A 71,439-nucleotide genomic window follows, 5' to 3' on the forward strand; every position below is an offset into this window, starting at 1 on the left:
ATACAAAATCAGTCAAGAATAATGAATTGCGTCTAAACAGAACTTTTCGTGTCAGATTTTTCCAATATTGTGCAGCCCTAACGGAAATCCAATAAATCGTGCAAAACCCATCAAGACGTTCAAATGAACCGTGTGTGGGCACACAGGAACCATCCTTACAGCAAACACTTATATTCATCATTTGTTTGTCAATGCTCCAATGCCCACGTCAATCCTTTGAGTTTGCATGGGCTCTACTTCCCTGTGTTAGGACAGCTGAAGAGGTGGAACATGCTTATTCATTTGTTGGGACACGCATCGCATGCATTACTTCCTACACTGCGCTCCGTCGTACCAGACAAAAGCGCCTCTCTCTCGTGCCACTGAATGGACTCAGAGGGCCCTTTGTCGCTGGTGGTTGTCTTGGCGACACCCCCTGGTTCCTGAGATGAAAGGGGAGCATATACAGACGCTCTGAACTCATCACAATCTCAATGACTAAGAACATGATCTGAGTAACTAGGAATTTCGCTAGGACACCATGAAGCATTGAATTTTCAAACAATAGAAACTGACCAACTTGCGCATGAACAACTTTTGTCTAATGAAATCTGTTCATACTGATATCACCAGCTTTACAGAATTCTTGTTTTTAAAGGTGTTCATGCTGAAAGGTTGCTTTGGACAGAGCTGAAACTTGAAAATGCCCTATATATGGACACTCCATAGTGCTATGTCACATAACATGCAGTGGAAACAGGCTGTTCTGTTGTGTGGTCAACCCTAACTCAAATTCTCACCGTTTCTACATAAGAGCAAGTTGTCACTGAATGAAACTGTGTGTTCTGCCCTGTCCCAACTGACCACCAACTTTCCAGTTTCCAGTATTTCTGAACGCAAAGCGGTAGTTTATTCATCTGTTACACCCTCCTGTTTACAAATGGCAGCATTTTCCTTGAAAGCTGCTCTAATGAGGGGTGAGGCCGGGTCTTCCCAAAGCCAAGATAGGCAGTGACTGAACTCACATCACCTCTGGCAGTCTCATAGAGGAGCTCTTGTGAGAGGCCAGACGCTCACACAGAGTGGCTTTTCTGACATGCTCAATGGACAAACACCGGCCCGGCCCAGAGAGGCTAAATATTAGTAGTCTAGAGTCTCAGAGAGATGCATTTTATATGGGGACCAGTCAGTGTGGCTGTTCATAATGGCTATGCCTTTTTAGACTTAGACAGTCTGCCTTCCGTAATTGATGACCAGCCATTCAGAGGAATCTAAGGACCAGGCTTATACAAAGGAGTGCTAATTATGATCTGTTAATCACTGTTAATTACTGATAATTAACCAGGAAAGAGTACTCATGATGATATTGGCTTCCTTAAAGGGTTATCTAGATAGAACACGTGTAGAAAAGACCATCAACGTGATTTCATTGTTTTAGATATATAGAAGAGTTCACACTCACATGTGTATCTGATCTAATATATCAGGGAATGTCTAGAGAGAGACACAAGCAAATGAGTTAAAATTAGTTGAAATTTTAAAAACAAGTTGCAAAGACACTTTTACAAGGGTGCCAGTTTATGTTTACAGTAACTCTAGCTCAAATGATGACTTTATAGTTTTAGCTGCAATAGATTCTTAATTTAGATACTCTCACCAAGATGTGGCAGCAAACTTCAGAATACAAGAGAACCTCAGTATGTTGTTTTAGATTGAATCACTTATGCATATCGCATCAGGCAACAACATTACAAGAGGCAATCCTCCCACTATCTTGTGCTTAAGGGCACTGTTACTGTAAATACATGAGAATAGTATTGACAGAGACCTCTGACTGGACACCGGGATGAGGTGAGAAGCTACATGGACTTCTGACTATCTGTCTGGCACTCTCTTTTCACAACTGGCGACAGTCACATGTCTTGCAATGAGATAACAGGACTGTGCAACATGCCTCTGATAACTCTGATTTGAATGTCAGTGTTACATTACAGTAATGTTCCTTCACTCCTACAGCACAAATTATATTGAAAATTATATTGGATGAATCAAATCCAATTTCAGAATCAGCATTCAACTTTCTTTTAAACAACCACAGTTCCCCTTTGGCCAAAAATAGCCTTGAAAAGTTACTCACACGTGTAACTTTTCAAGGATATTTCTGGATAAAGAGGAACAATTTTGTATCTGGCACAATCACATGCTGTCCTTATTCTGCTCTGTAGATGAGAGCTGCGTGTGGTTTCAGAACTTCGCTCTCCCTTGGGAAACCACAGTGGGCCAGTGCATAAAACCACCCTCGCAGTTTGGCTCCCGTACAGCTTTGGCACAATTGTCCTGCTCTGACCACTTTATGCCAAATGGCTTTCATCTTTTTTTTCCCCTTGTCTACTTTGTTTTATCATTTGCCAGGAGAGCCGAGCAGAAGTAATGACTTGGTGAGGCTGCTGGGCACCCATGCACAGTGCCACATCACCCTCACAGGCGTTTGTCCTCCACTTCCGTGGCTATATTTGCTATTTGGCATGACCACTAAATACAGGAAGAACCCTACTTACTTACAGACAAACAGAGATTTCCCATTAAGTAACCCATTCATACTACTACACTATGTCCAACTATATCCTCACAATATAAAAGAGAAAGTGGACTATGGACATGCTCCAACTACAATGACACAAATGGCCCAAAAGAAATTGTGTAAGCTTGCTTTAAAGCAAATTACAATTTCATTGCACACCATAGTGCATTTCCAAATATCTAAACTATACCGAGTTGCATTCAATGGGTTCTTGAGAATGCAAATCAGTAAAAACTTGTAGTATAACCTGCAAGTTTGAACCAGCATCACTTAGGGAGAAGCTTTGGAGCTGACAAAGGGATCTTTGCACAAATGAGGGTTTTAGCCCAGGCAGGAGGCAGCTTTCACAGCCTTCTGTTCCATTTTTGGGAGACGGACAGCTTCATTTGAAAGACAATAGTCCTCCCCCTGAGCCACTTATTGTCTTCACCAGCAGATTGCAAATGAGAATAAGGAGAAATCTTAGCTGTGGCTTTGAGAGTAGGAGGTCCTCAATTGTCACTTGCTTTATAGACTCCAAACGCTTCCTTTACACCACCCTAGAACACACGTATGTGTGAGCACACACACACACACACACACACACACACACACATGGGCAGGGCATGCACACAATGGCAAGTGATCAATCTCACGTCCGCTCAGTTTGTGCTGACAGAAAATCGTTCCTGATCGATGCATGCCAAGTTGAAAAGCCAAGGAGTTAAATCTGGCTCTGATAGTGGGCTTGTGAAGTTGACGTTGAGGGGTGTGCATGTGTGAGACTTGAAAGTCTGTGTGTGTGTGCACGTGTGTGTGTGTGTGTGTGTGTGTGTGTGTGCACGTGTGTGTGTGTGTGTGTGTGTGTGTGTGTGTATGTGTGTGTGTGTGTGTGTGTGTGTGTGTGTGTGTGTGTGTGTGTGTGTGTGTGTGTGTGTGTGTGCGTGTGTGTGTGTGTGTGATGTGTGTGTGTGTGTGTAAGAGTGTGTGAGTGGGTGGCTGGGTGAAAGGGAGGGAGGGAGCCTGCAGGTGGTGGAAAATGAGACAGCTGTCTGTTTGTTTCCCCTCATCAGACGCATAAAAGGGAGCTGGACAGAGGCACGGGCTGAAGGAGGGAGAAGTTCCGCTCGCCACGGCAGAGGGAGGTGCAGGGTGACTTTAGAGGCCTTGAGAGGATTGACAGGCAACGTGATTCATAACGCACACTGCATCCCAGCATGTGGTCAAAGTCAAGACAAAAGGCACACTTACGATTTCATTCGCACCATGAGGCACTAGGCAGAGGGGAGAGGATAGGAAGGTGAATGAATTATTCCAACGGACACTTATACTCGATGCATATTCAAAAACTGTTGAACCAGAAGGCAATCGCAAGACAAAGTAAGTCAGTTTAAGCCATCATGCAAACCAAATGGAAATCATGCCAAGCATTCAGACCTTTCGCTGCCGTCGAGGAACACATCCATTGTGGTGAATTTCTATTTATTTTTTAATAAAAACTCCTTATCTAGTCCAGTGTTTCCACACTGAAAACATGCATGTTGAGTCAGTGGTATATCTAGAATATGTTGAGTGAAAAAAAATGCATATTTACGATGTTTAGTGCTTTAGCAAGGAATGTGAGATAATGTTATCTAATGAGTTCTATAGACTCAAATCCTACCATAAGTAAAGACAGGATGGGTAATTATTTGGTGCTTCTAAGAAGACACGAGACATCATGAGGGCAAGAGACATCAGCCTGATGGCCTGTGGGGAACCCTGCCGTTAGCTTAATTGAAGCAATCTCTGCGAGCACACAGCTAGGAATGGGTCTTGATTTCAGCTGACACAAATGGCCCATAGACAAGAGAGAGTCCCTTGAGGTCTCAGCCAGTCTTCGAGAGGCGCAGCAGACACCTGGGGACTGCATCAATGATTGATTAAATCATCGGCACCAAACCAGGGTCACATCTGGGCTGAAGCTGAATGGAGACTTCACAGAGACATGGAGCCATTGCCAAATGAAGCGAGGCTTACGCCGCTTTACATTACTAAGAGTTGAGAAATACACAAGCATGTGTCTAACTCTTACTATGAATAACAGAAGAATGTCAATTAGCATAACTTTGGCATGTACTCATATAGAGAAGCTTGCCAACCAAGTAAATGGCCTCAAAATACAGTATACTTTCATATGCAATTACTATGGGTCAAAAGAAGGCACAAAATATGACATGGAGAACAAGAAAAATAATTTGTATTAAATATCAATCTAATATCCACTGATTCCGTATCACTGGTGTAGTCTAGAAGTGATATGGCCCATTTCTCTCATATTTATGCTGCTACTACTAAAACACTGAACAGTATTATTATTAGGGATGCAACGGTACAGTTTTGCCACGGTTCGGTTTGTATCACGGTTTTTGGGCCACGGTAACGGTTCGGTTTCAATATATCAATATTATCTTGGCTCTAGCATACAGGAGGCTATATTTGCCTTTTCTATTTCAAATCAACAATGTGCTTCTACTTACACTTGCAGAGAAAATATTAAATGCATAGCCTGACACAGATGAAGCAGAATCACAAAAATGTATTAAAAGAAAAGAACACCATCATTGCCTTCTGTCATAAACAGGCAATGTTATCCATAGTGCAGTGCAGCATAAAGTAATGTGTAGTTATTTATTTAATAAACTCACTGTTCTTCACACATTTAAAGAAAATACTTAACTGTTATACACCCTCAAAAAAGTAGTGAACAATTCTGAAAATCTTCTCAAAATAATTGGTGAGGTAGTATTATGTGTAGTTTCAAATGGATATTTGATTTGGGAGTGCCTGCCCTGTCCTCTTTTATGAACGTAAAAAATGTAAACATAGACAAAAGTGCAGTGCAGCATTAAAAATATTAGAACAATGAAATGAACATTATTGCAACCTGTTGTCAGGGGGGGGCAATATTCCGAGAAGAAAGTGGCAAATTTGCCACTTCACAAAGTGTCTGTTTCCCCTGTGTCTCCTGTCGTGTGTGTGTGTGTGTGTGTGTGCGTGTGTTTGCGAGAGAGTTGTGTGATTGACGAGTGGACGAGCGATTGACTGATTTAGCAGTGAGTTTATTGTTTTTCGAGTGGACACCTCCCGCTGCCCGTAGCCTAGCATGTACAACGTCAGGAAAATAAATGACCCGAGTTTGGAATGACATGTCAGCCTCCCCATCTCCTATAACCTCCCATCCCTACAATATTTTCCAGTAAACTATCAAAAAGAGAATACACTCAGCTGTGTCGGCGTCACGCTTTCTAGGCTACTCTAGCGAGCAATCAACGCAGGGCAGAAACCACCGGTTACACTGTTACACACAGACTTTATAATGTGGCAAATTTTCGACCTTTTAAAGTGGCAAATTTGCGTCTTTACAAAGTATATATACGTGGCCCTAATACGCCGTCGTATTCGTTATGTCTTTGGGAATTATAGGAATATTGTTGTCGAAAGGTTGCAGCAATGGATGGTTGGGTTTTCGGTGGCAAACTAACTCTCCGTGCTGCTCCACTTAAGGTTACAGCCGGGTGATGAAGGCGCAAGTGGGCCGACATGTTGGATGTGTTACCTTTATTAGGTGATCGTTGTGAAGCAGTGCTTTCAATGCACACTGTGCTTTGTTTACTGACGGTCTTTTTGCCTTGTTCGTGGGCTACTTCAAATGTCGCCATGATCATGCAGCCGCCGGTAAAGTTTGTTTCTCACATGACTCCTTCATTTGCATTTCAACGCGCTTATTGGCTCTTGGGAAATTCAGTAAAATTCTGATTGGTTGTTGCAAGGTTGACGAGAGGCAAGCTGAACAGTCAGAGAAAACGCATCCCCCGGGTCCTAAGCACTCCTCTCTATCGCTCCCAGGCTACGCGCGCGCAATAACCTTGTATTAAATAAAAAGTTTAATGTCGCGTATACCGAAATATTGCGGTTTAGGTGAGTCTATTGAACCGAACAGGCCAAACCGAACGGTTCAATAAATTATTGAAAACCGTTGCATCCCTAATTATTATGCAATTATATAGTGAAAATATTCCACAAGACTCCACAAGATAGTATTATACCTCATACAGTAATGCCGGAAATCAATAATTGTCTGTAACTCCAAAACAGTGACATCAAGAGCGGGACCATTACCAACAATCCCTGCAATTATTCCTCGAGTGTTCTCTCAATCACCTTTAAATTTACACCGCCTGATCTTCCACTGATCTTCCACTGCATATTTTCCGACAAATCAGAGTAGCTCCCAACCTCATGACGGCCATTGTGGCTCTCGCTGGAGACAACAAATATGATCTGACAGCACTGGGGGCCTTGTCAGCTTACGGCATACCAGACCACTGCTGGCTAACCACAGACTGTTTGGCTGAACTGGTGCCAAGCTGTACATGGAAAAACAAGCCGACGAGCTAATACATGGGAAGCACCTCTGCACCAGTCCCACAGTCTCTGTCTGTGAGACTCTGTCTGCCATTAGGGAGAATGGTTAAATCAGCTGCCGAGAACACAGAGACTCCCAATGACATGTCTACCTCATTATGAGAGCAAAATGTAAAGCTTTGTCTATCAGTTCACTTCCGTATCTACTCTGCGCTTCCTGCATAGCTGGAAGTAAATAAGCCCTAACGGAGGAATAACAACAGCGGACATTTCTCTTTTTAAACAGAGTGCGCAGGGAGCGCATACCCTGCTCTAGCTTTTAAGGGTTTGGGTAAGAAGCTTTGGACGTAGCAAGTGGTTAGTAAAAACACTCTTACATCAAATCTAACAAATCAAATATAAGATGCTTTATTATTCATTTATCTTTTCAGCGTGTTGGCACACTATATCATCCAATGTACAAGTGAAGATCATTAATATAATCATAGTCCACCACCACACTGTAGCCATTCTTTATATCCACTGCCATAGATTAGCAGATTAGCATGTGTTGGCCGTAACTCCGTAAATAATTTCCTCTTTGCTGACCAGAGAATTGGAACAAACAACATCCCCGAATCCTTGGCCAAGTCTTCAACTTAATTACAAAGTTCAGCAGAAAGGCAGAGCAAATATCTCGTTTTGCTCCTCGTTGGCTACAACACTACAGTGGAATGGGAAGATGGCTGACAGAGGGCATCTCTCATTTGTCTGGAGAGTAAGATCCAGCCAGTAAACAGTAATTTAAGGCCACTTTTCGGGTCCAATACAATCATCCAGATTGCTGAGGAAGGCTCAACAACTCAGAGTCCATCTGGGATTGAGGGGAAAAAAACAAGACTCTGAGTCTGAGTCTGCAGTGTAAGCACTGCCTTGTGAATGACACATTAACCACATCAGAACATTCAACGGGTGAGATATAAATATCCATTGAAACTGGCTAGATATGGCATTCTCAAATCCCTGTTAGGAAGGTAAACATAAATCACTTGCATTGATAGTAAAACATGGGGAAAAGTCCCATTTTATGACATTTTGGGATTAAAAACAGGCTACAGAAAGTCTTCAACAGGATTAAACAAAACATAATTTGACAGACAATCTGAGATTATAGTAAAGACATTTCATTGCAATAATGAAATGAGAACTGAATCTTATCAGAAATTCAAAAGTTTAGTGACACAAAAAAAATCTATTCTAATCTTCCATAAAATGAAGTGAAAATTGGAACACAAACCCAATATGCAGATCCAAGTTTACTAAAAAAGAGAGCAGTCATGCACTCATGCATTTGTGAGTGGACCGTAATTCCACAAATGCACACATAAGCGCATAAGTTCATCTGTTGACCATACGAGAAAAGTAGAGCATTAATAAGATCTGATGATATAATCAATTACAAAAACAAATACATTTGTCCATCAACATGGGGTAATTGGAGCTCTTCTGAATTCAGATGAACTTAACTGACCTAATTCTTCACTGTCTCCCACAACAGAAGAAATCAATAGGGTGGTTCCCTTGTCTTGTTAAGGGCCCACTCTGTTCTCAGAGCAACATCCCCCTGCTTCAACCCCATTGTAGAGAAATAGGGGATTAGATGCCTGCTCAGTCCAGCGTCTCGGCCCACTCGTGTGTGTGTGTGTGTGTGTGTGTGTGTGTGTGTGAGTGAGGGGGGGGGCAGAGGGCCTGTGAGAAGCTGAGCTGACTCTGCACTGTTAATCCCACATCCCTTAATGCGATTGAGGGTGAGCTTAGATGCTTGACGGCTTTTAATTGATCAATCAACTTTGAGAACAATCTTCTCCAGCCTTTGGCTCGCCGGACAACAGTAACCCAATGCCCAGGAGCTGCCCCAGCGGCTTTGCTACGGTGAAGCCTAGCAAACTGAACAGGGACCGGACGCGAGGCAGGCGTGTGATTTCATGATAGCATTTTGCAGGAAAGAGCTGCTTCAGCATCAGTTTGCAGCAAAATAGTGCTTCTTTGCCCCTTTCATCAGTAAACAGTCAAAGATAACCTGTTTAAATTTTCTAAATATGAGGAGCATCAGGCATTATGTCAAATAACAACTTGTGAAGGTGGGCCGTTGCGCAATTTTCTGATGAAAACGGCTTTCTAAAGTTGTAGGTGATTTGCTTTCCTTGTTTTAATTAAATTGGTATAATTTTGTCACAGATTCACTTCAGCGTGTTTATTTTAAAAACAAAGAGGGATTTTCTTGTAGATTACATACACACACAAACTGCACAGTTTCACTCAACAGTGGTGAAAGAAAAGTTTTAAATTAGAGCAGGTTCCACTTGCATTTGCGGGCATTCATGCCATGTTTGCTGATGTATTTTTAGCCAAACAACTGTCTCCACGTGGTGTGATCTAACACCATGAATACTGTGTATGTGTATATGTGTGTGTGTGTGTGTGTGTGTGTGTGTGTGTGTGTGTGTGTGTGTGTGTGTGTGTGTGTGTGTGTGTGCGCGTGTGTGTGTGTGTGTGTGTGGTTTGTGTGTGTGTGTGTGTGTGTGTGTGTCTGTGTGTGTGTGTGTGTCTGTGTGTGTGTGTGTGTGTGTGTGTGTGTGTGTGTGTGTGTGTGTGTGTGTGTGTGTGTGTGTGTGTGCGTGTGCGTGTGCGTGTGCGTGTGCGTGTGTGTGTGTGTGTGTTTGTGAGAGTGCGTGCTGGGCAGACAGTGCTTGTATGGGTGTGTCTATTACCACGCTAAGTAAGTCAAGTGAACCAAATGAACCGATTTCCATAAGGTCCTACAGTATGAAACACCCACCAGTTCTGTAGATTACCTGAGTGTAAGAGGGAGAGAAAGCACAGAGGCAAGAGCAAGGAATGAGTTACCCCACCCTTCAGCCCCCACCCCCTAACTCCCTCTCTCTCTCTCACACACACACACACAAGGACTGTTCACCCACTCACTAACCACCACACGCACCCCCCCCCCCCCCCCCCCCATTTGCGCTCACCAGCTCTCAGCTAGTGGAACAGCGCTGGTGTAAAAGCTTATTCTTGGTAAGCATAACACTTAAGTCTGACACTAATGAAAAGGAGTTATTTATGGAGAGGACCCAGAGGACCGAGTGAAGCGCACACAGGAGGTTTGTCCGAAGGTTCTTACGCCAGGGGGAGAAGGCCAAGCTGCTCCAGGCAGGCAAGCCAGCAGGGCTGCGAGCACCAAGGGAGTAGAGCTGGGACCCCCACCACAACAGGGAAGAAAGAAGGAGAGGTATGCATGGCCCTTCACATGTGCGAGCGTGCCTAATGAACTGCACATCCAGGGTGAGCTTAATGACGCGGCGCCATGCGAGCACAGTCAGGGGATCGCAGAAGAACATGAGCGCCCACCAGGCTTCTCTTGCAAATTCCACAATTCACAGTGCGTTCAGGAATTACCTTTATAGTTTAATTTCTAGGTCAAAATATATTTACTGTCAACTTTTTTTTAAAAAATAAATAAATAAATAACACATGTGGAACAGCATATTGAGTAGTTACTCATAGCGGAGAGCGGTTCATGGACCACCCATACATCCTGCATCATCCTGCCTCCCGCAACCACTACAGTACGTCTCATTCCCTCCACCGAGAGAACTAAATGGTGTCATGTTTAAAGAGGCACAGGCCGTGCAGCCACAGTGCCATCCCCCCTAAGGGAGCATCTTGCTGCTCACTTACTATGCCATGTAGGCCCCCCGCCACATATACAGGTCATGAATTCACCATGGGCAACAGCTGCTACTAGAGTGACTCATTCCAAAAACATGAAAATGTGTGATAGTGATCATTAGGATGAAAATGTGTACTAGTGATTCAGTATGCACAAATGTGAATTCTGTGACTCCCACATGATTCACATACAGCAGTAAATTCTTTCTAGTAGTGCTGTGAAATATGTACTTTTTTATTGTTTGCCCCTTCACCTTTCATTCTATAGTAAAACACTGATTTATCTATCAAAGATGAGGGCGTAACTAACAAAGCACCCACGCCAGGGTACTAAACTGAGGTTCTACATCTTCCCATACATCCAACCCTGCAGGTATATTAGAAAGCATTATTATTGTCTTTTACTTTTATTTTTCATATATGAAAACAGTAATTTTCCTCTCCAGTGGTTATTGTCAGCACATCACAATTGAAATCAATCTGTCATCCTACAGTATGTTACCAGAAATCTGAGGGTTGTGTGCACAACACGAATCAAACCACACACCACTCCTACAATGTACAGTACCACTTCTTTACTGTATGTGCCAGAGCAGATACAGCCAATAGGATGGCAATGTTGCGCTCTCTCTCTCTCTCTCTCTCTCATTTATCCTCATCTCATTAAGTGAAATGCTTCATTAAATCATTATCTAAAAGGATGGTAGGTTGCTGATCTAAATCAGCTGGACAGGGGAGGTCCTGTCACCTCCTACAGTAGCTGCTGTGAAGCAAAAGGCTGAACTCTGATATCGCAAGAGCTCTCTTCCATTCTCTCTGCCCTTGAACTCCAACAGACCAACAACAGGGCATTAAATATAACAACAGTTACAATCATCTGTGTTTATTATTACAGTCAAAGAAAATGGAAAGAATTGAAAACCATGGTTGCTTTTCTGAGAATGAATTTGTATGAGGGCATAACCAAGAACTCCATCATACTGTAGTCTGAACCAGACATGATTGTGATATCATGTCAGATACATCCAGTTCAAAGCCCAACAAGCCAACTATGAAGAACAAGGTCATTACTTTAATAGAATTGTTGCTTCTGATTGTTAATTAAAAATGCTTAATTGCAAAATACATGATATACTGGAAAGTAAGCTATACTGGAAGCTCTGGTAGCATTTATTGGCGTAGTATTACTTGTTACATAACATCTCCTCTGCAGTGTACTGAAAGATATATCCTCATTTAAGTTGCTTTAGATAAAAGTGTCTGCTAAATAAATAAATGCATGTAAAATGTAAAGGACACTTCATGTTCACTTCTGCTGAGCCACTATCTCAGATCTCACTAGTGGATGACCAGACATACTGCAGTCAGATATTCATGATCTATGAGAGACAGGAAACAACAGCCTTTCATCGGTGCTTTTCAAAGAAACTATTATTTGTCACATCCCTCATCTGTTACATAGAAACGGCACACAATGAGGAATCAGACCTTCTGTTCCAAATGAAACATGTACTGTAGCACTTGTTTAATAATCAAAGTGCTGCTGGACACTGCATCTCAGATGTATATTGTTTACAGGTAGTTCTGCCTTCAAATCTACCTATACTTGGGGTCCTAAGAATACAACAAGCATCCACTTTGGTTCATATCACTGTACTGTTTTTCTTGTAATACTAACCCTAACAACTCATTGTTCGATGTCATTATCGTAAATCGAGCACATGGTCTGTCCAGAGGTCACCAGTCTGGTTTCTGGCTTTGCCGCCAATCCCTGGCTTGTTCTATCTGTGCCTTTGTAAAGCGTTTCATAAACACTAACCCGTCATACACGGGTCAGTAAAAGACTTTCTACATTTCATAGCAAATCATCATAAACTCTGCATAAGCCAGCCTCAAAAGACATAATACAAAATACATGTACATCAAAAAGGCCACAGAACACAAATTATTGTGACCTTTTTTGAAATCTGGTCTATTTCACTCAGTCAAGTATCGATTCCTGGGGAGGAAGAATTGAATGCATATTGTGGACCAGAGTTTCATTCTTCCTAAGGAGACCGTGTCTGCAGTGCAGTATCGAAGGATATCTCATTCATTCCTCAGTAGGTCACTAGCTGGTCATGAAAACAAACTAATTCAAGTGCGCATTTTAAACATAAAGCTGCAGTCTACCAGCTCTACAACACTGTGATGTGTCAGTGTCACACACACATTTAAGACATTGATGACCACCACTTAAACCTTACTTACTCAAACAATAAACTTATAGCAGATTAAGTAGGTTGGGACCTTACTGTCAGATGTAGAAGATCTATGTTCATCTAGGCTTGAGTTTAATTTTATGGCAATCAGAAAACAAGCACAAGGATCAACACACACCTATATTAACGGTTTCACCAAAAATGTCACTATTCAATGGTGATGGTGGATTACGGTTTACTTTACCACACTTGTAGGGTAGATATGTTTCAGTGTGGTCTCTCTAGTGTTTCTTTGGACACTGAATCTGCGTTCAAAGTGCTGGGAGGATCAAGAAAGTAAAAATAGGCAGATCGGGGTGTGGGTGGGAAAGAATAAGAATTGCAGGCACCCTTTGCTAGCAGGGCTCATACAAAGGAGCCCGTTGGCAGCAGACAGCTGGATACATACCATATGATCTTGCAAAAATACTGACATGCACTGCAGGGTAATCTTTTGATTCCAAACATGGATGCTCAGGAGAACGGGAGCTGTTTGTTTTTACCAAACACTCATATTATCAAGACAACTGTACTATAGCCACATTATAAAACAATAGCAATTCAATGAGGATTTTAAACATTAGCATATACTTTACTTATCGTCTTACAGCTCTGCTCTCACTGTGTGTGTGTGTGTGTGTGTGTGTGTGTGTGTGTGTGTGTGTGTGTGTGTGTGTGTGTGTGTGTGTGTGTGTGTGTGTGTGTGTGTGTGTGTGTGTGTGTGTGTGTGTGTGTGTGCGTGTGTGTGTGTCTGTGTTGTTCCTAATAAGGTGCATAGATGGCAAAAGAATTGTCAGAATGAAGGCCAGGTATCCATAAATCTGCGTACATAACTGGAGAACAGTATCAAACCTGGAACTCTTTATGTAAATGTTTATGTTTCCTGGCAGAAGGTATTTATGAATCGTAATCAGTGTCAGTGGTTTTAGCCCTATAGATTATACAGTATTATTCTTATTCTTGCAATAATTCACAGATTTCACACAACACATCTATTGATGCTGTAGGGTAGGTCCTCCAAACTGTGCAAATCATTTTTAAAATGTACATCTAGGCCTATTGTTCAAAATAATTTCTCCTATAAAATAATCTAAGTTGCCAGAGACCTCATAACACAAGTCTCCCTATGTTTGACCACCAGGGTTCATACAGTAGCATAGAAATGTAATTCTTTAAGGCTACATTTGCAATCAGGTGGCTGGCTTATGAGAAACGAAGGCTAGAGACATCCAAACAACCAATGTCAAAACAGTGACTTCAAAATTCTGAGTTTTACACAAGATTCATACCCTATTACAGAGTGGCCGATACAAGCTCCGCGCATTATGTTAACTAACCTGCTTATAACATTGTATCAGCGTTGTGTTGGGAAGTGTTTGAATGAATAAAATATCTTACCTTTACATGATGAAACTTTCCCGATGTTTTCAGCCTTGGACAAACAGCAGCCGTAATTCAGTCCCACACCTCTGCCACACCTACTCCACGGATAACAGGGACCGTTATGTTCACTTATCCCAGCGAAAGGCAAATTCCTGAACACCCAAGGACCTATATATATATATTCACAGACTTTCTTCGATGATTTGAAGAATCCACATCAATGTGATGAGAAGACTTCGCCAAGCGCACGTGTTTAGCCTACTCTATAAAGTGTCAAATTCTTTAGTCGGTCGCCTGGAGTACTTGAAAATACGTACTATACAGGCTACGTATTAAGTACTTTATGGTTTTCTATAAATGTTCCAAATAAACGAAATGGGAACCGTGTTGTTCCTAAGAAATGTCGGTTGAGGTGTCACGACAAGCGGCAATAGGATACCAAGGGAGTCCTCCGCGCTCCGAGCTGTGTGATGAAAAAGGGGCAGGGTCATTTCAGTGGACTACTCCAACAACTAGGCTACCACTAACCAGCGTAAACTAAAATCAATAGGTCCCTTTTCCTTTCACTGCTTTCCTTTCAGAAGTCCTACTTTCAAAGTAGGCTAACATAATACACATGATAGGCTGGGCCTATATTAAACAGGTTTCACATCTCCAGATACTCTATGGTTTGTTTGAGTCTCATTCACAGTTACAGGTTTAAGGAGATGTCCATATTGTCATGATATGAAATATATTCTATTACATGGATATGTAGCGCTGAATAGTTTTCTAGGTATCGTTGGCGTATTCCCGGACTATTTTTTTTTTTTATAGGCCTATCCTATTTTAGATAAGAAATCTTTAACGCAAACAAAAATGCACTGCCAGATTAATCACTTAAATCTAACTAATCTCTTAATCAGTTAAAAGCAGTACTGAGTAGCCTAATTTATGATAGCCTACTACCCCAAGAGGAGCATAAAGATTTCATAGATGGCCTCAAAACGAACCATACGTGATTGAAAATAGCCCCGCCTTCACTTGCCTATTATTGGGATTCTGGGTATTAATTAATTTGGCCCGGTCTATTCTTCAAAAAAGAATAATTTGAAGTCGACAGATAAGCAAGGGATAACGTACAGACTAACTGGAGTCCCCTGCTAGGCTACTTCATTGTCACATATTCAAAATAGTGCACTGCGGGGCAGGCCTATCCTAGATGAGTCAATCAAAAAAATAATAGTGGGAGCACTTTATTTGCATTACCTTATACCGTATCTTCTGATGAAATGTCATATGACTGCAGTCATAAAAGCCTATGTGTTTGTCTAATTGATAGCCTGATTTCTGCCCTTTCCCAGACATGGCAAGTAGCATATCCGCGATGGTGAAATTGCTGTTTGCACTGCCATCTTATGCACAAGAATGGAATCACATTGTGTGTCCATCATCAATTTCAGATAAACATTCAATAAGCATCATATTACACAAAAAGCTATCAGGTTATTTCACAGTACACCTAGGCCTACATCTCATCAGAATTTGCAGTACAGGCATGGATCTAAGCGACTGAAACATTATATATTCACCATGCAACACGTGCGTTAAAATGACAATTCCATTTAAGGTATTTTGCGTATCGGCCTATTTAGGATATTCCTTCCGCCTCTCATGAATAATTAATGAATTAAAGAACAACTGAAACTAGTGGTGAACACATCACGACCCCAATGTTTATTTTGATAAGCACCATTCACAAAAATAGCTTAAATGAGCAGGCCACCCAATTTATGGTCGAGCGCATCGCATTCAATTTCCTTTGATTACCGTTGTCCAACATGGTTCAACGTCGATCTAACCACGTGACAGGTAAAGGTGCGCCGGGAGGTGGGCCGCTGCGTGTAGCCTGTCCGCTTTTGCTCACCTGGGGCAAAGTCAAGTCACGGGAGGGCAGACTACTGGAAGCACAATAATACTGATAGTGCCGTAAATCCAGAGCAGAGCTACATTAAAGCGATGACATCCCCTGTGAAAGCGGGCTTTCACAGATTTGAGATTCAGAAAACAACTTGGGATGTCCCCGACAGATACACGTCTTTACAACCCATTGGGTCGGGTGCCTACGGAACGGTGTGGTAAGAACAGACCCATCATGCATATCTAGAATGCCAACTATGTGTAGACTACACTTCTTCAGAAATCCTAGCTGAGCTCGTCAACATAAATAGAGCACTCGGCAGAAATTAAACTACAGTGGTATGACCGTAAGTCAGTCAAATGTCACGTTTTAGTTCTTTGAATCAGTTTAGACAATGTCACCTAATTAATCATGTGTTCGAAGAATGTGCTACAGACTTACACATCTATGCACGGTAGCAGTGATATCAGAAATATTCAGAGATTCTTTGGAGCTGAACTGTGGTTTTAACATTCAGGAGATGCAGTTTATTGGAGGACATGAGAACCATGCCATCAAGACAACATGATTTCAGACGTTTTCAGTTCACTCTGCGGATGTTGTTGTATTGTTGTGTTATCCCCTCTTTTCTTTATGTTGTTCTTATTGTGTTATTGTATGTATTTAGTTCTTCTATTGACCAGAAGAACAAAGAAAAAGTGGCCATAAAGAAGCTTTATCGTCCATTTGAATCATTGATTTTTGCAAAAAGGGCTTACCGTGAAGTCAAACTGCTCAGGCATATCCAACATGACAACGTAAGTTCTGAGATCTTTGCAAATATGTTGGTCCCTGTTTGACAGCTCAAATGTTTAGTTACTAGTGTTAAAATGGCATATACCGGTTAATATGAGAAATGGCACTTCAGCCACAAAGTTACAGTAATGAGGGGAAGCAGGGGGCATTGTTTTTGACCCCCATACAATACTTACCAAACCTGTTCTTGTATTTTGGTTGAAGAAAAAGTGTCTACCCTTATATTAGTTTGTGATGCCGTACACTTCAAAAACGAATGGCTTTCTTGACTCGCTGTCCCGTTATCAATAGCTAATCACTGTCTCAAATGAGAGCCCTAGTAGCCTACTCTTTAGAGAATGTAATCTCAGAACGATGCTCTAAACATGACAGTGTTGTGTGTATTACTACAAGACATCAGAAACAGTGGCTCATAATACTGTAGTAAAGTCGGTGTATTTATTTTGGTTTCAGACCAAATTTTCATTTGATATTGTGTTTTGGTTCCTTAAAGGTGATCTCCCTCTTGAATATCTTCACACCTGATTCCACACTGGAGAAGTTCCAGACTTTGTGAGTAGGGTCTTGGAAAAGTGCATTCCTGTGCTAAAATTCCCAGCTTGTTGAGACAAGCTATACAAACTGGGTCAGGTCGAATATCTCCCTCTGTGTGTGTGTGTGTGTGTGTGTGTGTGTGTGTGTGTGTGTGTGTGTGTGTGTGTGTGTGTGTGTGTGTGTGTGTGTGTGTGTGTGTGTGTGTGCGTGTGTGTGCGTGCGTATGTGTTTGTGTGTGTATCTGAGTGTCTGTCTGTCTATCTGTCTGTCTGTCTCTCTCTCTCTGTGTGTGTGTGTGTGTGTGTGTGTGTGTGTGTGTGTGTGTGTGTGTGTGTGTGTGCGTGTGTGTGCGCGTGCGTATGTATTTGTGTATGTGTGTGTGTGTGTGTGTGTGTGTGTGTGTGTGTGTGTGTGTGTGTGTGCGTGTTTGTGCACATTGATATGTATCTTTTGCATTTGCATAATTTGATCCATAATGGCCCAAACCATAACATACCATAGGCTTTTACTGTACCATTTTTAAATATTTGTTCTCACTTTGTTGTCTGAGCTGTCTTGAGGCTTAATGGATAACTTAACTTCCCTCACTTCATTATCTGCAGTTATGTAATGGGGCTGACCTTACAAGTCTCTACACATTCACTACCATTCTCTAAAGATAAGCTCTTATCTGCATGTTAGTGTGAACTGGGCTATATATCATTCACACTGAAAATTGGAATGTGGTTTATTTACTCTTTGTGTTGTGTTTATTAGCATGTCATACAGTACGTGTTTGTGTTTTTTGTTGAAATGTATGTGTATCATTTCTATCACAGTTACATGGTAATGCCCTTTGTGGCCCAGGACCTTGGTCACATCATGAAGAAAAAGAGACTGACAGACCGAATTATCGTCTATCTATTCTATCAAATACTACGAGGGCTAAAGGTCTGCCCATTGCCTGTCACTGATGTTTCTCACAACTTCGGGTCAATGGGAAATATGTGTCAGTGACTGATAATTGTTTTTTTTTGTTTGTTTGTTTTTTTCCAGTACATCCATTCTGCTGGAATTATCCATCGGGTGAGTTTCAAACATAATCCAGAATCTTCGAATGTAGTGCATATTGTGACTGAGATTTCTGATATGATCATGCTGTACAACCCCAAGATGTGCAAGCTGCTAGAGCCATCATAAACCATCATACAGTAGATGCTGGCTTTTGAACTGTGCACTAATAACAAGTTGGATATGTTACCTCTCCTCTTTAACCCGAAGGATGCAAAGTCCATCATCTCCAAAAGTTTATATTTTCATTTGACCTACCGTACCAACTTTTTTGATTGTATTGGAAAACGTAATATTTTGTTATGCAGACGCAAATATAAAATGCTTGTCTTATAGGATCTCAAACCTGGGAACCTGGCTGTCGATGAAAATTGTGAATTAAAGGTAAAATTCTTAGAGAACAGTGGCTAAATATAATGTTGCCTAATGAGTGTACCATAGTCATTACAGTATATTATTACACAAATGGTGATGTAATAGAATGTATTATTATAGTAAAAGGAATTCCAGGATCTTAGAAGTTTTGAATATATTGAAAAGAATGCCCATTCATTTCCCCCTTGGTAGATCCTGGATTTTGGTTTGGCTCGCCAGACAGAGACTGAGATGACCGGGTATGTGGTGACCCGCTGGTACAGAGCTCCAGAGATCATCTTCAACTGGATGCACTATAGTCAAACAGGTGAGAGTTGTGGTCCTCTGACACCATCGCTGTCAAGGTTTGACAAGGTTGCATTACTGCACAGCACCGGAAATGTTGCTACCACGTCTTAAAAATGTGTCTGTTTATCCCAGAGCGTTTAAAGGTGCGGCCTGTGAGCCAATGTGAGATTTAGCACATTGACCTCGCTGTCTGTCCGGCGTATATGCTTTAAATGAATTCATGCTCCTGCACAATCCTGACTGTGTGAATTGGAGGCAGAATGTCGCTGGGTTTCCATTCCACTTTTTACTGCACATTTTGACCAGAAATCCTACTGGAAACACTTGAATAGAGCATGATTTTCTGATTGACATAGAATTAGGTCCTCTACAGGGAGTTGATTAATTCTTGATTTACCAAGGTATAATGTGATTATAGAAGGTAAAAGATAAAAGAAGTCACACCTGTAGCAATTGTGGCAAACTGTGGCAAATCTAAAGTGTGAGTTTGAATGACACTTTCTTGCAAAAACATTGTTTCCCCTCCGGTTAAGTTTTGATGTCTTTGACACTGCTGCCCGTCATACCATCTCACTTTGTTTCATGGTGGCTCTTCCTGTACAGTGGACGTGTGGTCTGCAGCATGCATTCTGGCTGAGATGATCACTGGCCAGGTGCTCTTTCCTGGCAGTGATAGTATCCTTTAACTAGTCTTGCATCAGACTGACAGAAGCATACAGTATACAGTAAATTCCTGTGTATTAGCCGCATTGTGTATAAGCCGCGGGACAGTTAAAAGTTAAAAGTAATAAGAAACAAAAAGAAAACAAAAAGAAACAAAACCATGTTGTAAGTTGCTTCGGCTAAAAAGCGTCAGCCAAATGTGTGTGTGTGTGTGTGTGTGTGTGTGTGTGGATATGAGGATGCTTGTCGGTGTCATAGTGCACCGTTTAGCTTATGTACAGTATGCATGTGTGTGTGCATGTGTTTATATATGTCAGTACTCTGTCCTCCTTGACACCGTGCTCAGGCATCGATCAGCTGAAGAAGATCCTGAAAGTGACAGGAACCCCTCAGCCCTCCCTGATCCAGAAGATGCAGAGTGAAGATGTACTCTTCCTTACTGTTCCGTGAGCAGCAGATACATGCATGTGTAGAAGCTCTCCTAAGATTAATAATAACACAATAGATCTGATTATTGTTGATTATACAGTTATTAGGATTTACTGGACTTCTTCACTAACCTCACTCTTCTTCAGCGCATTGCTCAATTGTTGTAATGTGTTTATTATCACAACTTATGCAAATCACTTCATTAGAAATGTACAGGTTTATAACTTAGTGTGTCAATGTTTTGCCCCTATGATGCATAATCTATGATTTATCCTAACTTGTCCGATGTGGGTGATAATTCCACTCAGATACCTTTTTCATGTTATTAAGTGATATTTTTTGATGTATTACATATAAGTTTATTAGTAGTTATTTCCAAATCACTCTTTCCCACTGCTGAGGTTTACAATTGTGGAAAATATTTTAACACCAAGTGTGAATCTACAACAAATGTCAATAATATAATAGCTCTTGCTCTAATATTACTCACTTCAGGGTCTGACAATGGTTGGGTTGATGCATGTACTGAATCATACACTGATAGAACCATCCTTTCTGTTGTTAACATGCAGGCACGCTCATATGTGCAGTCCCTACCCCTTCAAAAGAAGAAAGATTTCAGGGAGGTCTTCTCCTCCATGGATTCTAAAGGTTAGTCAGAACTTTTGGTGTTGTTGCAGTTCTTACACACAGGGTGGCAGTATGGTCTTCATCACAGGTCATAATCATAATTGTTCCCAACAGTGTGCGGAAAGTAGTTTCACAAAGTTTGGGTCTTTGGTCATCACAGTAAATATTAAGATCTGTACAGTAAGCCTTTGTCGGTTATGTTAGTTGATTGTCATTGGAACATGCACACTCCATATTCAGGACCAAAAATACTTTGTATCAAGCACCATGAATAGATTGGATTTTGCATTAGACACACAGGATTCCACACAGAGTTCCTTCACTGAGTGAAGTTGAGGAGCTTTGAATGATGAATTCTAAAATCTGACATACCGTTACAGTGAATTTCTGTATGATGAAGAACCCTCTTTAATTTTTTTTCTCCCCTGAATGTCACTCTCTTCCTTTGTCTCTCTCTCTCTCTCTCTCTCTCTCTTTCTCTCTCTCTCCCCAGCGGTGGACATGCTGGAGGCCATGTTGCTGTTGGACCCTGAGACCAGGATGACTGCAGCAGAGGGCCTCTCCCACCCTTACCTATCTGAGTTCCATGACCCAGAGACCGAGCCAGATTCCCCCCTTTATGATGACTCTTTTGAGAGCCTGGAGTTGGACACAAGCGAGTGGAAGAGTAAGATCTTATAACACTCAGACGTACTGTTAAAGGGGAACTCAGACGTACTGTTAAAGGGCAACTATGTTAACTTAATAAACCTGTTTAGAACTATTTTGGATGATTAAATTGGGACTTACTGTATAAGAGAAGTGAGAAACAAGAAACTTGTTTTAAAACGTGTTTCTTACCTTGTAACATTCACATTGTTCTGCTGAACTTATGCTAACCGTTTTGCTAGCTTGTAAATAAATCCATGTGCTTTATCGTTACTTTTTTCCACAGTTACAGTATAAGTAATAGCATGCACACTTTCTCCAGCAGAGGGGGAAATATAGCTAATCCTACTGTACCAAGGGGGGCTTTAAACCACAATTTAATGGTAGAAATGTTTTTTTGTTAAACATTTTTTCATGGTTATGTATGTATGATTGATTTTCAGGTCTTATCCACATGGACATAATGACCTTTGACCCCAACAACCCCAGGGAGACTGCAACATAGCACCACAGTACGGCTGCACTTTTTACTGTAATAGGTTACGTCTATTTTTTTTTCAGGATGAGTTTAAGGAAGACAGTACAGTTTCTAGATTATGCCAATCTATTCCTGTCATGTTTTCTATCTGACCTTTTGAGATGCTGTAACACATTATACCTAGAAGCATTACACACATGGTCCTTGAGTCCATCTGTTTGAAACCACATGACAAACTGATGTGATAGTGACATATGAAACATTCAATATAGTCATACAGTATTTTTTTATTTAAAGCTATAATTGTCTCTTTCTCAGACCAAAAGACCAGCAAGATATTGAATAGATGTAAGATATATAAAACATATGGCTATCATGTGTTTGAAGTGACTTTACTTGCCAGCCACAATGTAGAGAGAATATGTTACAAGTGTGTCATTGTCATGTGTCATTTATTTGTTGCAACCACAAGATGTCACTGTTTTCTATAGGCAGTGAAGTTATGTAAAGAAAGGACAGGGGAGCCTAGCATGATACAGTATAGCTTGTCAATTGTGATCCATCAATGATAAAGCATCTACACTGAACAATGTGGAATAATCTGAAATTAAATGGTTTGAATATAAATTGACTGTTTTTTTTGTTCATCTTAATTTACTGATGAGGGGTTTGTTGTGCCCAGTGACAGACACACAACTACAATGTGACACAACAACTACAATGTGGTCCTTGTTGATGTTGCTTCCGTATGATTACTAAATGCACAGACATCTCATTTGCAAATGGTCACCTACCTAAAATAATAGCATATGTAGTTAAAATACCTAAAAAATCATTCAACAGACAAGGTTCTGGTGCGCTCATTTGTTTCCAGTGGAGCCAGGTGTGTTTGAACCTGCCGCTATTGTTACAGTAATATAACTATTAGGTGTTGCGCAAGGGAATCGACAGGTTGCGACAAAATTAAGGATAAATGCGTGTGTTAACATTTTTATTATTGGGCAAACAAGATATTCAGTGTTGGAACATACAGTAACAGAAGATGCACAGTTACTGTAACACTCCACCGGAAATAAATGAGTGTAGGAAAAGCCTTCCGTGCACCTAGTCTATTTTGTGTGTGCGTGTGTGTGTGTGTGTGTGTGTGTGTGTGTGTGTGTGTGTGTGTGTGTGTGTGTGTGTGTGTGTGTGTTTTCTGAAAAACATGAAAAACAAAAAGATGTTTTCTAATGAATTGAAGGACAAGAAAATACATGACATGAAGCAGAGACAAAACAAAGATGTAGCAAAATGACATATTATTATTCCATACCAGATTTCCATATGATTAGACACTTTCAACAAGAGTTTGCCTCCATGAGTCTGACAGTAACAGGTCTTAACACTGCCAACAAAAGCCAGGAGGTTCCAGAAGGGTATTTGTAGTGCACATTTAAAGCAAATGTGGTGTGTTAATTGAGGTTGTGAACCATGAAGACATCTCTGAAAAAATGCATCATGAGACATTGTGATCTTACGCCAAATATAGATGTGGAAAAAGCCGTAAGGTACTGTATATGCGACTATTTCAGGAATTTGATTACGCAGATGCTACATAAAAACCTGGGCTTCTCTTGTGCAGTCTAGACACATTCCCCTGTTGTTCCAGATAGCCCAAGAGTACAGTAGGATACATGCAGCCGTGGCCTACTGGTTAGGGCTTCAAGCTTGTGACCGGAGGGTTGCTGGTTCGATCCCTGACCAGTCCACGGCTGAAGTGCCCTTGAGCAAGACATCTAACCCCTCACTGCTCCCCGAGCACCGCTGGTTGGGCATGGCAGGTCACTGCTCTGGATTAGTGTGTGATTCACCTCACTGTGTGTTCACTTTGGCTGTGTGTGTTCACTAATTCAGTTAAATGCAGAGAAACGAATTTCCCTCACGGGATCAAAAAAGTATATAGTCTATTCTATTCTTCTATTCTAAAAGAGAGAGCAGACAGTATTATATATTATCCAAATTCTTATGTAGCCTGGGTGTTCCTTAAGTTCTTGAATTGAAACTCGGACACAATAAAGTAACCTCTGAACTCTTTATCAACTCTTATAGCTCTTTGTAATCATTTGCATCTTCCGCTCATATAGCCAAATCACTATCTGTAGACTCACTGAAGTCTGCGCTTCCTCCACTGTATGAACAACACAATGGAAACTAAAAGCGCCCCCTTCTGGACTGAATGAAACAATGACGTGGAAATCCTATAACATAACATGTTATATAAATCATAAACATTACAGTTCCCATGCTGCCTTGCGCTCGATTTGATTCACGCTGTTAAGGCAGCCTGGAAACCACTGCCCTAATTTTTGCCTCAGATACAGTAGGGGACCAATCACAAAACAGGGGGGAAAGCAAAACGATGATGAGCTATGCACAGACGCATTTGATAGACATCCGTGGCGCCCAATAAACGGACCTGGGAATTTTTTCACATAATATGTGAAAATGAACGTTTGGTTCCCAGACCACGTTTCATAGAGAAGTGGTGCCGCTAGCCAGGCTAATTGTTATGCAGGGTTAGCCCAACATGTCATATATACCTCTTCCCCTCCCGAACATCTTCATTTATTCTCAGCTTGCTTTAGGTATCAAGACATTAGTATTCATCTCTTTATTGTGGATCCCCACTTTCTGTTATTTGTGTCTTTGTAGGCTAACTGTCATTTCAAGTAACTTTGTATGATTTCAGATGTTTAATGTTTGAGATGTTTGAAAGCATTGTCTTCCCATGTATTTTCTGTCCTTCCAAAGGATTATTTCTTTTTTACCCAGCACCAAACATGGATAATACCCAAATATTGCTGAATTGATTTTGATTTGAGATCTCATTTGATGGCATACCCTCGCCCTCAAAACACCTTGCTTTCCCAAGTTTGTTTTATTTTGTTTTCTCAGTGTAATACCAGTGAATGTGAGCACAAAGAACCAACACAAAAGGGATATTTTATAAAGGACCAAGATTTATTGAGCGCTTTCAGTTGTTGTACATGGCACATCCTACAGTAAATCTGGTCAAGGTCAGCTGTTGCAGGGACACATGGAGAAGGGAGTGATAAGAGAGCTGCCTACAAAGCTCACTTCAAGGCCCATTATCCCAGGAGAAATGTAGAGAACAGAGCAAATGATGACCATGCATACTGTAGGCTATCAAACAATTACTCTATTCATTGAGGGCCAGGATATCACTCTGAGTTGTTTCTGAAGCTCCATGTGCTGGTGTTGGAAAGGCTTTAAAAAGAGCAAGACCTTGTCAAATGTTCTGTGTTTGAGTGGAACAGGGGAGAGCAAGGGGAGAGCAGAGTGAAGGCAGGAGAGGTGTTGTTCCTCATTTAGAAGCGGCGCATGCCACTGGACATCATGGAGGAAGAGGAGCGAGACATGGACATGCCGCCGCCGCCACCGCCAATGCTGAGGCTGGAGCCACCGCCCATTCCGATGCCCATGCCGGAACCGCCGCCGTAGCCGAATCCAGCACCGCCGCCGCCGCCGCCGCCAATTCCCATCATCATGCCGCCGGCACCACCACCGTAGCCGAATCCACCACCTCCGCCACCACCTCCGCCGCCACCAAGGGCCAGGCCACCGCCTCCTGCAAAACATTTGATTCATTTAAATGGGTGCAGACAACACACAGTATTGATCATTTCCTGGATTCTTATGCGGTCTTGAAATGAGGAATTCTACCTACCAGCAGAACTCTCTTGAACGTGAACGGTTGCAGTGGCACTACCAATTCTGTGGAAAGGATGATTGATTAGGATTTGTCATTGTTGTTGCCACTAACAATGGCTATGTAATTCGGTTTTGGGCTATTAATTAAGTTATACTGATTGATGTACTTTTATACTATATTATACTTATTTTCTGATTATTATGATTATTAGTATACCGTATGCACTATTGATATGTTTACCTGGACTCCTCTCCTTCCAGCAGTTTCCTGTAGGTGGCGATCTCAATGTCGAGGGCCAGTTTGACGTTCATCAGCTCCTGGTACTCGCGCACCTGGCGGGCCATGTCCGCCTTGGCTCTCTGGATGGCCTCCTCGAGGTCCCTGATACGCAGCTTGGCATCCCTCACTGCCAGCTCACCACGCTCCTCAGCCTCTGCAATCTGGACCTCGAGACTGGAACGCTGTGTCATAACAGAGGAATGCATTAGGTGGAGGTTTGTTGATGATGGAATATTTGGTATGACAACAAAACGGAAAGTAACGCACCTGTCCTTTGACTGCCTCAATCTCGCTTGTGAGACGGCTGATCATGCGGTTGAGTTCTGCGATCTCTGACTTGGTTGTGCGCAGGTCTACACCGTATTGGCCAGCAGACGTCTGCATCTCCTCAAACTGTTCAATACCAAGAGGTGTTAATATGGAGGTTCTAGTTAGTGCCGATTTCAAGATACAATACCCTGCATTGATAAAGTACTGAAAGCTAGTGGCACTCCAATGCACTCACCTTGGCCTTGTACCAGGTCTCAGCCTCAGCACGGCTGCGGTTGGCGATGTCTTCGTACTGAGCACGCACTTCAGCAACAATGGAGTCCATGTCCAGAGAGCGGCTGTTGTCCATCTCCACAATAGCAGACGTGTCCTTGATCTGTCCCTGCAGCTCGCGCAGCTCCTGTGGGAGGAAGGGAAAGGCAAATGTGAAGGTTCCGTATGAGCTTGAGAACACTGTACAGTACAGTAAGTGCACTTTGGATTGGACCCTGTGGATGAAGTATGACCAACTCTCACCTCCTCATAGATGGCCCTGAGGAAGTTGATCTCATCCTGAAGGGCATCAACCTTGGCCTCCAGTTCCACCTTGACCATGTAGGAAGCATCAACATCCTGAAGAGGGATGAAAGAATGGGTAAGTCTGTAGGTTCAGAGGTTACAGCCGCAATGGAAGATTAAATCATTTCTGTTTTACCTTCTTCAGCAGAACAAACTCATTCTCCACTGTGGCACGTGTGTTAATTTCACCTTCATATCTGCACAAAAGGAACAGAGGCCAGTCAGTCACACAGAAGTAGGAATCTGAAACTGCATACTGTACATCTCTCTTTGACAGGTGGTGGACAATGACCAATGTCCATAAATAATTGAGGCACTCACTTAATCTTGAAGTCCTCAACCAGAGTCTGCATGTTCCTCAGCTCTCCCTCCAGCTTGACCTTCTCGTTGCCCAGGCCGTCAAGCTGTCTGCGCAGGTTGGCGATGTAGGCCTCGAACATGGAGTCGATGTTGGAGCGCACAGTGGTCTGGTCCTGGAGAAGGGACCACTTGGTCTCCAGCATCTTGTTCTGCTGTTCCAGGAAGCGTACCTGTGGAAATGAAATGAAACATCATTACATCAGTTAAACTTAGACACTGATTCCTGAGACAAAAGCCTTACATTATGACACATTAAACTGCACCTCTCTATATTTCACATATCCTAATCTACAGATTTTTTTTTCTCAGAATAGAAATGAATAGAATAGAAACAACTAAACAAAAGTGCATACAAAGTGAAACCTTTTAAAACATTATTTTGCTTATACATTTTAAAATGTTCCCTTTCATGGAATGTTTTTTTTTTTAAATCCAATGTTTATTAAACAAATGTTATTACTCATGAACGATTAAAGCCATCCCTGATGACACATTATTTTAGCTGTGGTATGCATATATAAAAGATATTTTTCTTCCTGTTATTTCTTTTTCTGATTTTGTTCAGTCACTGATCAGGTGGAATTCGGCGTCTATGAAAAATGGATGGCTTATGAATTTGCTTAGGGCTCTTCTTACAGGCTGTGGAATATTGCTTCACAACAAAGTTGTTTTTTTGCCGGAGTGCCAGGTGTAATTTGCTGCTGGGCATACGCTCGTTCAGCAGGTAAATATGATGCACGCATGAGGTGTTGATAGAAACTTTCTCAGGCATGGAGGCAACACCCACTCCAAGCCGCCACCAGAGAAAAGCCTTGACAGACATCAGATAAAAACATCCCACCCCTCCTGCAGGGGCATTTGGGGTCTTTTGCACTTCTTTTGCTGATCACTGAGATGGTTGCAGGTCATGACTCATAGTTTAATTATCCAAATGGCACCTGACCAAAAGGTGACCATGGCCTTTCATAGCTAGAAAAGCAGGAGAAGCCCATTATTCTGACATCAAGGTGTGGCAGCCAGCATTCTATTCCTGAGAGAATACCCCTCCCCACTGTCATGTCGCCGTGCAGCTACTTATAGAAGAATATGTTTAAGACGAAACAATGCTGCACTCGCAGACCCAGGAGACATTCACAGAGCAAGCAGGCATTCATCCACAACTCGCATTTGGAGTCAGAGAGTCAGTGCTGCCATGGGAATGGGCAGATAACTCGATCGCTGCCCTTATTCAGAGAGAGGATGCAGTCATCTCTCCTCCAGAGAAGAGTTTCAAACCCACACTCTACATATTCACACACATTTTGGATCATTTTCTGTCCAGAATACTCAAAAATAGAGCTTTTGCAGTTATAGAATTACCACTATACAGTAGACTTCGCCTACAAAGAAGAGCCAAAACTGCCATCTTTGCCCATATACAGAAATCTGGGTGATAAATGAAGCTAACTACCTATGGCAAGTTGCAGTAAGTTAGCTCTGGGGTAGCAAAAATCTAAGTTTGCCGTCTTAACGTACCGCAGATCACAGTACCCACTCGAAGGCAGAGGGCAAGAGTGTTGAACAAAACGTCTGCAAAAAAATCGCAAGATACCGGATCTCAAAGATGGCAGCTTTTTTGTAGGCGAACTTCAGAGGTCAATGGCCAGGCAACCTGCTTCATATAATTTGGCCACATTTGGGCTAATCCTCGCCTGCCATCTAAGACAGAGGACAATCTTGTAATGAGTTTTATCATCCCACAAAGTGTATCCTGCTACAGTATGTAAAGCAACTGAAGAACCACATTACTGCTTATTACTGCACACAGTGACTTAGTGAGTACTTTCACAGGCAACATTTTTTTTAGATGCTGGACTGAGAACATGCTAATGAGCATAGAGGAATGATGTGATATGCCTGACTCTGTCTGATTTTTAATGAGAAGCACACTGACCTTGTCGATGAAGGAGGCGAAGCGGTTGTTGAGGGTCTTGATCTGCTCCTTCTCCTGGGTGCGGACGGTCTGGATGGTGGGGTCGATCTCCAGGTTCAGGGGGGCGAGCAGGCTCTGGTTGACTGTGACAGCTGTGATGGTGGGTGCCACAAAGCCACCACCTCCACCACCCATGCCCATTCCAAAGCCAGCGCCTCCAGCTCCAAAACCGATGCCTCCACCGCCAAGAGCCATGCCTCCACCACCACCACCTCCGCCCATGCCAAAGCCGAAGCCGGAACCACCGCCACCACCTCCCAAGGCCAGGCCACCACCACCACCAGAGCGCCTCATGGACATGGAGCTCATGCGGGCGCCGCCACCACCGGAACTTGCCATGGCGGACTGGCTGGAGAAGCTCCTCTTGATGCTGCCGCCGCCGCCACCGCCACCCATGCCGAAGCCACCGCCACCACCCATGCTGAAGCCTCCACCGCCACCCATGCTGCCACCGCTGCTGAAGCTGGATGAGGAGATCCTGACACTCATGGTTGCTGTTGGCTGAGGGAGGGCGAAGAAGGAGTCGGAGCAGGTGAATCCACTAAGAGGAGAGATGTCCCTCTGAGTGTCTTGCTGCTGGTGTGACCCCTCTTTATACTGTGAAGAGAGAGGGCTGGCTCTCACCTGAGACTTGATCTCCCTCCTCCACCACTGAATGAGGACACTCCCCACCAAGCTCACTTACCTGCAGGGGATGCAGCCATCTGATTGGTGGAGAGGGCCAAATATGTAAGTCAAGAGGCCTCCAGCACATTCGGGTAAGGTGTACACTCTTAGATAAAGTAAGCAAGACCCTGAGGGGGATTCGGGAACAGGTGGAGTGGATGCTAAAGGTTCATCTTTAATTACTCATAAGGCTGTCCATAGTTATTTTCAAAGCTGTCTTTCCACTGTTGAGATTTACAATTGTGGAAAAGACGTTATATTGAATGTGCTTCTTGGAAAAAAAAAACATTTTCATACACAGGGTGGCAGTGTGGTCTTCAGCACAGTTGGTAATCATGATGTTCCCAACTACGTACATTCCATGAGTGTTAATAGTATGGTAAAAAGCAGTCTAGACAAAATTCCTGACTGAATCAGTAATAATGCAAAGGATGTAGACATCCTCTCTCTGCTTATAGATAGATAGATAGATAGATAGATAGATGAGGAACGGCCACAGATTTGGTTAAGTAAAGGCTGTTATGTGTCTTGTGGACTAAACTCACTCATCATGTGCAGGACGTTGGATATGTTAGTTGATTTATGGTCACTGGAACATGAACACACCAGACTACTACTCCTGCTACTCCTCCCCCCTCCCCCTCTCCTTCTCTCTTGCTCTCTCTGGATATGCTGGAGGCCATGCTGTAGAGGGTGTCTCCTACCCTTACCTGTCTGTTCCATGATCCTGAGATCATGAACCAGATTCACCCTGATATGATGACTCGTTTGAAAGCTTGGAATGGAAGCGATTGAGTTTAGAATACTTAAATCGTTCTAAATGTTAGGCTCTTAAATATTCTTGATTGCTTTGACCTGCTTAAACCTTTCAGGCTCCTCAAAGTAGACGTTTGCTGTGATTGCAGCATTTCCTACTCTTGGCATTTTATCAACCACCTTAAGATAGAGACCTTACAAGTCTCTACACATTCACTACCATCCTCTGAAGATAAGCTCTAATCAGCATGTTAGTGTGAACTGGGCTATATATCATTCACACTGAAAATTGGAATGTGGTTTATTTACTTTTTGTGTTGTATTTATTAGCATGTCATACAGTATGTGTTTGTGTTTGTTGTTGAAATGTATGTGTATCATTTCTATCACAGTTACATGGTAATGCCCTTTGTGGCCCAGGACCTTGGTCACATCATGAAGAAAAAGAGACTGACAGACCGAATTATCGTCTATCTATTCTATCAAATACTACGAGGGCTAAAGGTCTGCCCATTGCCTGTCACTGATGTTTCTCACAACTTCGGGTCAATGGGAAATATGTGCCAGTGACTTATAATTGTTTTTTTTTGTTTGTTTGTTTTTTTCCAGTACATCCATTCTGCTGGAATTATCCATCGGGTGAGTTTCAAACATAATCCAGAATCTTCTAATGTAGTGCATATTGTGACTGAGATTTCTGATATGATCATGCTGTACAACCCCAAGATGTGCAAGCTGCTAGTGCCATCATAAACCATCATACAGCGGATGCTGGCTTTTGAACTGTGCACTAATAACAAGTTGGATTTGGTCCATCTCCTCTTTAACCCGAAGGAGGCAAAGTCCATCATCTCCAAAAGTTTATATTTTCATTTGACCTACCGTACCAACTTTTTTGATTGTATTGGAAAACGTAATATTTTGTTATGCAGACACAAATATAAAATGCTTGTCTTATAGGATCTCAAACCTAGTCTATTGTGTGTGTGTGTGTGTGTGTGTGTGTGTGTGTGTGTGTGTGTGTGTGTGTGTGTGTGTGTGTGTGTGTGTGTGTGTGTGTGTGTGTGTGTTTTCTGAAATACATGTAAAACAAAAAGATGTTTTCTAATGAATTGAAGGACAAGAAAATACATGACATGAAGCAGAGACAAAACAAAGATGTAGCAAAATGACATGTGCATTATTATTCCATACCAGATTTCCATATGATTAGACACTTTCAACAAGAGTTTGCCTCCATGAGTCTGACAGTAACAGGTCTTAACACTACCAACAAAAGCCAGGAGGTTCCAGAAGGGTATTTGTAGTGCACATTTAAAGCAAATGTGGTGTGTTAATTGAGGTTATTATAATGGCTTCAAACTGTCATTGTCACTGTGCGCCTGAATGCCTGAATTTCTGATATTACACGTACGTAGGTTTTGGAGACACATTCTCCTCCAAAAAAAAAAAATAATAATAATAATTTCGTCACCATGAAGACATGCATCTCTGAAAAAATGCATCATGAGACATTGTGATCTTACGCCAAATATGTTTAGGTGTGGAAAAAGCCGTAAGGTATATGCGACTATTTCAGGAATTTGATTACGCAGATGCTACATAAAAACCTGGGCTTCTCTTGTGCAGTCTAGACACATTCCCCTGTTGTTCCAGATAGCCCAAGAGTAGGATACATGGGGCAGCCGTGGCCTTCTGGTTAGGGCTTCGAGCTTGTGACCGAAGGGTTGCCGGTTTGATCCCTGACCAGTACACGGCTGAAGTGCCCTTGAGCAAGGCACCTAACCCCTCACTGCTCTGGATTAGTGTGTGATTCACCTCACTGTGTGTTCACTTTGGCTGTGTGTGTTCACTAATTCAGTTAAATGCAGGAAAACGAATTTCCCTCACAGGATCAAAAAAGTTTATAGCCTATTCTATTCTTCTATTCTAAAAGAGAGAGCACACAGTATTATATATTATCCAAATTCTTATGTAGCCTGGGTGTTCCTAAAGTTCTTGAATTGAAACTCGGACACAATAAAGTAACCTCTGAACTCTTTATCAACTCTTATAGCTCTTTGTAATCATTTGCATCTTCCGCTCATATAGCCAAATCACTATCTGTAGACTCACTACTGAAGTCTGCGCTTCCTCTACTGTATGAACAACACAATGGAAACTAAAAGCGCCCCCTTCTGGACTGAATGAAACAATGACGTGGAAATCCTATAACATAACATGTTATATAAATCATAAACATTACAGTTCCCATGCTGCCTTGCGCTCGATTTAATTCACGCTGTTAAGGCACCCTGGAAACCACCGCCCTAATTTTTGCCTCAGATACAGTAGGGGACCAATCACAAAACATGATAATACCCGAATATTGCTGAATTGATTTTGATTTGAGATCTCATTTCATGGCATACCCTCACCCTCAAAACACCTTGCTTTCCCAAGTTTGTTTTATTTTGTTTTCTCAGTGTAATACCAGTGAATGTGAGCACAAACAACCAACACAAAAATAAATATTTTATAAAGGACCAAGGTTTATTGAGCGCTTTCAGTTGTTGTACATGGCACATCCTACAGTAAATCTGGTCAAGATCAGCCGTTGCAGGGACACATGGAGAAGGGAGTGATAAGAGAGCTGCCTACAAAGCTCACTTCAAGGCCCATTATCCCAGGAGAAATGTAGAGAACAGAGCAAATGATGACCATGCATACTGTAGGCTATCAAACAATTACTCTATTCATTGAGGGTCAGGATATCACTCTGAGTTGTTTCTGAAGCTCCATGTGCCGGTGTTGGAAAGGCTTTAAAAAGAGCAGGACCTTGTCAAATGTTCTGTGTTTGAGTGGAATAGAGAAGAGCAGGGGGAGAGCAGAGTGAAGGCAGGAGAGGTGTTGTTCCTCATTTAGAAGCGGCGCATGCCACTGGACATCATGGAGGAAGAGGAGCGAGACATGGACATGCCGCCGCCGCCACCGCCAATGCTGAGGCTGGAGCCACCGCCCATTCCGATGCCCATGCCGGAACCGCCGCCGTAGCCGAATCCAGCACTGCCGCCGCCGCCGCCAATTCCCATCATCATGCCGCCGGCACCACCACCGTAGCCGAATCCACCACCTCCGCCACCACCTCCGCCGCCACCAAGGGCCAGGCCACCGCCTCCTGCAAAACATTTGATTCATTTAAATGGGTGCAGACAACACACAGTATTGATCATTTCCTGGATTCTTATGCGGTCTTGAAATGAGGAATTCTACCCACCAGCAGAACTCTCTTGAACGTGAACGGTTGCAGTGGTAGTACCAATTCTGTGGAAAGGATGATTGATTAGGATTTGTCATTGTTGTTGCCACTAACAATGGCCATGTAATTCAGTTTTGGGCTATTAATTAAGTTATCAATGCTATTTAAACTATATTATACTCATTTGCTGATTATTATGATTATTAGTATACCGTATGCACTATTGATATGTTTACCTGGACTCCTCTCCTTCCAGCAGTTTCCTGTAGGTGGCGATCTCAATGTCGAGGGCCAGTTTGACGTTCATCAGCTCCTGGTACTCGCGCACCTGGCGGGCCATGTCCGCCTTGGCTCTCTGGAGGGCCTCCTCGAGGTCCCTGATACGCAGCTTGGCATCCCTCACTGCCAACTCCCCACGCTCCTCAGCCTCTGCAATCTGGACCTCGAGGTTGGCGCGCTGCAACACAACAGAGGAATGCATTAGGTCAGGGGTGTCAAACTCATTTTCACCGAGGGCCACATCAGCCCAATGGTTGCCCTCAAAGGGCCAGATGTAACTTCTAAGATTTGTAGCACCAGCCACAAAATCTTTAGCATCGGTAAAACTTCTAAAATCGAGAAGAGCAAAAGGTATCAGCATGACATGTTCTTTTTTATTATTGTTATGTTTTATAAAAACAAAACACCACTGTCAGTTCCCTACAGTTTGACTTTTCAATGAGGGTCACTGGTCAGTCAGGAAGAGATCATGCCATGGATTCTTTTTTTTTTCATATTTCTGAGTTTTTAGATTCGAGTATATTCAACTTTACTGTCATTGCACAAGTGAAATACCAGTAACGAAATGCAGTTTTACATCTAGCAAGTGATGCAAACGAGTAGGCTAACTGTCATGTCAAAAAGTGCATCCATATGAAATGCGTCACTAGCCTACACCGTTCCATACACATACAGTAGAAGCGAACGGTCCTGGTGGACTTTTTCTTTGAAGTTTTAAAGTTGAAAGGTGTTGTGTGGATTCTATGTTGTTCGTTTTAAACTGAAATGAAAATGCAAAGCAACAGCATACCTTCTAGCATACCTCTGCTTGCCTGATATGAATGCACCTCTTCTCGGTCAGAATAGGCTTATTTTCGCTTTTGGCCAAACAATCACAATTGCTCGATTAGCAAGGATTTAGAGCTGGATTTTTTGGATAATAGGACTACACACAATTATACATGCCTTTTAAACGTAGACGTAAACGTATCACGTAGTTTACAACTTACATCGATTCCCCTCTCAAAGAAGCACACGCACTTCAAACAATCATGCGTTTCACAGGCAGGCTAAACCGAGCGCGTAATTTAGGCGCTCCGTTCGCTAAAATAGTTTAGAATACTGGTCTATTTTGTTTTCACACGTAGGCCTATACGTTGCTGTCACATCTGATGTAGCCAGTTGCACTGATCATAGAGGAAGGTCGTTGATGTTGCCTCCCTGTCAGTCTCACGTGCGTGCATTGTAGGCCCTATTGCAGTGTATTGCCTATACGCAAGAACTGTATCGGACCTTTTAAGCTCTCGCGGGCCACATACTGTATCAGACCCTTAAAGCTCTCGCGGGCCATATGAAATGACGTGGCGGGCCGCATCTGGCCCGCGGGCCTTGAGTTTGACACCTGTGCATTAGGTGGAGGTTTGTTGATGATGGAATATTTGGTATGACAACAAAACGGAAAAGTAACGCACCTGTCCTTTGACTGCCTCGATCTCGCTTGTGAGACGGCTGATCATGCGGTTGAGTTCTGCGATCTCTGACTTGGTTGTGCGCAGGTCATCACCGTGTTTGCCAGCAGAGGTCTGCATCTCCTCAAACTGTTGAAGACCAAGAGGTGTTAATATGGAGGTTCTAGTTAGTGCCGATTTCAAGATACAATACCCTGCATTGATAAAGTACTGACAGCTAGTGGCACTCCAATGCACTCACCTTGGCCTTGTACCAGGTCTCAGCCTCGGCACGGCTGCGGTTGGCGATTTCTTCGTACTGAGCACGCACTTCAGCAACAATGGAGTTCATGTCCAGAGAGCGACTGTTGTCCATCTCCACGATAGCAGAGGTGTCCTTGATCTGTCCCTGCAGCTCGCGCAGCTCCTGTGGGAGGAAGGGAAAGGCAAATGTGAAGGTTCCGTATGAGCTTGAGAACACTGTACAGTACAGTAAGTGCACTTTGGATTGGACCCTGTGGATGAAGTATGACCAACTCTCACCTCCTCATAGATGGCCCTGAGGAAGTTGATCTCATCCTGAAGGGCATCAACCTTGGCCTCCAGTTCCACCTTGACCATGTAGGAAGCATCAACATCCTGAAGAGGGATGAAAGAATGGGTAAGTCTGTAGGTTCAGAGGTTACAGCCGCAATGGAAGATTAAATCATTTCTGTTTTACCTTCTTCAGCAGAACAAACTCATTCTCCACTGTGGCACGTGTGTTAATTTCACCTTCATATCTGCACAAAAGGAACAGAGGCCAGTCAGTCACACAGAAGTAGGAATCTGAAACTGCATACTGTACATCTCTCTTTGACAGGTGGTGGACAATGACCAATGTCCATAAATAATTGAGGCACTCACTTAATCTTGAAGTCCTCAACCAGAGTCTGCATGTTCCTCAGCTCTCCCTCCAGCTTGACCTTCTCGTTGCCCAGGCCGTCAAGCTGTCTGCGCAGGTTGGCGATGTAGGCCTCGAACATGGAGTCGATGTTGGAGCGCACAGTGGTCTGGTCCTGGAGAAGGGTCCACTTGGTCTCCAGCATCTTGTTCTGCTGTTCCAGGAAGCGTACCTGTGGAAATGAAATGAAACATCATTACATCAGTTAAACTTAGACACTGATTCCTGAGACAAAAGCCTTACATTATGACACATTAAACTGCACCTCTCTATATTTCACATATCCTAATCTACAGAGATTTTTTTTATCAGAATAGAAATGAATAGAATAGAAATAACTAAACAAAAGTGCATACAATGTGAAACCTTTTAAAACATTATTTTGCTTATACATTTTAAAATGTTCCCTTTCATGGAAAACAAATAATTAAAAAAAATCCAATGTTTATTAAACAAATGTTATTACTCATGAACGATTAAAGCCATCCCTGATGACACGTTATTTTAGCTGTGGTATGCATAAATAAAAGAAAATAATTTCCCCGTTATTTCTTTTTCTGATTTTGTTCAGTCACTGATCAGGTGGAATTCGGCGTCTATGAAAAATGGATGGCTTATTATGAATTTGCTTAAGGCTCTTACAGGCTGTGGAAGATTGCCTCACAACAAAGTTGTTTTTTTTGCCGCAGTGCCAGGTGTAATTTGCTGCTGGGCATACGCTCGTTCAGCAGGTAAATATGATGCACGCTTGAGGTGTTGATAGAAACTTTCTCAGGCATGGAGGCAACACCCACTCCAAGCCGCCACCAGAGAAAGCCTTGACAGACATCAGATAAAAAAAACACCCCACCCCTCCTGCAGAGGCATTTGGGGTCTTTTGCAGTTCTTTTGCTCATCACTGAGATGGTTGCAGGTCATGACTCATAGTTTAATTATCCAAATGGCACCTGACCAAAAGGTGACCACGGCCTTTCATAGCTAGAAAAGCAGGATGAGCCCATTATTCTGACATCAAGGTGTGGCAGCCAGCATTTTATTCCTGAGAGAATATCCCTCCCCACTATCATGTCGCTGTGCAGCTACTTATAGAAGAATATGTTTAAGACGAAACAATGCTGCACTCGCAAGACATTCACACAGCAAGCAGGCATTCATCCACAACTCGCATTTGGAGTCAGAGAGTCAGTGCTGCCATGGGAATGGGCAGATAACTTGATCGCTGCCCTTATTTAGACAGAGGCTGCAGTCATAGGATCTCTCCTCCAGAGAAGAGTTTCAATTCACACTCTACACACATTCACACACATTTTGGATCATTTTCTGTCCAGAATACTCAAAAATAGAGCAGTCATAGGATTACCACTATACAGTAGACTTCGCCTACAAAGAATAGCCAAAACTGCCATCTTTGCCCATTTACGGAAATCCGGGTGATAATTGAAGCTAACTACCTATGGCAAGTTGCATTAAGTTAGCTCTGAGGTAGCAAAAATCTAAGTTTGCCGTCTTAACGTACTGCAGATCACAGTACCCACTCGAAGGCAGAGGGCAAGAGTGTGTTGAGCAAAACGTCTGCATCTTAGACTTATTCGTTCCCGCGAGAGTTTAACAGGCGCGATAATTCAAAATCACTATGCCATTTTCCCATTGGAAAAATCGCAAGATACCGGATCTCAAAGATGGCCGCTTTTTTTTAGATGCTGGACTGAGAACATGCTAATGAGCATAGAGGAATGATGTTATTGCCTCTTGCGTATGCCTGACTCTGTCTGATTTTTAATGAGAAGCACACTGACCTTGTCGATGAAGGAGGCGAAGCGGTTGTTGAGGGACTTGATCTGCTCCTTCTCCTGGGTGCGGACGGTCTGGATGGTGGGGTCGATCTCCAGGTTCAGGGGGGCGAGCAGGCTCTGGTTGACTGTGACAGCTGTGATGGTGGGTGCCACAAAGCCACCACCTCCACCACCCATGCCCATTCCAAAGCCAGCGCCTCCAGCTCCAAAACCGATGCCTCCACCGCCGAGGGCCAGGCCTCCACCACCACCACCTCCGCCCATGCCAAAGCCGAAGCCGGAACCACCGCCACCACCTCCCAAGGCCAGGCCACCACCACCACCAGAGCGCCTCATGGACATGGAGCTCATGCGGGCGCCGCCACCACCGGAACTTGCCATGGCGGACTGGCTGGAGAAGCTCCTCTTGATGCTGCCGCCGCCGCCACCCATGCCGAAGCCGCCGCCACCGCCACCCATGCCGAAACCGCCACCACCCATGCTGAAGCCTCCACCGCCACCCATGCTGCCACCGCTGCTGAAGCTGGATGAGGAGATCCTGACACTCATGGTTGCTGTTGGCTGAGGGAGGGCGAAGAAGGAGTCGGAGCAGGTGAATCCACTAAGAGGAGAGATGTCCCTCTGAGTGTCTTGCTGCTGGTGTGACCCCTCTTTATACTGTGAAGAGAGAGGGCTGGCTCTCACCTGAGACTTGATCTTCCTCCTCCACCACTGAATGAGGACACTCCCCACAAGCTCACTTACCTGCAGGGGATGCAGCCATCTGATTGGTGGAGAGGGCCAAATATGTAAGTCAAGAGGCCTCCAGCACATTCGGGTAAGGTGTACACTCTTAGATAAAGTAAGCAAGACCCTGAGGGGGATTCAGGAACAGGTGGAGTGGATGCTAAAGGTTCTTTTTAATTTCTCATAAGGCTGTCCATAGTTATTTTCAAAGCTGTCTTTCCACTGTTGAGTTTTACAATTGTGGAAAAGACGTTATATTGAATGTGGTTCTTGGGGAAAAAAACCCAACATTTTCATACACAGGGTGGCAGTGTGGTCTTCAGCACAGTTGGTAATCATGATGTTCCCAACTATGTACATTCCATGAGTGTTAATAGTATGGTAAAAAGCAGTCTGGACAAAATGTAGATAGACATCCTCTCTCTGCTTATAGATAGATAGATAGATAGATAGATACTGTACTTAATTCACTCCAAAGGGAAATTCAGAAAAAGTATTGTCACTATTTCTAAATCCTGTGATAATGGTGCATTGAGGGCTATAGGGGGCTGTGGTGCCTGGCATTTATTGCAGATTGTGGGACTTGAGGAATGGCCACAGATTTGGTTAAGTAAAGGCTGTTATGTGTCTTGTGGACTAAACTCACTCATCATGTGCAGGACGTTGGTTATGTTAGTTGATTTATGGTCATTGGAGCATGAACACACCAGACTACTACTCCTGCTACTTCTCCCCCCTCCCCCTCTTCTTCTCTCTTGCTCTCTCTGGATATGCTGGAGGCCATGCTGTGGAGGGCGTCTCCTACCCTTATCCTGAGATCATGCACCAGATACACCCTGATATGATGACTCCTTTGAAAGCTTGGAATGGAAGCGATTGAGTTTAGAACACTTAAATCGTTCTAAATTTTAGGCTCTTAAATATTTCTTGATTGCTTTGACCTGCTTAAAGAAACTGAGATCCATCACTTTCTCAGCAGAGACCTTTCAGGCTCCTCAAAGTAGACGTTTGCTGTGATTGCAGCATTTCCTACTCTTGGCATTTTATCAACCACCTTAAGATAGACGCTAGGAATGTTTTTCCAATAGTCCTGAAGGTGTTCCCATACAAGTTGAGCACTTGTTGGTTGCTTTTTTATTTGTGTTAACCGATTCTGCTTTTACTTGAGGCTAAAGTTGGCTGCTTTTACAGTTTCTCTTGATTGCTTTGATGCAATAGTCAACTCAAACTCCAAATTTTCAGCTGACACACAGAGCGAAACAATGGCACTCATGATCAAAATGCAAAAGGCTCTAACCATGCCAAAGTATTTAAATTATGCAACAACAACAGTTGCCTTCAAACAACACAACTTGAGAACAAGACGAAGTCTTAGCAAAAGGAGTTTCTTTTACAGACAGAATCACGAGTAAGAACAGACGTTTCAGGCCTACGGCCTTTCTCTAAGCTTGCAATGCTGCAATTACAGACATGCACTTCAAAAGAGACCCAGTGGTCCGGAATATGCGTCTGTGTGTGTATGTTTGCATGTGTGTGCGTGTGATTGTGTGCATGCCTGTGTGTGTGCATGTGCGTGCGTGCGTGCAAGTGCATGTATACTGTGAGTGTGTCTATATGTGTGTGTTTTTGTAAGTTTTGTTGTGTAAGTACATTCAGTGTGTAGTTCCATTATTCCAATGTTATTGCACCGTACGGCAGAAACTATGGGAAGCCGTACGGTGCAATAACATTGGAATAATGGAACTACACACTGAATGTACTTACACACACTGAAACATTGACACATTACACTGAAACAATTGACACATTATACACTGTGTACTTTTACCACACTGAAAATGTTTGAACACACTGAAACTGAGAAACCAACACACTGAATTTTGCGCCATACACACTGAATCTGTTTGCACACGCACTGAAAAACTGCTTGCACTACACACTGAAACCTTGACACATACACTGTGCCCTTTTACCACACTGAAAATGCTAAAACACACTGAAACTGAAAAGCCAACACACTGAATCTGTTTGCACCGCACTGAAATCACTCGCCCAACACACTGGGTTTACTTGCACACGCACTGAAAAACTGCTTGCACTACACACTGAAACATTGACACATACACTGTGCCCTTTTACCACACTGAAAATGCTAAAACACACTGAAACTGAAACGCCAACACACTGAATCTGCTGGCACCACACTGAAATCACTCGCCCTACACACTGGGTTTACTTGCACACACACTGAAACATTGACACATAATACACTGTGCACTTTTACCACACTGAAAAAAGCTAAAACACACCGGAACTGAAACGCCAACAACCGGAAGGTTCCTCATACACACTGAATCTGCTGGCACCACACTGAAATCACTCGCCCAACACACTGGGTTTACCTGCGCACGCACTGAAACTGCTTGCACTACACACTGAAACATTGTTACACACTGTGCACTTTTACCACACCGAAAATGCTAAAACACACTGAAACATTGACCCACACACTGGGAAGGAGAGCCTCACGTCATCCAGCTGTGTGCTGTGTTGTTTTTCAGGTGAGTCATTATTTTCGATTAATTTGTTGTGTTTGTGGTGTTTCAACTGTGTGACTCTGCTAGTTAGCTATTTTCCCTTATGCTAGCTCCCGTTAGCTAGCGAGCTAACTGGCTAACTTACATTGTATTTGAATGGGCGGCTAGGCTAGTTGTTTACTTCGTTAGTTCGAATTACTCTCGAATCCCTAGCGAATCACCTAAGAAGCCTAAACGATATTTGTTGGGTTTTGTTTCTTTTTATTTCATGCTTAGATTGTAGGCTAAGTTGGGTTACCTGGCCTGTTGCTGTAAGCCTACCCTGGGGAAGAGCAGTCGGGGAAGGAGATGACATCCAGCTGTGCTGTGCATTGTTTATCAGTAAACGAACGAAAGAAGTTTCATTTAAAATAGGCCAGCCTGCATAGGCTAAAATATTTAGCGTTGCTCCCGGCTGCGTTCATTGCTGGGTTACGTGTTTAGTTTGATGGTAGCTGTATCACCTTTTGCTTTATTTTTGCATTTCATAATCATTCCAGAACTTTGTTCCCCCACCCCACCAGCAAGCTCACACTCTCTGATGTGACCAGTGTGTTGGGTGTTTCAGTGTGGTGCAAGCAATTTCGGTGTGTATGGCTAAAATTCAGTGTGTTGCTGTTTCAGCAGGTTCAAGCATTTTCAGTGTGGTAAAAGTTTCAGTGTGTATTGGGAGCAGTTTCAGCGCGTGTTTCAGTGTGGTGCAAGCAATTTCGGTGTGTATGGCTAAAAATTCAGTGTGTTGCCGTTTCAGCAGGTTCAAGCATTTTCAGTGTGGTAAAAGTTTCAGTGTGTATTGGGAGAAGTTTCAGCGCGTGTGCAAGTAAACCCAGTGTGTCGGGCGAGTGATTTCAGTGTGGTGCCAGCAGATTCAGTGTGTATGAGGAACCTTCCGGTTGTTGGCGTTTCAGTTCCGGTGTGTTTTAGCTTTTTTCAATGTGGTAAAAGTGCACAGTGTATTATGTGTCAATGTTTCAGTGTGTGTGCAAGTAAACCCAGTGTGTAGGGCGAGTGATTTCAGTGTGGTGCCAGCAGATTCAGTGTGTTGGCGTTTCAGTTTCAGTGTGTTTTAGCATTTTCAGTGTGGTAGAAGGGCACAGTGTATGTGTCAATGTTTCAGTGTGTAGTGCAAGCAGTTTTTCAGTGCGTGTGCAAGTAAACCCAGTGTGTTGGGCGAGTGATTTCAGTGCAGTGCAAACAGATTCAGTGTGTTGGCTTTTCAGTTTCAGTGTGTTTTAGCATTTTCAGTGTGGTAAAAGGGCACAGTGTATGTGTCAAGGTTTCAGTGTGTAGTGCAAGCAGTTTTTCAGTGCGTGTGCAAACAGATTCAGTGTGTATGGCGCAAAATTCAGTGTGTTGGTTTCTCAGTTCCAGTGTGTTCAAACATTTTCAGTGTGGTAAAAGTACACAGTGTATAATGTGTCATTGTTTCAGTGTAATGTGTCAATGTTTCAGTGTGTGTGAGTACATTCAGTGTGTAGTTCCATTATTCCAATGTTATTGCACCGTACGGCTTCCCATAAGAAACCGTACGGTGCAATAACATTGGAATACTGGCACTACACACTGAATGTACACACTACACACTGAAACACTGACACATTATACACTGTACACTTTTATCACACTGAAAATGCTTGAACACACTGAAACTGAAACACCAACACACTGAATCTGCTGGCACCACACTGAAATCAACCACCCAACACAATGGGTTTACTTGCACACGCTGAAACTGCTTGCACTACACACTGAAACATTGACACATTACACACTGTGAATTTTTACTGCACTGAAAATGCTAAAACACACTGAAACTGAAATGCTAACAAACTGAATTTTCCGCCATACACACTGAACTGCTGTCACCACAATGAAATCACTCGCCCAACACACTAGAATCATTCGCCCAACACACTGGATTTAGCTACTTGCACACGCACTGAAACTGCTTGCACTAGCCTACACACTGAAACCTTGACACATTATACACTGTGCACTTTTACCACACTGAAAATGCTAAAACACACTGAAACTGAAACGCCAACACACTGAATCTGCTGGCACCACACTAAAATCACTCGCCCTACACACTGGGTTTACTTGCGCACGCACTGAAACTGCTTGCACTACACACTGAAACATTGTTGCAATGCACACTGTGCACTTTTACCACACTGAAAATGTTAAAACACACTGAAACATTTACCTACACACTGGGAAAGAGAGCCTCACGTCATCCAGCTGTGTGCTGTGTTGTTTTTCAGGTGAGTCATTATTTTCGATTAATTTATTGTGTTTGTGGTGTTTCAACTGTGTGACTCTGCGAGTTAGCTATTTTCCCTTATGCTAGCTCACGTTAGCTTGCGAGCTAACGGGCTAACTTAAATTGTATTTGAATGGGCGGCTAGGCTAGTTGTTTACTTCGTTAGTTCGAATTACTCTCGAATCCCTAGCGAATCACCTAAGAAGCCTAAACGATATTTGTTGGGTTTTGTTTCTTCTTATTTCATGCTTAGATTGTAGGCTAAGTTGGGTTACCTGGCCTGTTGCTGTAAGCCTACCCTGGGGAAGAGCAGTCGGTGAAGGAGATGACATCCAGCTGTGCTGTGCATTGTTTATCAGTAAACGAACGAAAGAAGTTTCATTTAAAATAGGCCAGCCTGCATAGGCTAAAATATTTAGCGTTGCTCCCGGCTGCGTTCATTGCTGGGTTACGTGTTTAGTTTGATGGTAGCTGTATCACCTTTTGCTTTATTTTTGCATTTCATAATCATTCCAGAACTTTGTTCCCCCACCCCACCAGCAAGCTCACACTCTCTGATGTGACCAGTGTGTTGGGTGTTTCAGTGTGGTGCAAGCAATTTCGGTGTGTATGGCTAAAATTCAGTGTGTTGCCGTTTCAGCAGGTTCAAGCATTTTCAGTGTGGTAAAAGTTTCAGTGTGTATTGGGAGCAGTTTCAGCGCGTGTTTCAGTGTGGTGCAAGCAATTTCGGTGTGTATGGCTAAAAATTCAGTGTGTTGCCGTTTCAGCAGGTTCAAGCATTTTCAGTGTGGTAAAAGTTTCAGTGTGTATTGGGAGCAGTTTCAGCGCGTGTGCAAGTAAACCCAGTGTGTCGGGCGAGTGATTTCAGTGTGGTGCCAGCAGATTCAGTGTGTATGAGGAACCTTCCGGTTGTTGGCGTTTCAGTTCCGGTGTGTTTAAAGGCTGGCTTACATTGCACGATTTTGGTCTGTTTTAACAGTCGCCGACTACTTTTCCAAAATCGGGCGGAAATCTTGCCAGTTGTACTAGAATCTCGGCGCGCTCCCGTCATCTAAATCGTTTAGTGTAAGGTGCCAATCTTAGCGGTTTTAAGTCCGTCGGAGTCAGTCTTTTTCTAGTTTTGCCGTTACGACAATATCAAACATGTTTGATATTATCGTAAGTCTTTTCAGTCGTGGCTCATGCAAATAGTGACGTGAACATTAAAAACCAATAGTGACCTCGGTCGACGAACACGAAAACGGAAGGGGCAAAATAGGCGACAGCTGTAGCCTGTATGATTATTTGTTATTTCATTTCTTATAATTTATTAGTCGGCTATTCTACGTGACAGAACAACTCTATATCTGTTAGTATGGCACACTATCAAACAATGCTGCAGAAACGCGAAAAAAATACTTTGATATGAGTAGCCTATCACGTGAGTTCCTGTTGATGATGACGTATAGCCTAGTGCACGATGGAAATAATTTGAAGGAATCTAGCAGCAGTCTTGTAAATAGTGACCACAGTCTTTGCAAAATCCTAATCTGAGACTGGCCTGTGACTAGTCTGTGACTAAAAACTCAATGAATTGTCTTTAGATGTGAGAGGGTCTGAGACTGTAGTCTTTCAAAAATCTTTTCCAAATCTTTGCAAAGTCTGGCAATGTAAGGTAGGCTTTAGCTTTTTTCAGTGTGGTAAAAGTGCACAGTGTATTATGTGTCAATGTTTCAGTGTGTGTGCAAGTAAACCCAGTGTGTAGGGCGAGTGATTTCAGTGTGGTGCCAGCAGATTCAGTGTGTTGGCGTTTCAGTTTCAGTGTGTTTTAGCATTTTCAGTGTGGTAGAAGGGCACAGTGTATGTGTCAATGTTTCAGTGTGTAGTGCAAGCAGTTTTTCAGTGCGTGTGCAAGTAAACCCAGTGTGTTGGGCGAGTGATTTCAGTGCAGTGCAAACAGATTCAGTGTGTTGGCTTTTCAGTTTCAGTGTGTTTTAGCATTTTCAGTGTGGTAAAAGGGCACAGTGTATGTGTCAAGGTTTCAGTGTGTAGTGCAAGCAGTTTTTCAGTGCGTGTGCAAACAGATTCAGTGTGTATGGCGCAAAATTCAGTGTGTTGGTTTCTCAGTTCCAGTGTGTTCAAACATTTTCAGTGTGGTAAAAGTACACAGTGTATAATGTGTCATTGTTTCAGTGTAATGTGTCAATGTTTCAGTGTGTGTGAGTACATTCAGTGTGTAGTTCCATTATTCCAATGTTATTGCACCGTACGGCTTCCCATAAGAAACCGTACGGTGCAATAACATTGGAATACTGGCACTACACACTGAATGTACACACTACACACTGAAACACTGACACATTATACACTGTACACTTTTATCACACTGAAAATGCTTGAACACACTGAAACTGAAACACCAACACACTGAATCTGCTGGCACCACACTGAAATCAACCACCCAACACAATGGGTTTACTTGCACACGCTGAAACTGCTTGCACTACACACTGAAACATTGACACATTACACACTGTGAATTTTTACTGCACTGAAAATGCTAAAACACACTGAAACTGAAATGCTAACAAACTGAATTTTCCGCCATACACACTGAACTGCTGTCACCACAATGAAATCACTCGCCCAACACACTAGAATCATTCGCCCAACACACTGGATTTAGCTACTTGCACACGCACTGAAACTGCTTGCACTAGCCTACACACTGAAACCTTGACACATTATACACTGTGCACTTTTACCACACTGAAAATGCTAAAACACACTGAAACTGAAACGCCAACACACTGAATCTGCTGGCACCACACTAAAATCACTCGCCCTACACACTGGGTTTACTTGCGCACGCACTGAAACTGCTTGCACTACACACTGAAACATTGTTGCAATGCACACTGTGCACTTTTACCACACTGAAAATGTTAAAACACACTGAAACATTTACCTACACACTGGGAAAGAGAGCCTCACGTCATCCAGCTGTGTGCTGTGTTGTTTTTCAGGTGAGTCATTATTTTCGATTAATTTATTGTGTTTGTGGTGTTTCAACTGTGTGACTCTGCGAGTTAGCTATTTTCCCTTATGCTAGCTCACGTTAGCTTGCGAGCTAACGGGCTAACTTACATTGTATTTGAATGGGCGGCTAGGCTAGTTGTTTACTTCGTTAGTTTGAACTACTCTCGAATCCCTAGCGAATCACCTTAAGGCTCTAGCACGCTCCTCCGTCTGCGTCACGCGCACGCGGCACTGGACGTTTGACGTGCGTCATTTTAGACGCGTATACGAGGCATACTCCAATGTCTGTGTCCTGAATGCGCGCCAGCCGATCAAGGTTAGCGCCGGCGCACTACGAATTAACTGTGATACTCTGGGATGTGCGACCACTGAACTAGGCAGAGCCAGGGAAGGAGTGTTCCACACTTAAATACACAAAAGATGCAGCTGTTAGATGAGGAGAAGCACCACGAGTACTTTCTCATGTCTGCTGAAAAGTTTGATGAGTTGGTTCTTTCTCTCCATTTATCATCCACCAGAACAGGCACAGCACACCACGCATAGGCTAGCATTCCAAGTTACAGCTAAACTAATGGGTTAGCTTATGGCTAATGTGTATGGGAAATCCCATAGAGATGCTAACGGTTAGCATAATCGATAAAAGTATATATTTAGAGCGAACTTCAGTCCATTTACACAACTTGGATTACATAGGAGGTCTTTGTTTACAACTGACTATTAAAATACTCAAAGACTAATGTTTGTCATCATATAACAACGTTAGCGTGTAGGAAACGCCAGTTTAAGTGTTCTTCTGTCTCTGTTTGCTGAGTTTTAAGCGCTATTTCTGTACGTGCTCCACCTACTGAAGCGGCGTCTTTACAGCAGTTCCGTTTCACACATGCGCAGTCTACGCGTGAAAGAGACGCGCGGTCTTAAATTTTGGTCGACTCAAAAACGCGACGCATGCCGTAAAAATGACGCAATTCTCGTCACGCGCTCACCAGTGCCGCGTGCGCGTGACGCAGACGGAGGACCGTGCCACGGCCTTTAGAACCTTAGACCTTAGTTCTTTTTATTTCATGCTTAGACTGTAAGTTGGGTTACCTGGCCTGTAGCTGTAGCTACCCTGGGGAAGAGCAGTCGGGTAAGGAGAGCATCACATCCAGCTGCTGTGCATTGTTTATCAGTAAACAAACGAAAGAAGTTTATTTAAAATAGCCCAGCCTGCATAGGCTAAAATATTTAGCATTGCTCCCGGCTGCGTTCCTTGCTGGGTTACGTGTATTTAATTTGATGGTAGCTGTATCACCTTTCGCTTTATTTTTGCATTTCATAATCAGTCTAGAACTTTGTTCCCCCACCCCACCAGCAAGCTCCTCACACTCTCTGATGTGACCAGTGTGTTGGGTGTTTCAGTGTGGTGCAAGCAGTTTCGTTGTGTATGGCGAAAAATTCAGTGTGATGCCGTTTCGGCGGGTTCAAGCATTTTCAGTGTGGTAAAAGTTTCAGTGTGTATTGGAAGCAGTTTCAACGTGTGTGCAAGTAAACGAGTGTGTCGGGCGAGTGATTTCAGTGAAGTGCCAGCAGATTCAGTGTGTATGACGGAAACTTCCGTGTGTTGGCGTTTCAGTTCCGGTGTGTTTTAGTGTTTTTCAGTGTGGTAAAAGTGCACAGTGTATAATGTGTCAATGTTTCAGTGAGTAGTGCAAGCAGTTTCAGTGTGTGTGCAAGTAAACCCGAGTTGGGCGAGTGATTTCAGTGTGGTGCAAACAGATTCAGTGTGTATGGCAGAAAATTCAGTGTGTTCAAGCATTTTCAGTGTGGTAAAAGTGCACAGTGTATAATGTTTCAATGTTTAAGTGTAATGTGTCAATGTTTCAGTGTGTGTAAGTACATTCAGTGTGTAGTGCCATTATTCCAATGTTATTGCACCGTACGGCTTCCCATATTTCTCATAGTGATCCTACATTTAAAATTTCTTGCAGTTTTGAGTCTGTGAGTCAACGATACCTGCAATTACAACGCATCATTTTCTGCTTTTTAATTTTTACAGTAACAAGGTGGAACTATCACTCGCTTTCACACACACGCACGCACAAAAACACTCACAGATTCATGCATGCACAATGCACATACACACACACACATACAAGTTATTTTTCCTGTACAAAGAAGAAACAATTTGTCCATCAATGGATTAGTACTAGCTGAATGCATTGGTCTTGACTCTTGACTCTGAAAATGGAGTATTATTACAGTGCATGAAAATGTACAGTGCTGTTTTTCCTAGGCTTCTTATTATTATTATTCCGCTTACCACTTTTTGTTTGCGCTATTAGCTTGAACTGTTAACTTAAACTTAAAGGAGAATTCCGGTGTGAAATTGAGCTTAACTGTACCGAAACATGTTAAGGTGTACTCACACGTGTTGTAAGACGCACCTTCGCTCACCCCCAGCATTCCGAACTCCTCCGTTTTCAGCCTAGCTTGCAGTAGGCTTGAATCTATTAGATTGGGCATTACGTAGCCTATGCAGCTAAATCATATAGCAATATGTTAACTTAAAATCTTAATTCAAACTTTGTTAACATAGGTCTTCAATAGGAGCTGCAACAACATAGCAACCACCACTGTAATGTCAACCTAGCAACCACCATTGCAACCAACATGATTATCCTAGCATACCTACAGCTTTAATTTGCATAGCAAGCACTACATGTACCCCACAAACATTGTTTCTATAAAAGGCTACTCAGAATTGTGGAAAATTTATTTTATTATTTTACTGTCTATGGAGAGTCAAAAGTGAGTCTGAAAGCCGTTGTATCAAGTGAGTCTGAAAGCCGTTGTATCCGGAAAGAGATCTATTTTGACCTCTCTGACCGTCACCACGGTCTTAAAACGAATGATGCCATCAGGCTATCTGTCGCGACACCATTATGGGCAATTCCATATCAGTTGGAACAGGTCCGACACCATGGTCCTCAGTTTTTCCTGATTTTTGGTGCACATGTTCCTCCATGTCTCATTAGAAGAAAACCAAAATTTTAGCTTGTTATCTTATTTGGTTTCTGAGATATGGCTCTTCAAATGTGGATAGACGCATCCTAAAAAAAGGCTGAAAATTCCTGTATTTAATGAGCACCACTTTTTTTTAAACCCCTCTCCTCTCTTAAGGCTACCATATTATTTTCTAAAAATGTGAACACTGGGGCAGTACCCTGTGTTGTTGTCCAAAATCACAAAGGAATTACAGTCCTTCCCACCATTGGAGACTTATTCATCGAAACAAACGCATATTTTTTTTGAAAGCAATGAAAAAAAAAACCTGTTTTTGTTCTCTTATGGTCATGAATGGCTAGCAGTTTTAAAACTCTACATATATATAGTCCATGAGTAAGAGAACATGTTGACAAAAAATTGAGAATGTTAGTTTTCGTATTTCGAGGCTATGAGCCTTCAAAGTTGGCCAAAATGGCGTTTTTTCCTAAAAATGCCACTTTCATTGCCTTTTTCCAAGGACAAGATGAAATGCAAATCCAACATTTCTTTTTTTCTGCAATAGTGTGGCACTTTGTAGATCATGTGAATGTGGTAGATCCAACCTGTCCATTTTAATATCCCCACAGCACATGTCTGAAGTTAGAAAAAATGAAAAAATGTCTTGGCTGAAGGAGGTGTTGGTTTGATTTGTATGAACTTCTTAGAAGGACAATATGGGGTGTAAACCCATTTTGGCTTTTTGAGGGATCAGCATGCCATCCTGTAAACAGGATAAAAATCTTATATCCCATTTTTACTCTTTATTGATCCCTTAGAATATGTCCAAAAGTTGTCATAAATGAAAAAAGGCGACTAAATTGAGGGGCTTAAATGGCCAAGTGGATCAAGTCACACAAGGCTAAAAATGAAATATAAGACAGAAGAGATACTGAGGGAGAACACTGTGAAATGTATAACCCCTGCTATGATGGCCTTTGAACCCACTGTGTCCTTAACTGAGGTTCATTCTTATAAACAAATTTCTTCTGCATGAAGCATATTGTCTCCTGGTTGCTGTTGGAGTTACCGTTGGATGCAGCATGCATTGTGATTTGTTCTAATGGTATCCCTGGACAATTAACCCGAGATCCACTTAGATAAACATAACCCTAGGACCAGTGAAAATCCTACACTTTTTGGTCATCCATATCCATCCATAAGTTAAACCCTAAGGGGGGATTTTTTTTATGTCACACAAAGTGGGTACCAATCAACTCCAAATGGTCTGAAACATACTCCTACACAATATCTCAAACCATGATTTTGGCCTCAACACTTAAGCAAATTTCAGTTTTTTGTTTTTTCCCATTCGTTACAATGGGAAATAGTTTTTTGCGAACAACTCTTGAACGGAAGGTCGTAGACTCAATCTGATTTGCTCCATCAGACATAATTCGACCATGAGGATCAAGCAAGAAGTGAATGTTTATTTCTTTTTTTTTTGACATATATTTTTTTATTGATTTCACAGGTTATAACAAAGAGCCATTTACATCAGAAGGCTTATTTTCCATTTTTCTTCAACAACATACCCTTTCATTTCCCCACCCTACCCAGTTATCCACACTACACTTTCTACACCGTACAGATTATACTATAAACACCAAATTAAAAATAATACAATGCATAATGTAACAAATGATACAATGCATAATACAACATACATTCAAAATGTCCATGATGCGAATAAATTATTATTTTTAAGATAAGGTTGAGAAGTGCACATCATCTGCACCATACATGCCAATGGAAACATAGGGAAAAGAATAGAAAACAAAACAAAACCAAACAAAAAACAAAAAATAAAACAAAAAAAGGAGGGGGGGGGGTCAGTAAGGAAATAAGGTGTCAAGGTCAACTTGTACTCTGACAACCCTGAGGCATGCCAAAAGATAGTGCTGTTCAAAAAGGGTGCTCATTTATCTTCGAGAGTTTTTAATTCTCTTATGTATTCCAGTGTTGGATTCCAAACTAACTCAAATTTTTCAGGAGACCCTCTTAAATTGTATTTAATTTTTTCTAGATTGAGGAACATCATAAGGTCTTTAAGCCATGTGGACGCCGTGGGGGCAAGCGGTGACTTCCATCCTAGTAGTATTCTCCTCCTCGCTAATAAGGATGCAAAGGCAATAGTGTCCTTTGCCCACTTTCTAAAATTCTCATGATTTGGTATTACCCCAAAGATACCAACTTGGTGGCTTGGTGGTAATGTAACACTTAGAAATTTGGACAAATGACCAAAGATATTTGTCCAGTAATCATGAAGGCAAGGACAAGACCAAAACATGTGTGTCATGTCTGCTGGAGATAAATTACACCTGTTACAGGAGTCTGTGACATTAGGATATATTTTGGAAAGTTTAGAATTGGTAAAATAAGTGCGGTGAACCACCTTAAACTGTATTAAACTCAGCCTTGCACAAGACGTACTCCCATTCACTCTGCTGAGTGCCTCCTCCCAGTCATTGTCAGCAATAGGGCAACCCAGCTCCTCCTCCCAGGTTTTTCTTATCTGATCAAGTGGGGTCTCTGTGAGCTGGGATATTGAAATATATATTCTGGAAATGAGGCCTTTTTGACTAGCAGGAATGTCTAAAATTGAATCGACAGCAGAATCAGGTGGAGAGTTTGGAAAGATTGAATTATTCAGCTTGGCAAAGTTACGGATCTGGAAATAACGAAAAAGATGTGACTGTGGGAGGTTAAACCTTTCACAGAGTTTGCCAAAGCTATCAAAGGAATTATCAGTGTAGAGATCTCTTAGATTTGTAAGGCCTGCCCTTCGCCAAAAGGAGAAGGCTGCATCTACACTGGGGGGAAGAAAAAGGTGATTGTTGCAAATGGGGCTATGGTTGGATGCCCCCTTGAGTCCAAAAGTTAGTCTAAATTGAGACCAGATCCTTAAAGTAGTAATAACGATAGGGTTGCCTGTGTATTGGGTTGACTGAATGGGTAGTTTAGATGTGAGCAAAGCCAAAAGTGAAGTGGAGGGACATGAACTAGCCTCGATCTCACACCAATTTAGTGTCGGCGCCTGAACCCAAAGGATCATTTTTTGTATGTTGGCTGCCCAATAATAATTTCTCAAGTTTGGGAGTGCTAATCCACCAACTGATCTGTCTCTTTGTAAAAACCCACGTTTGATCCTGGGGGTCCCATTTTTCCATATAAAGGAGGAGATCAATTTGTCAACTGTACTAAAGTATGATTTTGGCAAAAAGATTGGCAGACACTGAAAAAGATACAAAAACCGAGGGAGCACGTTCATTTTTATACAATTTATCCTACCTGCAATTGTTAAATGCAGACCATTTCACTTTTCCAAATCTAGTTTAATCTGTTCCATTAAAGGTAGAAAATTATTTTTGTAAATGGCTGATAAATGTTGATAGATATTCACCCCTAAGTATCTAAAGGTGTTTCCAGACAGCTTAAAGGGAAGGTCTCCATCAGTAATGTGTGGGGTTGGGTTGTTTACCAAGAAACATTCACTTTTTGAGTAATTCAGTTTATAACCTGAAAAGGTTCCAAATTTATCTAATAGTTCGATTATGCGAGGGATAGTGGTTAATGGATCAGAAATAAACAACAATAAATCATCTGCATAAAGTGAAAGTATATGTTTGGTGCCACCTCTAGTAATCCCCTGATTATAGCTAGTTGACTTGAGTGCTATAGACAATGGTTCAATTGCCACAGCAAATAACAGGGGACTCAGGGGACACCCCTGACGGGTGGACCTGGAGAGTGTAAAGTATTGAGATCTCATTCCATTTGTATTCACTGAAGCTTTAGGTGAGGTATATAGTAACTTTATCCATGAGATGTATTTGGAACCCATACCAAATCTGTTTAGGACATCAAACAGGTACTCCCACTCCACCCTGTCAAATGCTTTCTCAGCATCTAGTGAGACCACCACTTCTGATGTCTCAACAGGAGCTGAGGATAAAAGGATATTAAGAAGTCTGCGAATATTTGAGAAGGAATGACGATTTTTCATAAATCCCGTCTGGTCTGACGATATGATGTCCAGCAAAACAGGTTCCAATCTCAGTGCAAGTATTTTAGCTAGAATCTTATAGTCATTATTCAAGAGTGAGATTGGCCTGTAGGAGCCGCACTCAACACTGTCTTTGTTTGGTTTCAACAATAAGGTTATGGAGGCCTCTGTGAGGGTTTTAGGTAAGGTTCCCTGATCCAAAGAGTCATTAAACATTTTAAGAAGAAGAGGGCTTAGTTTATCAATGAACTTTTTATAAAATTCTATCGGATATCCATCCGGGCCAGGGGCTTTGCTGCTTTGCATTAGTTTAATTGCATCAGTAATTTCACTAATTTTCAGAGGTTGATCCATATAACTTGCTTTGCCTGTAGCAATGGATGGGAATTCCAAATTATCAAGAAATTCTGTCCTATATGTGTCAGTGTTAGAGGCTTCAGAAGTGTATAGTTTAGAGTAGTAATTTTTAAAGGTATCATTAATGACAGACGGAAGCACTGTAACTTCTCCTGAAAAAGTTCTAATTTGTTTAATTTGTTGAGATGCTGTTCGACTCCTGAGCTGGTGAGCCAACAGCCGTCCTGCTTTCTCACCATGCTCATACAAAAATCCTCGTGAGTGCAATAGTAGTTTTTCGGTCTCATGCGTTGTAAATAGATTATATTCCATTTGTAGATTTTGTCTGTCTTTTATAAGTTCTGGGGATGGTGATACTGATAGTTTGTTATCCAGATGTTTAATATTTTCCATTAGCTGCTCTTGTTTTTGTTTTTTATATTTATTTATGCTCGCAGAGTACGATATAATCTCTCCCCGAATAACCACTTTAAATGTTTCCCAAAGCAAAGAAGGAGATATGGAATCTGAATCATTATTTATAAGAAAATTATCAATTGCTGCAGAAATCATACAATTAAATGCATTATCGTTAAGCAGTGCAGAATTTAACCTCCAGGGAGGGCGTGTTTTTTGTAAGAGTGCAAAAGAAAGGTCAAGAAGTAGTGGTGCATGATCCGATATGACTAAGGCTGAGTATTCCGTGTGATTAACAGCTGGAAGGAAATCATTACTAATGAAAAAGTAATCTATTCGTGAGAAACTATTATGAACATGGGAATAAAATGAAAATTGTTTTTTATCAGGGTAGAGGAATCGCCATGGGTCCACACTTCCTATGTGGTTCATGAAAGATGAGAAGGCTTTGGCCATTTTAGATGGAGCGTGCTGTCTGGAGGAGGATCTGTCCAAAACCGGGTCCATTGCACAGTTAAGGTCACCCCCCAAAATTAATTTATAACTACTCAAATCTGGAAGAGACGATATCACCTTTGTAACAAACGCTTCATCATCCCAATTGGGCGCATACAAGTTTATAAGAGTGACTGCTTCATTGTTAAGAGCGCCTGTAACTATAATGAATCGGCCTTGATTATCAGCTATTGTATTAGATGGGGTAAACTGAACTTTTTTATGGAATACAATAGCTGCACCCCGTGCTTTACTGCTAAAATTGGAGTGGAAACATTGACCAATCCATGATGCCCTCAATCTGTGATGATCTTTAGTGATCAGATGGGTCTCCTGTAGGAAAGCTACATCGGTTTTTAAGTGTCTTAAATGAGATAGAATTCTGCCTCTCTTGACTGGGCTATTAAGGCCTTTAACATTCCAGGATACCAACCTCAGGCTTGCTCCTTTGTCTTTTATTATGTTACTCATATGTAATGGTCAGAGGTAGGCTATGTAAAATAGTGACACTGCCTTGACATGAGAAGATGAAAGCAGGGGAAGGGGAGGGAGAAAAAAAAACAAAACACATATATACCAACAACCGTAGTGAGGACACAACTACCCACCCCCTCCCAATCACACACATATGTATCCACCCACCCACCCATTCCCCTCCCAGAAAACCCCGCCATATTAAACTCTCAGAACGGAGAGTGCACAACATGAATGCAAAATCTAACATTCCTAAGCATGTTCTTAGAACTAGAACTAGCAGCAGGATTATCCAAAATATGCCACTTCCAGATGGCATGAGCTACTTCTCTACTACTTGAGTCAGGGGGCTCCTATTTAGAGTAATGAATTATGTGACGCTGAGAATTAACACCAAAATAAGATCGGTAGGGAGATGTAGTGGCCTAATAGGCATGTACCCTTTTATAGGCTATTATTAACGACTTATTATATGTGTAAAGAATAACAAATTAAAACGGTTAGTCTATGATAAGATAGGATTCAGGTCGTCACAAATCTTTAAAAAAAAAATACTTACAACAGCGCCTTATAAGTCCAAATTAACAGAAAATTCTAGCTTGCTGGCTGTAACAAACATCTCGGGATGGATGAGACCGGTCTCTTCTCCATTGCAGCCTATTCGTCAGGGATGTTGACGTGCTGGTCATAGAAGTTCTGGGCTTTTTGAGGCGAATCGAAGTAGTAGTCCTGGTCATGGAATGAAACGTGAAGACGGGCCGGGTGCAGCAGGCGAAACTTTATTCCTTTCAGATACAGTGAATTTTTAATCGGATTAAATGACGCTCGTTGTTTGTTCAGTTCAGCACTGATATCAGGGTAGACTCTCAGTTCAGAATCACGGTAAGTCATCTTATGTTTCCTGGCCCATCTCAGGACTTTCTCTTTATCTTGGTAACGGAGAAATTTCACGATGAAGGCTCTCGGCTTCTCTGCATTAGGCCTACTGTCCCCCGATCTGCGGAAGGAGCGATGAGCTCTCTCTATCTCAGGGGGGCTATCAAAGACTTCGGAGCCAGTCACCGTCATCAGCAAGTCCGACACAAACGTAGTCGGGTCCAGGCCCTTCTCACTCTCCTCGGGCACGTTGATAAGTCTCAGATTCGAACGCCTGGATCTATTTTCGAGATCGTCAACTTTGTCCAGAAGTTTTCCGCATTGAGACTGAAGCGTTTTAATGGCAGTCTCCATCTCGTTGATTTTCCCAAAGTTTTCCCCAGCCAAAACTTCTGTTTGAGTGAGACGGCCATTAAATGATGACACCTGTTGTCCCAGAGAATCCACCGATGACCTAAGGGATTCTGTTGACTCGCGAATCAAAACGGCCACATCAGTCTTGAAGCTTTCACGCTGATCATTGAGTAGAGCTGCTAGGTCGCTTTTGGTAACCGGGCTGTCTTCATTTTTGCTAGTCCAGTCAGCGTCCTTGGCCATGTTAGCTAACTTAGCCGAAACGCTAGCTCGAGCTCCTTGCTGTTTCTGCTTGCTCATTTGGCCTATTTCTTAATACTTTCACGTAATGTATCTGTAAATGTCCAATTGCCAGTCAACCAAAAGAGAATAATTAGATATTAAAGTCGTTCAGCTTAAAAAATATGAAAGTTTAGCCGGAGCCCCCTTTCGCACGTCTGCTCACTAACTCGTCATGCCGGAAGTCGTGAATGTTTATTTCTATGACCTTCCGTTCTCTAGATATAGCCTTTTTAAAGTTTATTTCCTGTTTTAAACCAACTTCCGGTTATCACAGGATATTAGGGACACGGTGGGTTCAAAGGCCATCGTAACAGGGTTAAACATTTCACAGTGTTCTCCCTCAGTATCTCATCTGTCTTATATTACATTTGTAGCCTTGTGTGACTTGATCCACTTGGCCATTTAAGCCCCTCAATTTAGTTGCCTTTTTCATTTTTGACAACTTTTGGACATATTTTAAGGGATCACTAAAGAGTAAAAATGGGATACAACATTTTTATCCTATTTACAAGATGGCATTCTGATCCCTCAAACAGAAAAAAATGGGTTTACACCCCATATTGTCCTTCTAAGAGGTTCATACAAATCAAACCAACACCTCCCTCAGCCAAGACAGTTTTTCTAACTTCAGACATGTGCTGTGGGGATATTAAAATGGACAGGTTGGATCTACCACATTCACATGATCTACAAAGTGCCACACTATTGCAGAAAAAAAGAAATGTTGGATTTGCATTTCATCTTGTCCTTGGAAAAAGGCAATAAAAGTGGCATTTTTAGGAAAAAACGCCATTTTGGCCAACTTTGAAGCCTCATAGCCTCGAAATACGAAAACTAACATTCTCAATTTTTTGTCAACATGTTCTCTTATTCATGGACTATATATATGTAGAGTTTTAAAACTGTGAGTGCTAGCCATTCATGACCATAACAGAACAAAAACAGTTTTTTTTTCATTGCTTTCAAAACAAATATGGGTTTGTTTCGATGAATAAGTCTCCAATGGTGGGAAGGACTGTAATTCCTTTATGATTTTGGACAACAACACCGGGTACTGCCCCAGTGTTCAAATTTTTAGAAAATAATATGGTAGCCTTAAGAGAGGAGAGGGGTTTAAAAAAAAGTGGTGCTCATTAAATACAGGAATTTTCAGCCTTTTTTTAGGACGCGTCTAACCACATTTGAAGAGCCATATCTCAGAAACTAAACAAGATACCCAGCTAAAATGTTGGTTTTCTTCTAATGAGACATGGAGGAACATTTGGACCAAAAATCAGGAAAAACTGAGGACCATGGTGTCGGACCTGTTCCAACTGATATGGAATTGCCCTTATACCAACAAAGCCATGTGACTGACTAGAGGTTGGTCCCACAGCGGATGCATCTGGGAACATGCCTCTGCCTCTTTTCCCTTTCACTTCGCCTCCAAGACCGGTAAGTTTGAAATTGTGACACCTCCAATCCGTTACCTTACTCGCGCAGGCGCCTTGACTCCCTGAGGATTGATACGATTTCTCTTTGAAGTTACTAAACCTTGCTTATTGAATGCCGGAACAGTGCTGAGGATCACGCAGGTAATAGCCTACAAAGTGTATGAGCCAGTGGGGTTATCACTGCTTAACAGGTTTGAACACACTTGCCAGTTTTATTGTATACTTTGAGTGGAGTTATCTGACTGTCTAAGATGGCAGCTCAGGCTTGCCATTTTTGTCATGCGGTCATGGACCCACGTGATATCCACCGTGGTTCCCCCTCGTCCTTATGTCCTCCAAGTTCTGCTCATGGGGCTTCAGTAGGGGAGGAGGACTCACACTCCCAGCTTCTGGTGGCCACTCTCAAGGGTTGGCTCCACCAGAGACTGACCAGTCAGCTGGGACCTCACCTGGCCACCTGCCATCTTTCCAGGACCCACATTTGAGGCATCCTGATTGCCTGATTGCAAGAATCCCCTCTGGAGGTGGAGCGATACCAGCAGAACCCTGAGGATGCGTGCAGTGCTGTTTCTCCCATTCAGAGGGCGCAGCATCTGGGGATGGTGGCACAGAGAATGCCGGTGCAGGTGATGTGGTAATGAGTCCTGTCTGCTGCAAAAATTGCGGGACTCACAATCCTGATAGCGGGTGCTAGCACAGCTGATAGTGTTTGAGCTGGTATTGCTCAGCACCCAGCACTCAGCTGATACAGCCTGGGAATGTGTTTCATCCAAGCTCACAGACCATACTGAATAGGCTCAGGAGTCTTCGCATACATCGCATACTGTGATACCGCACCTAGAACGGGGAACCATCAGCGCACACACACCCAGCGTCTACCCCTGTCAGTAACAAGTAGGGTGGCCCAAAGTGGATGCCCCCTGGGGTCCAAGAACCTGAGGGGGCTGTACATAGGGTTTACGGTGCAGTCGCCAAGGTTCACTCCCAGCTACGCCTGGTCAGTTGGGAGAAGGAGACTTTAGACCTTTGGGTATTGGAGACAATTGCAAGGTGTTACAGACTCCAGTTTTGGCGTCAGTCTCCACCTTTTTCTGGTGGCCCCCGGAGATGGTCACAAGTTTGTGGGCAGGGCACATTTTGGTGTGGCCCAGGTGGCTCTCTTTGCGCCGAGGGAGACAACCCATGGCCAGATGTGAATCATCTCTCATGAGTGGCCGGAAGGATTGTTGTATGCCTTTCCTCCAATACCTTTGATTCCATTACTATTGGACAGAATCTGCCAGGGGTCCTACAGAGTTCTATTAATCGCTCCACAGTGGCCGATGAGACATTGGTTCCCTGCTCTCCTGCACCTTGTACAGGGCCAACCTGGGCCTCTCTCACAAGAGGAGGGTCAAATTTGGCATCCCAGACCAGCTGTCCTGCAGCTGTGGGCCTGGCCTCTCCTCAGCCCTTGCCTCAAGAGTTAAATCAGTCTGTGTAGAAAAGGAGAATTTCATGCCCTGATGAAGGCCCCAGCCGCTACGCTTGGGCATTTTTAGGTCCATGTTGGACATGTCAGTTTAATAAAGACATTTTAAACCATTTGGAGTGCCTTGGTTGTGGAGAAATTCTCCTTTTCTACACAAACTATTTACCTTGGACCAAAGAGCACCCACCAACAAGCAGCATCAAAAGAACAAAGAGGACTGAGCACGCCATTAACTCTGAACAGTTAAATCAGTCTGTTCTGGAGACTATAAGCAGAGACGGTTTATAAAGTGAGACGATTCATATGAGGGTAAATTCTGGTTTCATTGTGACGCAACTGCCACTCCCATTTAGGAGGCAAACGGGAGCATTTCTACGGTGGAAATAAACCAACGGTTATCAACGGCACCTGCTTCTGCTGATTCTACACCGTTCTAAACCGATTATCTCGTCACTGATCACGCCCCTTTAGGAGGCGGAAGTGGGTGCCATTTCATTCCATTGAAAACCCCCTTTATGATTCATCTTAGTAACTATACGATATTTGCTATACGCAATACCAAAAGAGGTGAAAGTTGTTCTCTACATGGTGTCATGACCGGGGTTTGATCCGAAAAATTTTTCCTGTAGCAGTGGTACTCAATTTCCTTCAGCAGGGCAGCTAGCATCCTAAGGGTCTATCCTGCAACTATCTCTGCGTTCCATGATTCAGTAGGGGGACTTTCTGTTGAAAAACACCCTATGGTGTCACAGTTTTTAAAGGGTGCTAACAGTCTGCGTCCAGGCAGATGTTTGAGGGACCCATCTTGGTGTTCCGCTGTGTTCCGTCATGGCACACTGGTCAGTTGGTCACATCTAGTTAAAGGGCAGGCTGGCTTCGGTCTCCCAGGTGGCGACACCAAAGATCCTTAATTATTGACAAGATAGAGCAATATAATGCATCTCTATGGAAGAAAAATTCAAACAGTTCCTGTCTGCTTAAAGAGGCGTGTCACAAAGACCTCATATACCCCCTTTCCACGGCCACGAACCAGGTGCTGGTTCCGGGCTGGTGCTAGTGCCAGTTCGGTGCTGGTGCTACCTGCCGATTATTCAAGAACCAGCTCGCTTTTCCACAGACTGAGTTCCAGAGTAGTGCTGCGTCGCTACGTCACTGTTTACGTGCGCTTTTGTATCCCAAAACAACCAGCAGAAATGGAGATGTGGTGGAAAAACTTATTACGATTAACTTTGAGCACAAAAAGCTCAAATGTCGAGAGAGTTCAACTGTATCACTGTATCCATTTGTGGAATAAAACCGGACGTGCCCTATGTTGCATGTGTATTTATTGCAGTCGCTAGAAAAGCATGTTAGCCAACATTAGCACTTGATTAGCACCCGTTGTTATGGTTATGACCATACTACGCTGCTTTTTTTGCTGCTAACGTTAGCCTGACCAGAAACACCACAGTAGTTATATCAGCATGCTAGGTTGCTATGTTTTGGTCAACAAGCTAACAAGCTAACTTTACCGTTCGGGAGCTTACAGCAACCTGCAATGATCTGTGTGTCTGGGACACATTTGTGTCGCATATAAACAATAAACCATATCAAAATTAGCCATTAAAAGTGGTCAAGAAACCTTTATTCACATTGAATATTTCCAGTTAGACCCCTGGAGCTGCCGCCATTGTTTTCAGATTTTTTTTGTTACTCCCGCCTCTGTGGACAACGCAAGCTTCTGATTTGCTGACGTAACTGGTTCTTATCTCTGGTCCAGCTCAAAGTTGGTGCTGAGTTGGAACCAGTTTTCCTGGCCCAGAGCCAGGTTATTTTGTGTGGAAAAGCAAAGAACCGGTTCCAGACTTGGCACTGGCTCCGAACCAGCACCAGAATCGCGTCGGTGGAAAAGGGGTAATAGTGGGATGTCGATCTCTGTCAGATTGGCAAGCAGTTCAGTTCGAATGTTAACAGGTCTGCTTAAAGGGGGATTTAGCCCCCCTCCCCTTTGCGAAGACAGAACGCGGAAATTATCGAACGTTTGCGCCTCTCGCTCCGCTTTAACCCTCTCTGCCGACACTAGGGCTATCAGCACACGGGGATTGATGTTCCCCTCTGGAGCATGCTAGGGCAGAGAGATAGGACGGTCGACGGCTCACGAGGGCTCTCGGCATGACACCGTACGTCGTGGATTAAGGTAAAAGAACAGGGACAGGCTATCGCTATCGCTTAAATCCAGAAGAGGACAGTAAGATGGAGAGAACAGATAATAGTGGTACAACAAATGACTGGCTCGGACAAGCACCAATAAGGGGGGGAACGGACAAGCTGGCGCTTCCAAGGGGACATCGTTGGCTTAAATCCAAGTAGGGACAATTCAATGGGATAAGCAGATATTAGCCATACAACAGCTAGCTGGCTCGGGCAAGCACCAAAAAGGTGTGTGTGTGGGGGGGGGACAAGCTAGCACTTCCAAGCAGACATTGTTGGCTTAAATCCAGTTAAAACAATCAGGCATGCAGAGAAAGAAGTGGTTACTTAGCTTTCCAGGCCGCGAGAGTCTGTGACATCCTCTATCCCACGTCAGCTTCTCGCTTCCTCCGTTGCAGTCCTGCCGCCCAGTGTGAATATCTTCGGTGCGGCCCAGTGTTAATGTCTTCGATGCAGCCCAGCATTTAATTTTCCCGGTCCCTAAAAATGTTCTCCAGGCCCCAGCTGTGGTGCAACTGGCTGGGGCACCTGCACCGTACACCGGTGACCCGGGTTCAATTCCTGGCCCGAGGTCCTTTCCGGATCCCATCCCTGCTCCCTCTCCCATTCACTTCCTGTCTCTCTCCACTGTTCTATCAATAAAGGCATAAAAAGCCCAAGACATGTTTAGCCTTCACAGGGGGCCTTTTTCCTCTGCAAGCCCTCTCTCTCAAAACTCAAAACATAGAGCCTTAGAAAAGGCCCAATCCGTGGCCCGAGTCAATTTAGCACCTGCAAACAATTTGCCCAAAGGAGCAAATGGTGGCAGCCATCTTGATGTTTCTAAAATATTCCCCCCGTGACACTTACATGACAAGATCATCAAAATGCTTAATATCAGATATGTGAAACACAGGGCTACATTTGTCAGTGAGAAATGTTCATTACAAGTGACTACTTTCCAGCCACAATATGATAAGACAGGTGAATATGAACGCAAATGACCAACAACAAAGGAATACTTAATGAAGAGCCCTCTTTTATTTTGTGTTTTCACATGTGCATGGCTTGTTGCATCCCAAATTTGATGGGATGCAACATGAAAAATGATCAGATCCATGGGCCTGTGATGGGAAAGGCTTCCAAAGTGTGATGTGAATCGAGAAGCTCTAACCAATTCTGGCATATTTCTTTCACTCTTTAGGTTTTTGTTCATGAAGAACACTTGCTGCCCAGGACGTTGTCAAATGTTCTGTGTCTGAGTGGAATAGGGGATATCAGGGGGGAGAGGTTGTTCCTTATTTAGAAGCGGCGGATGCCACTGGACATCAAGGAGGAGCGAGACATGGACATGCTGCTGCCACCGCCAATGCTGAGGCTGGAGCCACCGCCAATGCCAAGGCCACCGCCAATGCCAAGGCCACCACCGATGCCACCGCCAATTCCAATGCCGGCACCACCACCATAGCCGAATCCAGCGCCACCTCCACCGCCACCACCAAGGGCCAGGCCACCGCCGCCACCGCCTCCTGCAAAACATTTCAATCAGTTAAACGCAAGAGCAGAAAAAAGAGAGTGCAGACAACACACAGTATTGATCATCTCCTGGATTCTTATTCAGTCTTGAAATGAGGAATTCTACCCACCAACAGCAGCTGAAGTCTCTTGAACGTGAACGGTTGCAGAGGCACCTCCAATTCTGTGGAAGGGATGATGGATTAGGATTTCTCATTGTTGTTGCCAACTAACAATGGCCACGTAATCCGGTTTTGGACTATTATTATGTTATACTAATTGATGTACTATTATACTACATTATACTTATTTTCTGATTATTATGATTATTAGTATACCGTATGCACTATGTTTGGTATGTTTACCTGGACTCCTCTCCTTCCAGCAGTTTCCTGTAGGTGGCGATCTCAATGTCGAGGGCCAGTTTGACGTTCATCAGCTCCTGGTACTCGCGCACCTGGCGGGCCATGTCCGCCTTGGCTTTCTGGATGGCCTCCTCGAGGTCCCTGATGCGCAGCTTGGCATCCTGTACTGCTAGGCTACCTCGCTCCTCAGCCTCTGCAATCTGGACCTCAATACTGGCACGCTACATCATAACAGAGGAATGCAAGTCAATTAGGTGGTTTGTTGATGATGGCATATTTGGTGGGGGTGGCAGAAGTGAAGGTAACTCACCTGTCCTTTGACGACCTCAATCTCGCTTGAGAGACGGCTGATCATGCGGTTGAGCTCTGCAATCTCTGACTTGGTTGCACGCAGGTCTACACCGTATTGGCCAGCAGACGTCTGCATCTCCTCAAACTGTTCAATACCAAGAGGTGTTAATATGGAGGTTCTAGTTAGTGCCCATTTCAAGATACAATGCCCTGCATTGATAAAATAATGTGTGATAGTGGCACTCCAATGCATTCACCTTGGCCTTGTACCAGTTCTCTGCTTCAGCACGGCTGCGGGTGGCGATATCTTCGTACTGAGCACGCACTTCAGCAACAATGGAGTCCATGTCCAGAGAGCGGCTGTTGTCCATCTCCACAATAGCAGAGGTGTCCTTGATCTGTGCCTGCAGCTCGCGCAGCTCCTGTGGGAGGAAGGGAAAGGCAAATGTGAAGGTTCCGTATGAGCTTGTGAACACTGTACAGTACAGTAAGTGCACTTTGGATTGGACCCTGTGGATGAAGTATGACCAACTCTCACCTCCACATAGACGGCCCTGAGGAAGTTGATCTCATCCGTAAGGGCATCAACCTTGGCCTCCAGTTCCACCTTGACCATGTAGGCAGCATCAACATCCTAAAGAAGGGTGGAAGAATGGGTAAGTCTGTAGATTCGGAGGTAACAGCAAACAAATGTTGTACATTTTGCTACTTTTACCTTCTTCAGCAGAACAAACTCAGTCTCCACTGTGGCACGCGTGTTAATTTCAGCTTCAAATCTACACAAAAAAGAGGGCAGTCAATCATACAGTACAGTCGTAGGAAACTGCATACATGTACACTCAATGACAGGTGGTAAACAATGACCAATGTCCATGAATAATTGAGGCACTCACTTGAGCTTGAAGTCCTCAACCAGAATTTGCATGTTCCTCAGTTCTCCCTCCAGCTTGACCTTGTCGTTGCCCAGGCCGTCAAGCTGTCTGCGCAGGTTGCCGATGTAGGCCTCGAACATGGAGTCGATGTTGGAGCGCACAGTGGTCTGGTCCTGGAGAAGGGTCCACTTGGTCTCCAGCATCTTGTTTTGCTGTTCCAGGAAGCGTACCTGTGGGAATAAAATGAAGCATCATCAGATCAGTTAAACTGACACTAATTCTAAGAGAAAGAATGCAAAATTAGCACATGTGTCCTAATCTACAGAGAAATGTGTTGATACAGCTTAACATATATAGTATACCATTATCATTCTGTGTGTGTGGACCACCTGTCCAAAATTTGGGCTTGCTGACTTTCCTTATTGAGATATGATTTTGGAAAATATTGTCTATACATCCACTGAATTTGAACACATACTACTCATACTACTCATTAATAAATCCTATTTGAAGAAAACAAAGTGGTCAAGTAAATTATACATAGAGTATGTAGTTGACAAAAAGCATACACAAAGTCAAACCTTGTAAAATATGTATATTTTCCCCGTATGAAATATATCTTTAACATTGCGTTTCATGAAAAACAGTTGAATCATTTGTAAAACATCTAAGCAAAATGTATTCTTATGAGTTATTGAACGCTTCTCTTTTGACACACAATTTTAGCTGTGGTATGCATACTGTATACTGTAAAAGAAAATTACGCTTGTGCAGTTGCTCAATGCTCTAGGAGGCTGTGGAACATTGTTTCACAACATACATTATGTTTGCATGAGTGCCATCTGTGGCTTGGCATGCAAAGATGTTGCATGCATGCGATGTGATTAGAAACCTTCACATGTAGGCATGGCAGTCACACCCACGCCAAGCCATCACCAGAACAAGATATTAAAGGAGTTCCCTAAATAACTAACTCCTTGTGACTTATTCCCCCTGTACACAGTGAAATGCTTTTGTTGTGGAGTTGAAGAACTACGGTAACCACCAGCAAAAACTCCAAAAGGCTATATTATCTACTATTGACAATGTTTCATGATTCTCGCAGGATTTGTTGGGCCGCCTTTCTCATTGCATGGCTTTTTTTCTCTGTAGTGACTTGCTACATCTATGCTGTATAGCTACAGTATGCTAGGTGAACGATCCGCCTCCTAGAAGTTTGTTTTACCATGAAATTGGCGTCATGAAGGTGAAAATCTTGCATAGTTTACCTTTAAATGATCCAAATATCACCAAAAGGTGACCACAGCCTTCCATTAGAAAAGCAGGGGTGGCCTATTAACATATCTGACATCAAGGTGTGGCAGCCAGCATTTTATTCATGAGAGAATACCCCTCTAGTCCTACTGTATGTTTTTGTTGGTGTTGTTTTTTTCTGCCATGTGTTTCTGTTGTGCCTCTGACCCCACCCTCACCTGCCTTGTCACTTCCTGCTTTGGATTTGGTTTACCCATCAGACTTTTGTTTCTCATTATTCTGTTTATGGCCTGCTCATTGCCTTCAGCCTATGTTAAGTACTTGGAAGACCACATGTCTGATACTGTTTTTACGGCACTTAGTGACTTAGTGAGACTCTTAGTGAACACAAGCAACATCCTCTCTGATGTTGGACTGAGTACATGCTAATAAGCATAGAGGAATGATAATATCCCCTCTTGCCTATGCCTTACTCTCTGTCTGATTTTTAATGAGAAGCACACTGACCTTGTCGATGAAGGAGGCGAAGCGGTTGTTGAGGGACTTGATCTGCTCCTTCTCCTGGGTGCGGACGGTCTGGATGGTGGGGTCGATCTCCAGGTTCAGGGGGGCAAGCAGGCTCTGGTTGACTGTGACAGCTGTGATGGCGGGTGCAGGTGCCACAAAGCCACCACCACCACCCATGCTCAGTCCGATGCCAGCACCTCCAGCTCCAAAACCGATGCCTCCACCACCAAGGGCCAGGCCTCCACCGCCAAGGGCCAGGCCTCCACCGCCGAGGGCCAGGCCTCCAGCACCACCACCTCCGCCGATGCTGTAGCTGAAGCTGGAGCTACTGCCACCACCTCCCAAGGCCAGGCCACCACCACCAACAGAGCGCCTCATGGACACGGAGCTCATGCGGCCGCCACCAATGGAACCTGCCAGGGCGGACTGGCTGGAGAAGCTCCTCCTGATGCTGCCACCGCCGCCACCAATGCTGAAGCCACCACCGCTCATGCTGCCACCGCTGCTGAAGCTGGATGAGGAGATCCTGACACTCATGGTTGCTGTTGAGAGCTGAGGGAGGGCGAGGAAGGAGTCAGAGCAGGTGAATCCACTAAGAGGAGAGATGTCCCTCTGAGTGTCTTGCTGCTGGTGTGACCCCTCTTTATACTGTGAAGAGAGAGAGGGCTGGTTCTCACCCGAGGCCTGTTTTCCATCCACCACCACTGAATGAGGACATTCCCCCTCAAGGTCACTTACCTGCAGGGGATACAGAAAGCCATGCGATTGGTGGAGAGGGCCAAATCCTTAAGCTGAGAGGTCAGGTGCACACACTTAGATAAAGTCAGCAAGACCCTAAGGAGTTTCAGGAACAGGTGGAATGGCAATCATATTTTCACTGTGCTTAATCCCCACAACCTTTTACATGGATGCCTGATAGCGCATTTCTCAGATGCCTGATAGTACACTTCTTAGACTAAGTCTCCGGCATGCAGTAAATCAGGAACAGGTGGAATGAACACTAAAGGTTAATGTTAAATGTATTACTCAGAAGGTATCAATAATTATTTTCCAAACTCTCTTAGTTTCTCACAATTGAGGTTTACAATTGCGAAAAAGACAATTTTCAACATACAGTAATACATCTTCGTATCCGCCTACTCACTTAGGGCTGATGGTTGATGTACTGTATCTGTCCTATACTGATAGAATTAACCTTTTTTGTTAAAATGCAGGCACGCTCATAAGGTGGTTCATGATCAACATTTTTCCCAACTGTGTACAGTACAAGCCTTAGGTCATGCCATGGGAGTTAAACAGTATGTTAAGATCTTGGCATAATTCTTGCTAAGCCTGTATCAGTATTTAATACTATGGCTGTACACATCTTCTCTGCTTGTTCATAGATTATTCATGCTCAAAGTAAATTTAGAAATGTAAAATCACTTTTAGTATCCTGTTTGTGAGAATGGTGCATTGAGAGCTAGGGGTTGTGGGACCTGGTATTCATTACAGATTATGTGACTAGAAGAATGGCCACAGATTTGGTCTAGAAAAGATTTGTTTGGAGGACCAAACTCAATCTTGACATGTAGGCTACAGGACATCAGTTGTGTTAGCTGATTTAAAATGGCCATTGAAACATGCACAAACCAGATTTCCTTTGGGGGAAACCAAATGCCCAGCAACTGCAAGTCAGAACTAGATATACCGCATAGCGGGTGGGGGTGACTGATCGAAACGAAAAACAATAGGGAGGGAAAGTGAAAACCTATCAAAGAGCTCATATGTTAAGTCCCAAAAGAGCAGCTCCAAGTCTCATAGACCTATTCTTAAAAAAAAATCTATATTATGAAGCCAGATCAGCAAAGTTATCCACCAAAATATTTTTCAGTTTGTATACTGTTATCTACTTACTGTAAAAATATCAAACCCTACTTTGCGGGCACAGCCATATTGGCAGCCTCACTCCTTAGTTTACCTCCGCCAAGGAGGTATATGTTTTCATCGGGGACCGGCGTTTGTCTGTTTATTTGTTTGTTTGTTTGTCTGTCTGTTTGTTAGCAAGATAACTCAAAAAGTAATGGATGGATTTCGATGAGATTTTCAGGGAAGACATGAACCAAGGAAGAAACGATTGAATTTTGGGACTGATCCGTAATTCTCTTTATGTATTTAGCTTAGTGGTGTAATGGCATGGTATGGCCACGTGGTGGCGATCTGAATAGTTTCGGTGCAAATGTATGACAACCCAGGAAGAACAATGCAGGCGGAGGTAGCTGCGCTCTCGGAGTGTTTTTCTAGTTTACTATGGATTACTTTGGATTTACTCCCACCTAGTGTTCCTGTTACTTTTTTGCCTTCTTAGTCGTATGTTGCTGTGTAGTGGGGTGTAACAGCGCAACCCACGATCACAAGAGGAAAAGAATCGCTAATACTATATTTCTGCTTCTTGTCTTCTGCATCTGAATTAATGGACATTACGTTCGGTGCGCTACCAACATGGCGGCAATATTCCTAGAATGCAAGGCGTGTGCCCGAGCCCTATTGCTCTTTTCGTTAAACAGACTAATTTACAAGTCACGTGACTTTAGCCTATCAACGTTATACTCACAAGGGGGCAGGATTATTCCCGGAAGTCGAAACACGGATTGAGCTGGTGATCAACGCTCTGCTAACCCCATAGGATGGCCATAGATTGCAGATTTTTTTTGCGATCCCATAACTTCATGTAACATGTGCCCTGTGTCGCTGTTGTAGCTTCTGTGTATTCTATAAAGGGTATCGAAGACACAACTAATTAATGTCTTCCTCGTATATAACGTTGGTTTCCCGTAAAGAAGTATAGTTAGCATGTCGGTTGGAGGGAAGCTAACGTTCGACGTTGCACAGTAGGGAGATTAAACGTGTTTGGATAAGAAGCTCAGTCCAGCCTGCACGAAAACCATGACGGAAAGTTATTAGCAAGATCAGTGAAAACGCAATGTAGCTTATGGTAGCCTACTGTAGGGTAAAGTATTACCTAGAGGCAAGTAAACCTGATTAAAAAAACACCTCGATATATCACGAATGTCAAATTTCCGTGTGACCCATCTATCAGACCAGTTACAGCAACAGGATGGCTACGTCACAAAGTCTGCGCGTGAACAATGGGAAGTCAATGGAATTTGTTTCAGTCCCCTCCCATTGAGAACAAGTCTGTCTGTCCATTAGTCTGTCTCAAACCGACTACTTCCGTGAGTACACTTTCGTACAGCACCCTATGTGCCCTGTGTGCTTACTGGCATAGTGTGCACATTTTAACAGAATAGTGTCGTCTCATATCAAACGCTAACCTCCGTGCACTTCACGGAAATGGCGATCGTAACGTTTAAATATGTTTTTATTGGTGTCCTCAATTCCACCGTGACATGGTCGTACTGTGTCAAAACATGAACAGTTTATGTTGTAACTTGCTTGTACCTCTGTAAAGTGTGTTTTCCACCGCTGCTGCTTCAGATTTCTCTACCGCGATTTCTACGAGTTTGAAAATACTCCCTCCCCTTCCGTTATTTAGCCAACATGGCGTCCGTTGAGGGCGAGAAGTGTCCAGCGTTCCACACTCAACTTTTTGACCGTTATGAGTGCACCATCCGGGGACTTGCTGTGCCCTTCGTATCGTTCGAAATTTCAGTGTAAACGCCCTCACGCACTCAAATTAAGTATTTTAAGTGCAGAAGTGCGCGGTTTGAGACACAGTGCATTTCTTTTAGGTCTTACTCACCATAGCATGGTTTGTTTATTCACTGTGTGCTGTGTGTTCACTAATTCGGTTAAATTGGGTTAAATGCAGAGAACTGAATTTCCCTCACGGGATCAAAAAAGTATATATTCTATTCTATTCTATTCTATATTACAAAAAAGCCCAAAACGGTAACTGATCATACAAATAAAGTATGGCCACTAAATAGACATTTGCGTAAAACAGACTTGTCTATTTTTTGCCCTGCCAAATTGGTTTCATAGCGCATGCCTGGTGTTATTACAATGTGATCCTTCGGTAGGCCTACATGACTTGGACAGCCAGACAGCACTTCAGGAGATTATAGGCTATATCGACTGGTTCCCACACAGCTGGATAAACTGAGGTAAGATATATTTAAAATCTGCTCTAGTTATGGTTAATCTTAATTCATAATCCTAAAATCATATTATTTGACAGTAATATGCGTTCTCATTAGCATCAGCATTATGGCGTAGCTAGCGGGGCTAGTTTCCTGACATGTAGATTTTTGCTAGCTGCATTACTCTGAGCTGCTTGTGAAATTCTTGTTTGTTTTTTAAGTCAGTGTCAGATATTTCCATTTAACAGTTAAATTAATTTTTAAAACCTGTAAGTAGGCTAACATGTACTTTAAGTAAGTGTGTTTTCTATTA

At 42.9% G+C, this 71,439-nt stretch overlaps 4 protein-coding genes across 5 annotated transcripts; 1 reads left to right on the forward strand and 3 right to left on the reverse strand.

Annotated features, from left to right (window-relative positions):
* The first annotated feature begins 16,192 nt into the window (after positions 1–16,192).
* zgc:171775 (STKc_p38 domain-containing protein) lies at positions 16,193–22,697 on the forward strand. Of its 2 annotated transcripts, none has more exons than XR_009939833.1 (12): positions 16,193–16,397; positions 16,848–16,977; positions 17,469–17,527; positions 18,328–18,439; positions 18,545–18,574; positions 18,896–18,943; positions 19,127–19,241; positions 19,826–19,897; positions 20,232–20,331; positions 20,887–20,965; positions 21,438–21,611; positions 22,036–22,697. XR_009939833.1 is itself a non-coding variant. In XM_062541120.1 (12 exons), exons 1-12 carry the CDS (start codon positions 16,279–16,281, stop codon positions 22,095–22,097), a joined length of 1,080 nt encoding a protein of 359 aa, XP_062397104.1. In that variant the 5' UTR covers positions 16,193–16,278; the 3' UTR covers positions 22,098–22,697. The 2 variants fall into 2 exon arrangements, 1 of the variants encoding a protein (XP_062397104.1); XM_062541120.1 differs by having other exon boundaries at positions 20,232–20,311.
* Positions 22,698–25,051: 2,354 nt separating this feature from the next.
* Positions 25,052–29,782, reverse strand: LOC134087553 (intermediate filament protein ON3-like). The gene is made up of 9 exons (XM_062541123.1): positions 29,183–29,782; positions 27,211–27,419; positions 27,026–27,086; positions 26,848–26,943; positions 26,567–26,731; positions 26,329–26,454; positions 26,023–26,243; positions 25,798–25,844; positions 25,052–25,698 (listed from the first exon to the last, which is right to left on the reverse strand). The coding sequence occupies exons 1-9, from the start codon at positions 29,708–29,710 to the stop codon at positions 25,439–25,441; spliced, it is 1,713 nt and encodes a 570-aa protein (XP_062397107.1). The 5' UTR covers positions 29,711–29,782; the 3' UTR covers positions 25,052–25,438.
* Positions 29,783–33,154: 3,372 nt separating this feature from the next.
* LOC134087552 (keratin, type II cytoskeletal cochleal-like) lies at positions 33,155–38,957 on the reverse strand. Its single transcript, XM_062541122.1, has 9 exons — positions 38,327–38,957; positions 36,494–36,702; positions 36,309–36,369; positions 36,131–36,226; positions 35,850–36,014; positions 35,612–35,737; positions 34,118–34,338; positions 33,900–33,946; positions 33,155–33,800 (listed from the first exon to the last, which is right to left on the reverse strand). Exons 1-9 carry the CDS (start codon positions 38,870–38,872, stop codon positions 33,544–33,546), a joined length of 1,728 nt encoding a protein of 575 aa, XP_062397106.1. The 5' UTR covers positions 38,873–38,957; the 3' UTR covers positions 33,155–33,543.
* Positions 38,958–63,542: 24,585 nt separating this feature from the next.
* On the reverse strand, positions 63,543–67,581 carry LOC134087554 (intermediate filament protein ON3-like). The gene is made up of 9 exons (XM_062541124.1): positions 67,045–67,581; positions 65,305–65,513; positions 65,127–65,187; positions 64,950–65,045; positions 64,669–64,833; positions 64,431–64,556; positions 64,121–64,341; positions 63,887–63,939; positions 63,543–63,766 (listed from the first exon to the last, which is right to left on the reverse strand). The coding sequence occupies exons 1-9, from the start codon at positions 67,579–67,581 to the stop codon at positions 63,543–63,545; spliced, it is 1,692 nt and encodes a 563-aa protein (XP_062397108.1).
* Between the last annotated feature and the right edge of the window lie 3,858 nt (positions 67,582–71,439).

The sequence above is a fragment of the Sardina pilchardus genome, chromosome 7 (assembly GCF_963854185.1).
Source record: "Sardina pilchardus chromosome 7, fSarPil1.1, whole genome shotgun sequence".
In the NCBI taxonomy this organism is placed as follows: Eukaryota; Metazoa; Chordata; class Actinopteri; order Clupeiformes; family Clupeidae; genus Sardina; species Sardina pilchardus.

Bases quoted from the DNA above. Each gene is read 5' to 3' on its own strand.
- zgc:171775 (XM_062541120.1), top strand. From the start codon at position 16,279: ATGACATCCCCTGTGAAAGCGGGCTTTCACAGATTTGAGATTCAGAAA. The intron at 18,575-18,895 runs GTGAGTTTCAAA...CTTGTCTTATAG, and splicing joins CTGCTGGAATTATCCATCGG to GATCTCAAACCTGGGAACCT. The intron at 19,898-20,231 runs GTATCCTTTAAC...CACCGTGCTCAG, and splicing joins GCTCTTTCCTGGCAGTGATA to GCATCGATCAGCTGAAGAAG.
- LOC134087553 (XM_062541123.1), bottom strand. From the start codon at position 29,710: ATGAGTGTCAGGATCTCCTCATCCAGCTTCAGCAGCGGTGGCAGCATG. The intron at 27,420-29,182 runs GTCAGTGTGCTT...TCATTTCCACAG, and splicing joins TCGCCTCCTTCATCGACAAG to GTACGCTTCCTGGAACAGCA. The intron at 27,087-27,210 runs GTGAGTGCCTCA...CCTTTTGTGCAG, and splicing joins GTTGAGGACTTCAAGATTAA to ATATGAAGGTGAAATTAACA.
- LOC134087552 (XM_062541122.1), bottom strand. From the start codon at position 38,872: ATGAGTGTCAGGATCTCCTCATCCAGCTTCAGCAGCGGTGGCAGCATG. The intron at 36,227-36,308 runs GTAAAACAGAAA...ATCCCTCTTCAG, and splicing joins AGTTTGTTCTGCTGAAGAAG to GATGTTGATGCTTCCTACAT. The intron at 36,015-36,130 runs GTGAGAGTTGGT...TTCCTCCCACAG, and splicing joins TCAGGGCCATCTATGAGGAG to GAGCTGCGCGAGCTGCAGGG.
- LOC134087554 (XM_062541124.1), bottom strand. From the start codon at position 67,581: ATGAGTGTCAGGATCTCCTCATCCAGCTTCAGCAGCGGTGGCAGCATG. The intron at 65,514-67,044 runs GTCAGTGTGCTT...TTATTCCCACAG, and splicing joins TCGCCTCCTTCATCGACAAG to GTACGCTTCCTGGAACAGCA. The intron at 64,342-64,430 runs GTGAGTTACCTT...GTTATGATGTAG, and splicing joins TTGAGGTCGTCAAAGGACAG to CGTGCCAGTATTGAGGTCCA.